The 72,089-nt window shown below is 43.2% G+C and overlaps 1 protein-coding gene across 1 annotated transcript; it reads left to right on the top strand.

Moving 5' to 3' along the window:
- Positions 1–17,258: 17,258 nt before the first annotated feature.
- LOC124613793 (gustatory and odorant receptor 24-like) lies at positions 17,259–60,027 on the top strand. Its single transcript, XM_047142515.1, has 3 exons — positions 17,259–17,433; positions 40,149–40,390; positions 59,737–60,027. The coding sequence occupies exons 1-3, from the start codon at positions 17,259–17,261 to the stop codon at positions 60,025–60,027; spliced, it is 708 nt and encodes a 235-aa protein (XP_046998471.1).
- Positions 60,028–72,089: the final 12,062 nt, after the last annotated feature.

Below are 72,089 nucleotides of genomic sequence, written 5' to 3'. Positions count from 1 at the left end.
AATCACCTTAACAGTTCATGGATCCAAGTTTGTGACAAGAATAAAATACAGAAGAACGGGAAAAAATTGGCAATCTGTTAGATGACTGTCAGTTTGGTTTTAGGAAAGGGAAAGGCAGGGTGCGTTTATAATCGAAGCAAGACTGAAGAAAAATCAAAACAAGTTCTTAGGATTTGTCCAACTGGTAAAAGCTTTCGACAACGTAAAATGGTGCAACATGTTCGAAACTACGATAAAAATAAGTGTAAGCAATAGGGAAAGACCTGTGAGTTACAATAAGTATAATAATCAAGGGGGAACAACAAGAGTGAAAGACCAAGTATGCTCGGGTGAAAAAGGATGTAAGACAGCGATGTAGTCTTTCATCCTCTCTGTTTTGACTATACATCGAAGAAGCAATGATGGAAATAAAAGGAAGCCTCAAGAGTGGGATTAAAATTCAAGGAGAAGGGTATGAATGGTAAGATTTGTTGATGATTTTGCCGTCCTCAGTGAAAATGAAGAAGAATTGCAGGAGCTGTTGAATGGAATGAACAGTCTAATAAGGACGGAATATAGATTGACAGTAAATCGAAGAAAGTTGAAAGCAGTGTTAAGTAGCATTTGCATCTACATCTTCGTGGATACTCTGCAAATCACACTTAAATACCTGGCAGAGGGTCCATCGAACCACCTTCACAAAAATTCTCTATTATTCCAATCTCGAACAAGGCGCGGAAAAAACGAACACCTGTATCTTTGCGTGCTAACTCTGATTTCCCTTATTTATTTCCTGTGTTTCAGTGATGTCCACCCCAAATCCTGTACCATGTCCGTGAGGCTGTCCCCTATTTCTCGATAGTACACAACGTGCTGCCCTTCTTTTAACTTTCTCGACGTACTCCGTTAATCCCATGTGGTAAGGATCTCATACCACGTAGCAGTACTCTAAAAGACGAGGCACAAGTATAGTATAGGCAATCTATTAGGTCTGATGCATCATCAAAGTGTTTTGTCAATAAAACGCAATCTCTGGTTCGCCTTCCCCCCATAACATTTTCTACGCGTTCTCTCCAATTCAAGTTGTTCGTAATTGTAATTCCTAAGTTTTTAGTTGAATTTGCTGTCTTTAGATTTGATCGATTTATCGTGTAAGCGTAGTTTAAAGGGTTCCTTTTAGCACTCATGTGGATGACCTCACACATTTCATTATTTAGAGTCAATTGCCAATTTTGCACCATACAGACATCTTTTCTAAGTCGCTTTGAATTTCTTTTCATTTTCTGGTGACTTTGCGAGACGATAAATGACATCATCATCTGCAAAAAATCGAAGACGGCTGCTCGCATTGTCTCCTAAATCGTTTATGTAGATAAGGAACAGCAGAGGGCCGATAGTACTAACGCTAGAAATCAGTTATGTTTTACTCGATGACTTTCCGCCAGTTACTTCGAACTGTGACCTCTCTGACAGGAAATCACGAAAAGAGTCGCATAACAGAGACGATATTCCGTAACACGCAATTTGATTTTAAGCCAATTGTGAGGTACGGTGTCAAAAGCCTTCTGCAAATCTAGAAATACGGAATCAATCAAATCACTTTTCGATAGCAGTGAACACTTCATGTGAGTAAACGGCTACTTGTGTTTGACAAGAACTGTTTTCTAAATCCGTGTCGAGTGCAGAAATGAGAACGGGGAGAAACTTGATATCAAAATTGGTGATAACAATGTAGATGAAGTTAAGGTATTTTGCTACCTAGGCAGCAAAATAACCCATGATGGACGGAGCAAGGAGGACATCAAAAGCAGATTAGCACTGCCAAAAAGGGCATTTGTGGTCAAGAGAAGTCTAGTAGTCTCAAACATAGTTCTTAATTTGAGGAAGAAATTTCTTAGAATGTACGTTTGGAAAACAGCATTGCATGGTAGATAATCATGGACTGTGGTAAAACAGGAACGGAAAAGAATCGAAGCATTTCAGGTGTGTTGAAAATTAGGTGGACTGATAAGGTCTCCGCAGAATCAGCGAAGGAAGGAATATATGGAAAACTCCAACAAGAAGGGATAAGATTATAGGACATCTGTTGAAACTTCAGGGAGTAACTTCCATGGTACCAGATGGAGCTGTAGAGGGTAAGAACTATAAAGGAAGACAGAGATTGTAATACGTCCAGCAAATAATTGAGGATGTACGTTGCAAGTGCTACTCTAAGATGAAAGTGTTGGCACAGAAGAATACGTGAATGACCGCGTCAAACGAGTCATAAGTACGATGACTTAAAAAAAATTCATGGTTGTCATCAGTAATAACGCCGCCTGGAGGGAAGGAATACAGATCACTCTCTCTCCCTCTCTCGAAATATCGAATTTCGTCGCCCAACATTACACACCAACAATGTCACAACTCTCGCCCTGTAACTCCGACATATGTACTCATGCATTGTACTGCCTACCAAACCTGCTACTAGGAATCATACCAACAGAAGAGGAAACACAGTTCTCCCCACACTAAAGAATGATATACCCAGCATAGTTATAAAACTATGTGAATAAAATATAATTTACCACTAAGCTTACTATATACTCATTATCCATGACATATTCTCAGGCTATAAACGTAAGCCTACTTACTTACTTGAATGACCTGAGTGCATAATGTACATTGCGTGCGGTCTGAGTAAAAGTTCCTAATTTCTTCCTTTCCCTCTTTACCCTTGCCTTCATTCCCGGTAATTACACTGACGCTTATGGTAAATATCTGAAGCCTCTTTAAAACATCTAACGCACGCCACATGGAATAGTTGTCTGTGTCAGCAATTGTGCCTCAGTTTTTACCTTCCACAATCGCATCCATAGGTCTTTAATGTCTTAGCAGCTTTCTACATCTATCTACATCTACATTGATACTCCGCAAGCCACCCAACGGTGTGTGGCGGAGGGCACTTTATGTGCCACTGTCATTACCTCCCTTTCCTGTTCCAGTCGCGTATGGTTCGCGGGAAGAACGACTGTCTGAAAGCCTCCGTGCGCGCTCTAATCTCTCTAATTTTACATTCGTGATCTCCTCGGGAAGTATAAGTAGGGGGAAGCAATATATTCGATACCTCATCCAGAAACGCACCCGCTCGAAACCTGGCGAGCAAGCTACACCGCGATGCAGAGCGCCTCTCTTGCAGAGTCTGCCACTTGAGTTTATTAAACATCGCCGTAACACTATCACGGTTACCAAATAACCCAGTGACGAAACGCGCCGCTCTTCTTTGGATCTTCTCTATCTCCTCCGTCAACCCGACCTGGTACGGATCCCACACTGATGAGCAATACTCAAGTATAGGTCGAACGAGTGTTTTGTAAGCCACCTCCTTTGTTGATGGACTACATTTTCTAAGCACTCTCCCAATGAATCTCAACCTGGTACCCGCCTTACCAACAATTAGTTTTATATGATCATTCCACTTCAAATCGTTCCGTACGCATACTCCCAGATATTTTACAGAAGTAACTGCTACCAGTGTTTGTTCCGCTATCATATAATCACACAATAAAGGATCCTTCTTTCTATGTATTCGCAATACATTACATTTGTCTATGTTAAGGGTCAGTTGCCACTCCCTGCACCAAGTGCCTATCCGCTGCAGATCTTCCTGTATTTCGCTACAATTTTCTAATGCTGCAACTTCTCTGTATACTACAGCATCATCCGCGAAAAGCCGCATGGAACCCCCGACACTATCCACTAAGTCATTTATATATATTGTGAAAAGCAATGGTCCCATAACACTCCCCTGTGGCACGCCAGAGGTTACTTTAACGTCTGTAGACGTCTCTCCATTGATAACAACATGCTGTGTTCTGTTTGCTAAAAACTCTTCAATCCAGCCACACAGCTGGTCTGATATTCCGTAGGCTCTTACTTTGTTTATCAGGCGACAGTGCGGAACTGTATCGAACGCCTTCCGGAAGTCAAGAAAAATAGCATCTACCTGGGAGCCTGTATCTAATATTTTCTGGGTCTCATGAACAAATAAGGCGAGTTGGGTCTCACACGATCGCTGTTTCCGGAATCCATGTTGATTCCTACATAGTAGATTCTGGGTTTCCAGAAATGACATGATACGCGAGCAAAAAACATGTTCTAAAATTCTACAAGAGATCGACGTAAGAGATATAGGTCTATAGTTTTGCGCATCTGCTCGACGACCCTTCTTGAAGACTGGGACTATCTGTGCTCTTTTCCAATCATTTGGAACCCTCCGTTCCTCTAGAGACTTGCGGTACACGGCTGTTAGAAGGGGGGCAAGTTCTTTCGCGTACTCTGTGTAGAATCGAATTGGTATCCCGTCAGGTCCAGTGGACTTTCCTCTATTGAGTGATTCCAGTTGCTTTTCTATTCCTTGGACACTTATTTCGATGTCAGCCATTTTTTCGTTTGTGCGAGGATTTAGAGAAGGAACTGCAGTGCGGTCTTCCTCTGTGAAACAGCTTTGGAAAAAGGTGTTTAGTATTTCAGCTTTACGCGCGTCATCCTCTGTTTCAATGCCATCATCATCCCGTAGTGTCTGGATATGCTGTTTCGAGCCACTTACTGATTTAACGTAAGACCAGAACTTCCTAGGATTTTCTGTCAAGTCGGTACATAGAATTTTACTTTCGAATTCAATGAACGCTTCACGCATAGCCCTCCTTACGCTAACTTTGACATCGTTTAGCTTCAGTTTGTCTGAGAGGTTTTGGCTGCGTTTAAACTTGGAGTGGAGCTCTCTTTGCTTTCGCAGTAGTTTCCTAACTTTGTTGTTGTACCACGGTGGGTTTTTCCCGTCCCTCACAGTTTTACTCGGCACGTACCTGTCTAAAACGCATTTTACGATTGCCTTGAACTTTTTCCATAAACACTCAACATTGTCAGTGTCGGAACAGAAATTTTCGTTTTGATCTGTTAGGTAGTCTGAAATCTGCCTTCTATTACTCTTGCTAAACAGATAAACCTTCCTCCCTTTTTTTATATTCCTATTAACTTCCATATTCAGGGATGCTGCAACGGCCTTATGATCACTGATTCCCTGTTCTGTACATACAGATTCGAAAAGTTCGGGTCTGTTTGTTATCAGTAGGTCCAAGATGTTATCTCCACGAGTCGGTTCTCTGTTTAATTGCTCGAGGTAATTTTCGGATAGTGCACTCAGTATAATGTCACTCGATGCTCTGTCCCTACCACCCGTCCTAAACATCTGAGTGTCCCAGTCTATATCTGGTAAATTGAAATCTCCACCTAAAACTATAACATGCTGAGAAAATTTATGTGAAATGTATTCCAAATTTTCTCTCAGTTGTTCTGCCACTAATGCTGCTGAGTCGGGAGGTCGGTAAAAGGAGCCAATTATTAACCTAGTTCGGTTGTTTAGTGTAGCCTCCACCCATAATAATTCACAGGAACTATCCACTTCTACTTCACTACAGGATAAACTACTACTAACAGCGATGAACACTCCACCACCAGTTGCATGCAATCTATCCTTTCTAAACACCGTGTGTACCTTTGTAAAAATTTCGGCAGAATTTATCTCTGGCTTAAGCCAGCTTTCTGTACCTATAACGATTTCAGCTTCGGTGCTTTCTATCAGCGCTTGAAGTTCCGGTACTTTACCAACGCAGCTTCGACAGTTGACAATTACAATACCGATTGCTGCTTGGTCCCCGCATGTCCTGACTTTGCCCCGCACCCGTTGAGGCTGTTGCCCTTTCTGTACTTGCCCAAGGCCATCTAACCTAAAAAACCACCCAGCCCACGCCACACAACCCCTGCTACCCGTGTAGCCGCTTGTTGCGTGTAGTGGACTCCTGACCTATCCAGCGGAACCCGAAACCCCACCACCCTATGGCGCAAGTCGAGGAATCTGCAGCCCACACGGTCGCAGAACCGTCTCAGCCTCTGATTCAGACCCTCCACTCGGCTCTGTACCAAAGGTCCGCAGTCAGTCCTGTCGACGATGCTGCAGATGGTGAGCTCTGCTTTCATCCCGCTAGCGAGACTGGCAGTCTTCACAAAATCAGATAGCCGCCGGAAGCCAGAGAGGATTTCCTCCGATCCATAGCGACACACATCATTGGTGCCGACATGAGCGACCACCTGCAGATGGGTGCACCCTGTACCCTTCATGGCATCCGGAAGGACCCTTTCCACATCTGGAATGACTCCCCCCGGTATGCACACGGAGTGCACATTGGTTTTCTTCCCCTCTCTTGCTGCCATTTCCCTAAGGGGCCCCATTACGCGCCTGACGTTGGAGCTCCCAACTACCAGTAAGCCCACCCTCTGCGACTGCCCGGATCTTGCAGACTGAGGGGCAACCTCTGGAACAGGACAAGCAGCCATGTCAGGCCGAAGATCAGTATCAGCCTGAGACAGAGCCTGAAACCGGTTCGTCAGACAAACTGGAGAGGCTTTCCGTTCAGCCCTCCGGAATGTCTTTCGCCCCCTGCCACACCTTGAAACGACCTCCCACTCTACCACAGGTGAGGGATCAGCCTCAATGCGGGCAGTATCCCGGGCAACCACAGTCGTAGTCCGATCAGGGGATGCGTGGAACGAGCTGGCCGTCCCCGACAAACCCCCATCCGGACCCCCACAGTGATGCCCATTGGCAACAGCCTCAAGCTGTGTGACCGAAGCCAACACTGCCTGAAGCTGGGAGCAAAGGGATGCCAACTCAGCCTGCATCCGAACACAGCAGTTGCAGTTCCTATCCATTCTAAAAACTGTTTTGCTAAGAACGTCTGAACTAATCTACAGAGAGCGCAAACAAATCGACAAAATTTAAACGGTTATTAAAATACAAGATTGCCTAGTAAATGTAGTAATGCTGCTACTTGCGCACTGCTGACACTGCTCGGCGGCGGAAGGAGACTAAGCGAAATTACACTATTCAGGTACTAAGACACGATGCTACACTCTCAAATACTATAATACGCCCGAAATTTATGAATTACACAATGCAAGTACCAAAAACACGCAAAGAAATTAAGAAGTAAACTATGTAACAAATGAGTGAGCTAGGAGTATACGACTCGCTGCTGCAGCTGCTTATCCAACGGCGGCAGGGAGCACACTGACTGCGACCAACCGACACTGGCCGTTCAAAACAAAACAGTAGACAAACGACTACGCGAATTTACACTATTCAGGTACTAAAACGCGATGCTACAACTCTCAAATACTATAATACGCCCGAAATTTATGAATTACACAATGCAAGTACCAAAAACACGCAAAGAAATTAAGAATTAAACTATGTAACAAATGAGTGAGCTAGGAGTATACGACTTGCTGCTGCAGCTGCTTATCCAACGGCGGCAGGGAGCACACTGACTGCGACCAACCGACACTGGCCGTTCAAAACAAAACAGTAGACAAACGACTACGCGAATTTACACTATTCAGGTACTAAAACGCGATGCTACAACTCTCAAATACTATAATACGCCCGAAATTTATGAATTACACAATGCAAGTACCAAAAACACGCAAAGAAATTAAGAATTAAACTATGTAACAAATGAGTGAGCTAGGAGTATACGACTTGCTGCTGCAGCTGCTTATCCAACGGCGGCAGGGAGCACACTGCTCCATCCCGATTATACATTTTCGCTATCGAATTTTAATGACTTTCAGAGGTGATGATCTCTTTCTTCCATGCACCACCTCATAAGGAAAGATCTCAACGCTATTGTGCCCCTTTTATCACATACAGCTACGTCTCAGTAGATAAACATCCTAGCCATTGTGATGACTGTTTGCACAATAGGTTAGTATTTTATCTTTAGTTCAGTGAACGTGCTCAGTACTCCCATTGGCTCTGGGTGCAAGGGACTTGTGCTATACGCGTGACAGGTGACACAGCTGTTTCATTAGCTCCAACATGGAGTTGATGCTCTGATCTGTAACTAATGTGTTGGGGACACCTAATTTTAATACCCATTTATTCACCATTACCTATTCTATTTTATTCACCTGCTGATATGGAACTGCAATTACTGTGATATAACGCGAAAAATGGTTTATGCTAGTCAACATGTAGTGCTTTCCCACCAGTGTTTAGCAGAATGGACCTGAGATGTCCATTCCAACCATTTCAAACGGCTTGGGCACTTCTGGTAACCTTTTAAGTGGTACTTCATTATGACTGAAATCAACATTCAATCTCTCAAAAACTGGTCGACATACTATCTTCACATTCTCGACCAATGTCTTTCAGCTACCAGATAATATGTTGACTGTCATCCCCCATGTCCAGATAATGTATGGTTGTGATAGTCTTTCAGTGCTTACTTTGACAGTCCAGTAGGTGCCACGATGTGTGGCACAAGCTTCATTCTGCTACATAGAAAACCATTGTGTGTGGTGAACTGCAGCTGCATTTTGAATAACTCGCAGTCTGCATCAGCAAATTCCTCCTCCTTCCATTCCATGACGCTTCAACCAAGAGCTCATATTGCACTAATCCTTCTGCTTAGTCCATCTGCATTACCATGCTTTCTTCCCGGTTTGTGAATCACCTAGAAGTCGAATTCGCTTAATTTTAATACACACCAAGTCAATCTGCTCAATGGATCTTTTAACCCCAGTAGCCATTTCTTGTTGAACGGTCAGGTAAGGCTTTGAACTGCCGGCCATATAAGCAACGAAGGGATAACGTTCTATGAGCCAGAGGATGGGATGCCAGAAGTTTGAACGTAACAGGAAAGCTAGAAAATCTGAAAAGGGGACCCAAATGCTCAATCTACATGTATGGGGATCAGTGAAGTCAAGGATTTCTGATGAGAGTAATTTCTACGGCAGCAGAAAATGATATAATGGGATTCGTTATGAATAGAAAAGTAGAGTCAAGAGTGAACTACAGCGAACAGTTCACTGGTAGTGTTGTTCTGAACAGATGCCACACTGGAAGCGATAGTTTAGGTAACAATGCCAATGTCGCAAGCTGCATGTGAAGCAATAGAGAAAGTGTACGGAGGCACTGAAGAGCTAATTCGGTATGTAAAGGAAGACGAAAATCTAGTAGTCATGAGAGCTTCAAAGGGAATTGTAGGGGAAAGAATAGAAGAAAGGGTTATTGCATATTATGGGCGTGGCAGTAGGCATGAGAGAGCAGAAAGATTGAGATCTGCAATGACTTTCAGATGGTAGTAGTGAATACGCTGTTCAAGAATCATAGGAGGAGGAAGTTTATTTGGAAAAGACCTGGAAATACACAGATATTGAACTGTAAGGTGTACCTAGGCGCAGGTACAGAATCTAGATCATAATTTAGTAATGATGTAGATCGAAGTTTAAGAAAATCGATTGAAAGAATCATTGTGGAAGGACATGGGGTACCAAAGTAATGAGGAATGACGACACACGTTTGAATGTGCTAAGGACGTGGATACTGTGATAAGGAATACATGAGTAGGCAGTTTAGTTGAGAAGGAGTGGGCATCTCTAAAAAGGAAAATCACAGATATGGGACAGACAAACATAGGTACAAGGAAGGTACATCCAAATAAATCTTGGGTAACAACTAGAATACTTCAATTGATCGACGAAAGAAGGACGTACAAAAATGTTCAGGGCAGGACAGGAACACAGCAATAAAAATCCCTTAGGAATGAAAAAATAGGAAGTACAAAAAAATGGTTCAAATGGCTCTGAGCACTATGGGACTTAACATCTGAGGTTATCAGTCCTCTAGAACTTAGAACTACTTAAACCCAACAAACCTAAGGACATCACACACATCCATACCCGAGGCAGGATTCGAATCTGCGACCGTTGCAACAGCTCGGTTCCGGACTGAAGCGTCTAGACCGCTCGGCCACAGCGGCCGGCTAGGAAGTGCAGCGCGGCAAAGGTGAGATGGTGCACGAAAGAAGTGAAGAACTCGAAAAAGAAATGATTGTCAGGAGGATTGATTCAGCATATAAAAAAAGGCAGAACAACCTTTGGTGGCGTTAAAAGCAAGGGTGGTAACATTAAGAGTATATGAATACGTATCCATAACTGTTCTAGCATTAAATAGCGATGTTCACGACAGACATTTTTGTTCTGCCTGACGACCTGGCTAATGACGGGTGGTGCTTCCCAGAGACTACTACTCGCTTCAGTAACGCCATCATTCAGTTGTTAATTAACAAACTCCTCCATTACTAGATCGTAGTGGTGGGGTTTTCTGTATGGTTTTCTGCACTCAAAAGACTTGTCCCCAGTCAGGATTCTGTGCTGTATAATGAGTATAGCAGGCAATGAGCCAAGAGTATTGAATAATTCTGCAAACTATTTAGCAGCTTCTCCATGGCTGTCATGTCCTCTAACTTTTTCATGTAATGCAGATGTAATAGCAGGTTGTTTATGGCCATGGTCCATACTTAATCAGTCTGAATCGTCCGCGTCCAGAACGCCCAAATTGCTAACCTACAACCTTTTAGTCAAATCCACTTCATCAGCGCCGAAATTATATACATAATAGCAACCACATGTTCTTCACCTTCTTGCATGCGTACCACATGCCTATAACAAAACAGTGTTGTGTGTCCAATTCGTCATTGTCTGCCAATGACTCTACTACATATAAGATATTAGTGTATTAATCGGTATGTTGCCACGACCTCAGTGAACACTGCTCCTCATAACCTATAATATGGAAACTTGAGTCTCTTCCTACACATGAGGTTCAAACTTGATACAGACACATGAGCCCCCTTGTCTAATAACAACTTATGTTCCGTGCTATTTATGAAGACAACTAAGCAACACTCCGCTTCTGTAGATGTCTACATAGCATTGAAATTTATTTGGAATGCTTTCTGTCAGATCTGGAGTGCTCATTGGTGTTTAATGACCATCTACTACGTCCTCGCCCATTTTGTTTTTTATTCATGCTGTTTGCTCGCGGTGCCCAACCATTCCACACCAATGGCAATGTGGCTGGCGACACTGCTTTATAAGGTGGCCCATGCGCTCGCATCTATAACACGTTGTATCTGTAGAAAATATACCTCATTTGTCTTGCATCTGCATCGATACACTTATCTTTTCTAACTGCATAGCTACCTTGATAGTGGTGGCCATATTTTTTAATTTTTCGTTTGCACTATCCAAGAAATTTCAGGTTGAAGCCTCCTTAACAAAGCGCCCAATGCTCTGTACTCTGTCTCCTGCAGAATAGCTCTGTTTGCCTCCGTTAACTGATAGGTTTGACAATTTAAATTTCTGATGTTATCTAGAAAGCTCTGTACTGATTCGTTTCGCTTCTAGGATACCCATTGAGCTGCACATGAAAGACACTGTTTCCGGTAATTCTGTAAAAGCACTTCCTGCATCTGTTGAAATATACACACATTTGTCGGATCCACATGGTACATTATGTATATTTTCACCTAACTTAACTAGCGTAATCTGGCCATCAGCAACAGTCTTCTCATTCACCTGCACATGCTACCAAGTCATCTATAAACGTCGTCATGATGGTGTCACCAGTAGTCCACCATCAAGGTGGCATGTGGTGAAGGCGACTGGTGACATCGTGCTGTAGTCAGCTCAGCACTAGAGTGCTGTCACAAGGCTTTGATGACTATCGGCGATAGGCAGTAGGGGCAGCCCTGGCTACTGGCCTGCTTCCATAATGGCCACAGAAGACCCACCGTGACAAGCAAGGTCAAACTGCAGCTTCCACCATTGCTGGTGTCTGCCCCTCTCGGCGTTCAACAACAATAATGATGGACAGCAAAAGTGTTCTGCACACCAGCAGTGATGGCTTGGCACCTAGATGGCCCAGCCTTGAACATGTGGCTCACCACAGAGGCGACCTTCAGCAAATGTCAGTCACCCAGTTGGTGACTCGACAGTGTGAAGGTTCAAATGGTTCAAATGGCTCTGAGCACTATGGGACTTAACTGCTGAGGTCATCAGTCCCCTAGATCTTAGACCTACTTAAACCTAACTAACCTAAGGGCATCACACACATCCATGCCCGAGGTAGGATTCTAACCTGCGACCGTAGCGGTCGCGAGGTTCCAGACTGAAGCGCCTAGAACCGCTCGGCCACACTGGCCGGCTGACAGTGTGAAAGTGCTAAACTGACTGCATACAGGCTAAACTCAGGAGCAGGCCTGCAGCTATTGACAGCAGAGTCGGACAGCTGCGATGACTGCTTCATTTTGGACTGCAAGTGTACTTCTTCTCATAACTAGGGACTGGTCTCCACTGCATGTTGTTTACAGCTACACACTACTGATACTGAGGGTCAAAATTAGATGGTATATATTTGAGCTGGGCTGGCACATGCATCGTTAACATTGTGGAACTATGAATTCCTTTGTTCTGTCTTTCCTGCCTGGTCAGCTCCTTCAGAAAGATTGTTGATGCTTCAGCTTTCTGAACGCTGGCTGGTATCATCAACGTCATCACCATACTGAATAAGTGTTTTTGCATACTGAATATGCGCTTTTGTTTCATGGCACCTGGTTATTGAACTGACGAGCAATTCTGCCCTCATGACTTCGTTCTACTGAATCGACACAGGAGTGGTTAGTTACACTGAGCTAAGCTTTGGCACAACAATAGTGTTGACAGTCAGGGCCGGTCGGAGAACCTTCTTCCACACAAGCCACTTATCTTATCACTTTTCTCTCGTAAACTTTCCCCCGTATCAGTTTTCGCTACTAACTGTGATACCCACTGTATACAAATATTGCAATTGCGCGCCACTGGCGACCCTCTCAACTTTGTGTCCCAAGCGGTCGCTTACGTCGCCTGGGCATTCTGTTGCAATTAATGTCTCATGTGGAAGCCATCTTCCTGTGAAGTGAAGAATGCGGTGAACTTCATTTGCCTGATTTGTGGATTGTACAGACTATGTTGTGTATGTTTCAGTTTTTTAGCTGTTCGTGCGTTTTGTTTCTGAGACGTTGCTGGGAGTTCATCACGTACCCCTTCAGAGTCGACCAACCGTTTGTGCATCAGTTCGTTCTCGTCTGCCTGAAATACGTTTCAGTACGAACGAAATCTGTACTAAAATTGATGTAAATTGTACTAGTTTCCCATCACCGTCTCAGAAACTACACATCAACAGTTTTGCTCTGCTGCTTTTACAGGGTGTTTCAAAAATGACCGGTATATTTGAAACGGCAATAAAAACTAAACGAGCAGCGATAGAAATACACCGTTTGTTGCAATATGCTTGGGACAACAGTACATTTTCAGGCGGACAAACTTTCGAAATTACAGTATTTACAATTTTCAACAACAGATGGCGCTGCAAGTGATGTGAAAGATATAGAAGACAACTCTGTCTGTGGGTGCGCCATTCTGTACGTCGTCTTTCTGCTGTAAGCGTGTGCTGTTCACAACGTGCAAGTGTGCTGTAGACAACATGGTTTATTCCTTAGAACAGAGGATTTTTCTGGTGTTGGAATTCCACCGCCTAGAACACAGTGTTGTTGCAACAAGACGAAGTTTTCAACGGAGGTTTAATGTAACCAAAGGACCGAAAAGCGATACAATAAAGGATCTGTTTGAAAAATTTCAACGGACTGGGAACGTGACGGATGAACGTGCTGGAAAGGTAGGGCGACCGCGTACGGCAACCACAGAGGGCAACGCGCAGCTAGTGCAGCAGGTGATTCAGCAGCGGCCTCGGGTTTCCGTTCGCCGTGTTGCAGCTGTGGTCCAAATGACGCCAACGTCCACGTATCGTCTCATGCGCCAGAGTTTACACCTCTATCCATACAAAATTCAAACACGGCAACCCCTCAGCGCCGCTACCCTTGCTGCACAAGAGACATTCGCTAACGATATAGTGCACAGGATTGATGACGGCGATATGCATGTGGGCAGCATTTGGTTTACTGACGAAGCTTATTTTTACCTGGACAGCTTCGTCAATAAACAGAACTGGCGCATATGGGGAACCGAAAAGCCCCATGGTGCAGTCCCATCGTCCCTGCATCCTCAAAAAGTACTGGTCTGGGCCGCCATTTCTTCCAAAGGAATCATTGGCCCATTTTTCAGATCCGAAACGATTACTGCATCACGCTATCTGGACATTCTTCGTGAATTTGTTGCGGTACAAACTGCCTTAGACGACACTGTGAACACCTCGTGGTTTATGCAAGATGGTGCCCGGCCACATCGCACGGCCGACGTCTTTAATTGCCTGAATGAATATTTCGATGATCGTGTGATTGCTTTGGGCTATCCGAAACATACAGGAGGCGGCATGGATTGGCCTCCCTATTCGCCAGACATGAACCCCTGTGACTTCTTTCTGTGGGGACACTTGAAAGACCAGGTGTACCGCCAGAATCCAGAAACAATTGAACAGCTGAAGCAGTACATCTCATCTGCATGTGAAGCCATTCCGTCAGACACGTTGTCAAAGGTTTCGGGTAATTTCATTCAGAGACTACGCCATATTATTGTTACGCATGGTGGATGTGTGGAAAATATCGTACTATAGAGTTTCCCAGACCGCAGCGCCATCTGTTGTTGAAAATTGTAACTACCGTAATTTCGAAAGTTTGTCTGCCTGAAAATGTACTGTTGTCCCAAGCATATTGCACCAAACGGTGTATTTCTATCGCTGCTCGTTTAGTTTTTATTGCCGTTTCAAATATACCGGTCATTTTTGAAACACCCTGTATCTCTAGCTGTGTGTTCTATGTTGACTTCAACTGTCCTAATGCCAGAACTTTTGGACGGGTTCTGTTATTTTAAATTGGATAAGGAACAGTCAAATGAAAAGGAGACAGACAGAAAAAAGTAAGTTTATTATTTCAAAAGTAATGACCACAACTGTTAGGGCATTTATTCCATTAGAACACAAGTCTTTAAATGCCTTCATGGAAGAACGTTTGCAGTTGCCTACGGAACCACGATTGTACCATGGCGTGCACCTCTTCGTCTGAACCATTTCGACGACCACGAATGTCTTTCTTCAGGGTACCTAAGAATCGCATTGGGAGAGATCTGAGCTGTATCGAGAATATGTAAGATCTTCCAAGCGAAAGTTCTGACGCGAACTAGAAACAGCTTCCGCATCGTGTGTGCCCTCCCTCATACCCCATATACTACCGATCTCTCCCCATGCGATTTCCATATTTTTGCAGCCCGAAAGAAAGACAGTCGTGGGCGTCGATTTGCTTCGGACTTCTGGGTACAATCATCGTTCCATGGGCAACCGCAATCATTTTTCCATGAAGACATTGACAGTCTTGCCTCACAGTGCGATAAATGTATTAATAAATATGGTGATTAATTTTGAACTAATAAACAGTTTACTTACTTTCTGTCCACCTGTCTAGATTTCACTTCACTGCCTCTATCACTATTCTCTCTTCTTTCTGTCTTACTGAAGCAGATATGCAAGTCCACTTCCAGACTCTCTCTGTTTTATGCTTTCATTCTATATTTAAGGTCATCTGCAATAGATGTAATCTTACAATGTAATCCAAAAACGAAAGTTATCCAGATATAATCTCTTAACGAGTAGTTCGCATTTTTGCAGTCTAAACAGCTGAAAATATCGTCTATACCTGTTGAGGCCAGTCTTGATGAACAACTTTGAGCCAGACAGGACTCGAAGGAGCATCTTCACCTTTGCCTTTGTCGGTAAACGCTCTTGAAATGTATATCTCGAAGTGCCATCCAGTGCTTTAATCTTCCAGTGCGTTTATACAAGTCTTCCAGATTTTACAGAAACTATCCAACACACGACGGTCCTTGCATATGTGGGCGAACATGCAAATAAAATACTTCCGTTTAAAAAACTCGCTACGTTCCCCAATGTAGTTTAGATCTATGACTATCTATCTGGTCCAGATTTTTTAAATCACTTTTTTCGTTTCTTTTGAAAAAAACGGATTTTATCAGATTCTACAAAATACTCATTGACAATAACGACAGCATCCTCATTTAACGGAATTTAGTTCCCACTAAGCCACATTTTCATATTAGAGAACGGGAAAAAGCCGATTGGTGCTAAGTCTTGAGAATAGACGCATGAAGGATCAGTTATAAAACCGGTAGATTCGCTTTTGCCACTGTGACTGCTGCAAGAAGGGGAGGTGTCGTGTGCTGTTTAAAAAGCCGTCCACTGTTTTGGCTGCTGTTTCATGAAATACCTAGAGTCTGTACACAGTGTCGAACCAGTGCATAATTTTCTACAGATTGTGACAACGCGTGGCCAACAGCTTGTGCTGAAACTTTCATGTGGGTTTGTGTTTGGTCAATGAGTAGAAATCTCGACAGCAGTTCCTTACAACTTATCATTTCGTTGTGCAAGTTATTGTGAGCTCGTTCCTTTGAGATGTTTACGGACGCCACTATATCTCACACTTCCACTTCGTGGTTCTGTGCATTGTTAGAGATTTTTTTCAATGATTCCATTGAAGTGACCTTATCGAGGCTTTCTATCTTCAGTGCTTGCACGGTCACGCTAAATGCACTAATCTAAAAGCAAAGTCCTCGAGATAGAGTCCTCAAGACATTTCGTTTTGATCTGACCAGCAGAGACATCAATAAAATGTTTATTACGGTTTGACAGACTTTTTTGTTCACATCCTGCAGCAGCTGCTACAATGATCGCTTGAGATGTTTGTCAAAAGCTAACTGCCTGACTCACCTGGTTCAAGCCGGCCGGAGTGGCCGTCCGGTTCTAGGCGCTACAGTCTGGAGCCGAGCGACCGCTACGGTCGCAGGTTCGAATCCTGCCTCGGGCATGGATGTGTGTGATGTCCTTAGGTTAGTTAGGTTTAATTAATTCTAAGTTCTAGGCGACCGATGACCTCAGAAATTAATTCGCATAGTGCTCAGAGCCATTTGAACCATTTGAACCTGGTTCAAACTTTTTTTATGACTGACTCAACAATTATGCACTTTAACAAAAGTGTCTGGTACTTCATATAATTTTACGAGACGTACCAAACATCCTGTGGACTATAACTCCAGAGAGGAGGACTTCGGAAAAGTTGGAAATGAACATGTAAGGCACAGATTAGAGGTCGCTTCTAGAATCAGAGTTACAGTGTGTATTAAAATGTCCTCTATTAGGAAATTTTCTGACAAATTAAATGTATTTTCCTATTCGACCTCTAATTCAGATTTCTTTCACTGAGAACTGTCTTACCAAAAGAGCTACCCGACACACGTCTTCCTCGTGAACGTCATCTATACACAAGCAAATGATGACACAAATATTTGTTGCAGTGAATCGACAGGAGAGCTGGTAGAGCGACAGTAGCACGATGAGGGCCCCTGCATGGATCTACCACTCGCGGGTGGGGAGTATCGTGCTCTACGACGATGCGGGACGACGGAGGAAGAAAGCTGGCACACTGGGGGTCTTCGCGAGCGAATTGAACCCTTCCTTCACACTGATGAGGGCCTTGGGTCTGCTGCCCATAGAAGGCCTGCAGACAGGTATTACAGCTTACTTGACCGCGCTTCCTGTTTTCGTTTGGCAGCTGCACAAAGTTTTGCTTTTCACATGCTTTTTTATTTATTTAACTGTTGCCTAATAAAAGTCTTCTGTAGACAGCTGTAAAGGGTTCAAGTGCAACAACCGATATGACGGGGTATGAGAGAAGTTCTTTGGTTCGCCAAAATGGCATTTGACTCTGCTGCTTGGGCGTTGTGGGTTCAATGGATCGACGAAGTCTACAGAAGTCTGTCGAAGTAATAAGGTGACTGCAGAAAGACACACGGTGTGCATATAGTCTTTATTGTTCCAGCCATTTTAGTATAAGATAATCCGTAATAGGGTGAACTCGGATATTCTAGAAATAAGTATTGCAAGCGATAATAAAAGGTGAGGAACAGGATCTTTATGGCACACAGGAGAAAGTATGGTGAATGCTCCAAAAGCGAAGGAAGAGTGTGACGAACACATTAAAACTCAGAATTTAATCAAAATTCAGTGGGAAAAATATTTTAGATTATAGTATCAGGACATCATAAACGTATAAATCGACCATAGACACCAAAGCACAGAAAATGACCACGAAACAGACTTGTCATTGAAGGAAATATTCAATGTAATGAAAGACTTAAAAATGCCACATAGCATATATAATCAATCAATAAAATATGGGGGGGGGGGCAAATATTCTATCAACTGATTCGTATTTTATTTAACAGTACTGTGAAGGAAGGCAGGATATCAAGAGAATGGTAAGAAATTGTTTCAATTCTAGTATACAGCATGATTCACCCGCCTATATCGCTGTCGTCTTATGCAACCCGCAATGCATAAAACGCTGGCCTCAAAAGACCAGGCGCCTGAGTTTCATATTCTATCGCTCGCTGTGCGTAAATTATTAGTTCTACAGAAAAAATGAACAAGACTTTTTTGTAGGAAATTTAATTTAGATAAACTTTGTACTGGAATTCGTTTTCGGTAGATGACGTAGTTTTCGAGTTATTCGAGGAATACTTACAAAAGTGACCGTCAAACGCACCCCTACTCCCATACTCAGCCCTCACCGGTCAGGATTTCTATAACTTGTTCATGGCACTCCCTCCTACCACTTTACACATATTTGCGACTGCAATAATTATTTCCCACATTCAACTTTTCTTGGTCTTCATTGACTGGCATTATTGCGCCAACGGCTTAGTCGAACACTTACAGATTGTAAATCTGACGTTGATCTAAATTTGACCTAACAACGTTGTGAATTTTAACAACATAAAATAAACAATTACATCATTCTGTTCCTCAGGCTTTCCGACTACGCCGGCTTTTGTGGCCGAGCGGTTCAAGGCGCTTCAGTCTGGAACCGCGCGACCGCTACAGTCGCAGGTTCGAATCCTGCCTCGGGCATGGATGTGTGTGGTGTCCTTAGATTAGTTAGGTTTAAGTAGTTCTAAGTTCTATTGGTACTGATGACCTTAGATGTTAAGTCCCATAGTGCTCAGAGCCATTTGAATGATTATTTCTGGCTACAAAACTACTGTGCTTCTAAGGGTTTGGATCGGACTGTTAATGTAATTAGTTTTAGCGTAACGTATACAAAAGTGCTTTTCCGTTCATTACCCTCACGGTCACATTTAAATTAGTAATGTCAACGAAATAGCCGACTATGCTGGTGGCGCCAGAGACGAAAACAGGTGGTTCAAATGGTTCAAATGGCTCTGAGCACTATGGGACTTAATTTCTAAGGTCATCAGTCCCCTAGAACTTAGAACTACTTAAACCTAACTAACCTAAGGACATCACACACATCCACGCCCGAGGCAGGATTCGAACCTGCGACCGTAGCAGTCGCGGGGTTCCGGACTGAAGCGCCTAGAACCGCATGGCCCCCGCGGCCGGCAAAACAGGTGGAATATCGGGAATAATTCGTGTAGTTGGAAACTTTTGCATGGTGGTAGAAGGAAGTGCCATAAATAACATACTATATAAAATGATTGGTGAAAGATGACTGCGGTGTGGAAGTGCGTTTGAAGGTCGCTATAGTACAGTTCTCTTGAATATCTCGAAAACCATGGGCTCGAGCGAAAACGTTTTCCAAGTACAAAACCTAACGACATTCAATTTGCTACAAAAGGGTCTTGCTCATTTTTTTGTAGGACTAATAGTTTGCGAGTAGCATGCGAAAGAACTGAAAATCTCGTTTATTACATTGTGGCTTACATAACACGATAGTGGTGGGGCAGCTGAGTAGATAAAAAAAAATTACATAATTACTGGCTAATTACTCTGCTTGGTACCACCTTAAAACTGTTAAAATCAGCAACTGGTGACAGAATATACAGAAATAACGGAACAACAGCAAGGAGCCAGGAAAGTCATGATCACAATAGATGATATTTTCCATCTAAAAAAAAAAGAAATGTTCAAATGTGTGTGAAATCTTATGGGACTTAACTGCTAAGGCCATCAGTCCCTAAGCTTACACACTACTTAACCTAAATTAGCCTAAGGACAAACGCACACACACCCATGCCCGAGGGAGGAGTCGAACATCCGCCGGGACCAGTCGCACAGTCTGTGACTGCATCGCCTCAGACCGCTCGGCTAATCCTGCGCGGCTCTTCGCTCTAAGAAAGACTGTGGTGAAATCCATAGAATTTAACAACCCAGCCTACGTGTGTTCCGTTGGCTTTTCAAAAACCTTAATAGCATTAGAAGAAAGAATATAATTCAAACCATAACCGACACAAGAGTGCCAATGGGTTTAGTTAAGATCATGGAAGATACAGATAAAAGTAATAAAACGAAAATTAAAAGACATAAAGGTTTGAAAGATGAAATTATAACAGACAAAAGAAACAGTCAGGGAGACTCATTAAGCCCACTCCTGTTCGGTTTAGTAATTAACCCTATCATTGATTCCGTAAGAAAGAAACCAGGATCTAAAACGGGAAATAAAGTGGTAAATATTATATGTTAGCTGATGATGCTGTACTGATAGAAAATAATGAGGACAAGTTACAAAGGTTACTTCACCAATTCAATAAAACAGCTAAGCAATATAACATGGACATCTCATCTAAAAAGTCAAAGAACGTGATAATATCAAAAACTCTCATCAGAAGTAAATTAGACGTACTCGCAGGAGGTATGCCAATTGAAAAGTGATGACCATTACATATCTGGCGACTGGTCTCACCACCTATAAAGACTTAACCATGAAAGTGAAAAACCAAGAGACAAAGACAGTAAGGGTACCCAGAGGCCTACAAAAGACTGTATGAAGAAACAAATTTATGACAACTCAGAGGACAATAAAATATGTATAACTATGGTGTGTACTGTTGTGACAAGTACAACAGAAGCTAGAGCAAAAATGAAAGATAAAAGTAAAGTTAATGGCAGTGAAAATGAAGGTACTAAGACAGATCGAGGAAGTAACCATGTTGGACAGGCGAACAAAAGTAGTGGTAAGGGAACAGTTTGGAAAGACAAGATATAAATAAAAGGCTGAATACATGGGAAACAAATTGGAAGGACCATGTGGATAGACTTAACCCTTTGTTTCCTGACATAACAAAAAATTTACTTTTTTACATTTCCTTTGCAGAATTTATGCTATTGTGGCCTCAAATGACGGTAGGATTTTTTGTAAAATTTTATCTTATTTTTCACAACTTTTTTCTCTCCTGGTACTCAGAATTACCGTCAGACTCCGTGGACAGAATCACAATATGCGCAGAAAAATGATCCAATTTTTATAACTAGTACTTTATTCCACATAAACATTAAATATTTTTACATTAGAAAATTAATTAACAGAAATATGATATGATATTTCTGATTTTTTTTTAAATTTCGCATAAATTTATTCTAGAGCAACTTCACAATGCATAGTAACTTAGCTATACATATCACATATTTCGTGTTAGTGATACCTCATGACATTGTAGGAAACAGTTCTTTTTCTCATTGGAGCACAAATACACTTTACATGTACTACATTGTGAATGTGGTCTCGACTGAATTTTATTTCTCGCACACATTTCGCATCGTCCTCTTTTACAACTGAACACTGCAAAATGGTTTTCTCGGTTGCCAAGATGTACATTCTTCGGAACAGAAGTTATCCTTCCTTATCTTTGGGGGAGTTATTTCATCTTTACCAGAGTTTCTCTTTTTGAGATTTGGCACTTGCTGTTCATTCATTAGCCCTAGTGCCACAGCACTCCTGAATTCCAGCAGTGGCAGTGCCCCATGTAGATCACTGAAAATGACGTAAGCATTGACAAAAGCAATTTCAATTGCTCCCCAGAAGAGACGGTGCCACCATTTCTTTGATCGCCTGTCAAGACCATAAGTTGAACGTAATCTGTCTGCATGATACACACCACCCATGTGTTTATTGTAATCACATACAATAACCGGTCGTGGTATAGTCATACTAGTTCCATCTTTCTGTTTTCTTGTCACTACGCTCTGTTCAGTGCCATGGAAGTTTGACGCAAAATACACTACTTTATTTTCCCTCCATTGAAATACTGTTAGGTCTAAAGATGACTCTCTGTGATTTGATTCCCCACGGTTTAGACATTTTTCTTTAGGTAAATTCCCTGGAAAACCTTTCCTGTTTGTTCTAATTGTTTCTGTGTGAGAAAAAGTGAACAGAACAACTAGTGAGAGATAACGCATTGTTGCTACAACAAAGTGTTCGCACAACCTGACGGTACTAATAAGTCCGCCTTATATTTTCCACTTTATCTCATTCACTTGTAACGTAATACTTCAAACTATTATAAAAAAACAAAGAAGGTAAGAACGTACAATGGAAAACTCAACGGAAGTTTCAATAAATTGCACACAAACTCAGGTAACACCATTGAAACAAGCACATACAATCTTCTGTTTTCACAGCAGCGCGCAAAAAACTATTTCAAGCTCTGACCGCCAGAGAGGTCTATGTATTGCACAATAACATCTATGAAACAGTAGAGCAGAGTTACTGTTACGTACCGACGGACTCTCAGATCACGAAACTGCACCACGAGAAAATAATGAGAGTCAAAACTTACTGGTACTTTTAAGTGCCGTCAGGTAACAAAGGGTTAAAATTTGAATACATGGGAAATAACTGCCCCGACAGCAGCCCAAGAGATGGGATAATCGTCGGTCCAGTACATCAAAAAAATGAGGCCGACAGGTAGGAGAATCGCTAGTCAGCAGAAGAAGAGGACGAAGAAGCGTAGACAGCAACACGTACACGCCCTCGTCCATTGGTGCAGACTGGGGTCGATCCACGAAGTCCATGTTCTGCAGGCGTGGTCTGGTGTGGATCTCACAGACCACAGAGGCGGGAGTTGTCGTGGCAACAACAGCAGATGCTACCCACAGCGTCAGCCTCAGCAGAAAGTTATCTTGAATTGTAAAAGTAGCCCAGAGGCGCTGTGTCAGATGCCGATGCAGTTTGCCAATGTTGTTAAGCTGTTACTGAAGTAGACAACCAAGTACAGGCCTACCGGCTGGTGGCGGCACGTGCCGACGGGTGCCCAATGGTGTCGGGGCTGGGTTCGGCTGCAGGCGAGTTTTGCAACCCGTCAGTCCAGGATGTAGAAGCTTATCCCACTAGGGGTAAGACAGATACTGCCTACCGCAAAATTAAAGAGACCTTTGGAGAAAAGTGAGCCACTTGTATAAATATCAAGATCTCAGATGGAAACCCAGTTCTAAGCAAAGAATGGAAAGCAGAAAGGTGGAAGGAGTATATAGAGGGTCTATACAAGGGCGATATACTTGAGGACAATATTATGGAAATGGAAGAGGATGTAGATGAAGATGAAATGGGAGATATGATACTGCGTGAAGAGTTTGACAGAGCACTGAAAGACCTGAGTCGAAACAAGGCCCCGGGAGTAGACAACATTCCATTGGAACTACTGACGGCCTTGGGAGAGCCAGTCCTGATAAAACTCTACCATCTGGTGAGCAAGATGTACGAGACAGGCGAAATACCCTCAGACTTCAAGAAGAATATAATAATTCCAATCCCAAAGAAATCAGGTGTTGACAGATGTGAAAATTACCGAACTATCAGTTTAATAAGTCACAGGTGCAAAATACTAACGCGAATTCTTTACAGACGAATGGAAAAGCTGGTAGAAGCCGACCTCGGGGAAGATCAGTTTGGATTTCGTAGAAATGTTGGAACACGTGAGGTAATACTGACCTTACGATTTATCTTAGAAGCTAGATTAAGGAAGGAAAACCTACGTTTCTAGCATTTGTAGACTTAGAGAAAGCTTTTGACAATGTTGACTGGAATACTATCTTTCAAATTCTAAAGGTGGCAGGGGTAAAATACAGGGAGCGAAAGGCTATTTACAATTTGTACAGAAACCAGATGGCAGTTATAAGAGTCGAGGGACATGAAAGGGAATCTGTGGAATACTGTGTGTCGGCCACCTTCCACGTGATATGTGCTGCCAATTTTCAGACACGTACAGACGCGAACTCAAAAACGATATGCAGTACACTGGAGTTTGCGACTTATTTATTGACTCTCCCTCAACGATTTCCCGAGAAACCGGAAGCGGAGAACCGTGTAGAAACTGAGCGATGATATATAAAGAGCCGAGTAACCTTAGGAACATTTTTGTTCTACACACTTCCCGTCCTGTTACTTAAAAATAATCAGTATTTATAGCAAAATTGATATTGTCAAGATTAATTCAGGTTCTTTTCGAAAACTGTTGGTCTGTAACTTGAAACAGAGGGTTGTATTAAAAATAAGAAACAATATTTAGAAAACGCAATTTCCTAAAGAAGTAATTAAAACAACAGAAACATAACAAACACCGCTTCAATACTTCGTCGAGCTTATATAAAACATGTTTCTGTTATTCATAAACAACTTCATACTTATCAGGAATAACAGAAAACTCTTGCATTTGATCACGATAAAGGAAGTTCTGCTGAGTACAAAAATAACAATAATAATTGGTTCAAATGGCTCTAAGCACTATGGGACTTCACATCTGAGGTCATCAGTCCCCTAGACTTAGAACTACCTAAACCTAATTAACCTAAGGACATCACACACATCGATGCCCGAGGTAGGATTCGAAACTGCGACCGTAGCAGCCGCGTGGTTCCGGACTCAAGCGCCTAGAACCGCTCGGTCACAGCGGCCGCCAATAATAATTATAGAGATTTTTTATGTCTGTGCATGTAAACTGTACTTGCATCAAAAACAGTTGCTTTGCTTACATAAAAGTGCGTAAGTTACGCGATCAGCTAAGTTTTATCACTAAGAAAATGCAATTTATTTTTTTGTAAGGATATAAAGTACATAAGAGACTAACACTGAATGATGTGCGGTTCTAATTATGTGCAAAACAAACAAACAAGAAGAAGTTGTCGGTTGCCAGCTTTTCTCTCACACATTCATTTGTGTTGCTTCCGCTACAAATGTTACCAATACTGCCGGTAATCCTACCATTTATCACATCATTTATGTACTGTACCAAAACTACCGAACCATAGACCGCAACTCGTCACATGGGTTCTCTTCGCACTCTTGCGAACTACACAATGCTGCACCCGTTTCCGTTTATTCAACGTGTACCAGCATTTTGCAGATGGTATTTTTGTGATCCGAAAGTGTATTAGGAGCTGGAATCCATAGGAGACTTTCAACACAATACGGGGGCAATGTTATTCCACAGCCAAGTGTTTACCAGTAGACTGAATAGTTCAACAGTCACCGAAAAGTGGCCGAACAAGAATCAAGGGCCCGCATCTCGTGGTCGTGCGGTAGCGTTATCGCTTCCCACGCCCGGGTTCCCGGGTTCGATTCCCGGCGGGGTCAGGGATTTTCTCTGCCTCGTGATGGCTGGGTGTTGTGTGCTGTCCTTAGGTTAGTTAGGTTTAAGTAGTTCTAAGTTTTAGGGGACTGATGACCGTAGCAGTTAAGTCCCATAGTGCTCAGAGCCATTTGAACCATTTTTTGAAGAATCAAGGTGACACCTACTACTGATACCTCGTGACAGAAATTTGAGAAGTCAGTGACTGAGTATGAAACGGCAAACCAAGTACTACGTACATGAGTTAAATTTGGGACACTGAATGGAAAAGAGGTCAACAATAAAGAGTCTACGGTATAGTGAAATGGTCTGTAATTTACTGAAACCCGCAATTCGAAGCAGACGCAAAGCTCTATTGTCAAACGGCGTTCGTTTTTTACATGGCAACATGCCTCCATATACGGCCACGCACGCCGTTCATACTCTTCATAATACGCATTTCGAGGCACTGAAGCATCCTGCATACATTCCTGACCTCGCCCAGCCAGATTTCCAGATTTCAGTCTGTTTGGTCCGATTAAATATGACTTAAGAGGTCACCATTTCACCTCCAATGATGAGGTGAAGGAAGTGTGCCTACGTGACTTGCTGCTCATCCAAAAAACATGTTTATATGTATAGATCTAGTAATCGGTAGAGAAAATTTGTGCCGGATCAGAACTCGAAACCGGATTTCCCGCTTACCGCGTCTGTTCTTGCATGCTCTCCAAACTTCCACATGTCACAATATCTACATTCTGATATCATAGCCTACTGAATTCGTTACCTAATGCTAGTCACATTTCTTGGATTCCCGTGAAAGTAAGAATGATACAACGAGGAATTTAAACTAGTGTTGTTATCGTAGTGTGTCTGTCTAGGTCTGTAATGATTACATGCATGTCTGAAAGAACAGACACAGTTCAAGATGTAAGGATGTACACAGTGTGACATATGAAAGCTTGTGTCGGTCTGGGGAGCATTCATGGATAGCCAAAGTAAGAAATCAGTTTTAAGTCCTGGTCTGGAACAATTTTTGGTATGTCACTATAATTTCCAATTATTTCATACAGCTGTGGATCATCTACAGTGTCTGTCCTTCCAGACATGCATGTAACATATTGGAAACGTTATGCAACGATCGACTAAGTGCGTTGAAAATATGGGTGAATACTGTTGTGTCTAGACAAGACAGTCTAGACACAATGCGAGGAAGCCGACAGGCACGCGCTAAGCCAAAGAGGGTGCGTGAGGTCTGAAACAGAATACGTAATGATTGCTATAAAGAAAAGCACGTAGCTTCTGTAATACTTAACTTTAATCCATCCTTGTGGTACATCTGGAGATTGTGGCGATACAAGTGAGACTCTTTAGATACATGCAATGTTACTAATGGCGCCTTGCTAGGTCGTAGCCATTGACTTAGCTGAAGGCTATTCTAACTATCTGCTCGGCAAAGGAGCGAGGCTTCGTCAGTGTAGTCGCTAGCAAAGTCGTCCGTACAACTGGGGCGAGTGCTAGTCCGTATCTCGAGACCTGCCTTGTGGTGGCGCTAGGTCTGCGATCACACAGTGGCGACACGCGGGTCCGACATGTACTAATGGACCGCGGCCGATTTAAAGCTACCACCTAGCAAGTGTGGTGTCTGGCGGTGACACCACATTCCTCCCCCGCAAATCGGCGAACGGTCGTGTTATAAGGCTTCCGCCCGCCGTGGGGAGGACCCCATGTCGACGTATGCGATGAGGTGGGGAGCCTAACAACAGGCGAGGCTGTGCCACCCGCACCCAGCCATTCGGTCCGAGGGGATCTAGGAAACGCCTGAAAACCTAGTCCAGGTTGCACGTCAACATGCGGGGTATGCGCTCGTAAAGAGACAGGAGGGGCCGAAGGGTCGACCTCCATTGCGTCGGGGTATCCGACGCGCGATGACGTCATGTGGTCCGGAGCAGGCAAGAGTTCCATGGCGGAGGACAGCTGGTCACGGGTAGCGATCGGCGGCGCGTGACCCAGGGAGGCGCTTGGCGGCTGCAGCGAAGCGTCCACTGCGGGCGGCGCCGGCTGGAGGACAGGCGGCGGCGGCGGAGGCGGCAGCGGCGCGTCGCCATGGGGCAAAACGGAAGGCATCGTCGGTAACACCTGGGGATGAGGCGAGCCAGTAGATGGGTCCCCAGGGCGCTGACCGGACGGCACCATCGCTGAAAGCAGACGGGGAGCGGCAGAACCCGTGCGACGACAGAGGCGCAGCTGATTGAGATGCCGACGCACCTCACCAGAGGCCCCCAAAACCAAATACATCGCGCGGCCGAGGCAGCGAAGAATGCGCCCTGCGAGCCAACGCCGTGAAGCTCCATAGTTGCGATAGAATACAACGTCGCCTGGAGCAAAAGCAGAAGTCTGCCGCTGCACAGGAACCTGATGCGGCGGGTGCAGCAAAGACATCAAGGTTCGATGAGGACGACCGTGGAGCAACTCAGCCGGCGAGCGACCATCTCGGGGCTGAGAGCGATACGAAGACAAAAAGAGCAACAACGCGTCCTCCCGAGAATGCGACTCTTTCAACTTCAACATCTGTGACTTGAAAGTCCGGACCAATCGTTCAGCGGCACCGTTTGACTGAGGCGAAAACGGCGCGGATGTCAGATGTTGAATACCATTGGCGTGGCAGAATGACTGAAATTCTGCGGACATGAATTGTGGGCCATTGTCGGAAACAATAGCCTGCGGAAGACCTTCAATGCAAAAGATAGCAGACAACGCTTGGATGGTGGCAGATGACGTCGTGGAAGACATCCGGACAACAAAACGAAAATTACTGAATGCATCTACCACAACCAACCATCGAGCATTCCAGAATGGACCAGCAAAATCGATGTGCAAGCGTTGCCAAGGGGAAGTGGCTTTTGGCCATGCAAAGACTTTCCGCGGCGGTGCGGATTGTTGTTTGGCACACGCCATGCAAGAAGAACACATATTCGTAATCGCAGCATCGATTCCGAACCAAGTACAGTGCTGACGAGCAAGTTGTTTCGTTTGCACTATACCCCAATGTCCTTGGTGAAGAAGCCGTAAAACAGAGGACTGTAACGAACGTGGGACCACAACTCTGGACTGATCATTATCAGAACGCAACAACAAAACACCACGTCGAACAAAAAGTCTCTCCTTGGGAGCAAAAAATTGGCGAACCAACGGATCCTCGATCCGAGACTTTGACAAAGGCCATTGCGTAGCAACAAAACGCAAAACGGTAGCAAGGACAGGGTCAGCAGCTGTGGCTGTAGCTACACGACGAAAATCAAAATGGCTCTGAGCACTATGGGACTCAACTGCTGAGGTCATTAGTCCCCTAGAACTTAGAACTAGTTAAACCTAACTAACCTAAGGACATCACAAACATCCATGCCCGAGGCAGGATTCGAACCTGCGACCGTAGCGGTCTTGCGGTTCCAGACTGCAGCGGCTTTAACCGCACGGCCACTTCGGCCGGCACGACGAAAATCAATCGGAAACGAGTCGACCACTTCATCGGTCTCCGAATCAATGAACATGCAAGCAAGTTCGGAAGAATCGAATGCTCTATCCTCAGCCACAGGCAAACGGGACAATGCATCGGCGTTTCCGTGCTTAGCAGTGGACCGATACAAGATATCGTAGCGGTACTGCGAGAGGAAAATAGACAAGCGAATGAATTTCTGCGCTGTACGCGGAGGTACAGACTTGTGCGGATGAAAAAGCGATGTCAAAGGTTTGTGGTCTGTGATGATGGTAAAGTGACGACCATACAAGAAATCATGGAACGTAGTAACACCAAACACGAGAGCCAAAGCTTCTTTCTGTATCTGTGAATAATTTCTTTGCGCAGACGAGAGCAATTTGGACGCAAAGGCAATAGGGCGATCACGCGATCCATCTTTGTGCGCAAGCACAGCACCGATCCCGAAATCCGATGCATCGACCATCAACAAAAGGGGTTTCTGGGGATCGAATGGCGTAAGGCAAGTATTGGAAAGCAACGCCGATTTCAACTGGCGAAAAGCGCGGTCGCAGTCCGTCGTCCAGACGAACGGAACACCTGTACGGCGTAAGCGATGAAGCGGAGCTGAAAGGGAAGAGGCATTGCGCACATTCACTCACACCTTGTGATTCTAAATCGTTTAATGTTCTTGCGACCTCATCACGAAATGCGTGAGGAACATTGCGCGCTCTGAAAAATGTCGGTTGCGCGTTTACTTTCAGTTCCAAACGTGCTTCATAGTTCTTAGCGCAACCAAGGCCCGGTGCAAAAATGTCTGCAAATTCTTCACATAGCCGAGAAACACTGGCGAAAGGCACAGTCTGATTCACTGATAGGGCCTGATTTACAATAGACAAGTTAAACAATTGAAATAAATCTAAACCAAACAAGTTCACTGCAGAAGAAGAACGAAGAACGTAAAATGACACAAGTTTTGTTTGTCCCTTATATGTTGCAAGAAGAGTGCACTGTCCTAACACAGGGATATGCTGTCCTGAATAACTATTTAACTGAACATTTGCGGCATGCAACGGAGGTTTGCCCAGTTGTTTGTACGTGTCGTGATTGATCAATGAAACTGCAGCTCCGGTATCGAGCTGGAATGCTATCACGTGGCCATGAATGTCCAAATCTACAACAAGTTTATTGTCCTACCGACGACAAGAGCGACTGTCTCGTGCAATTTGAACTGACACTGGTACAGAAGCACTTGCGACATGACGCGATTTCCGGCGACGTCTACGCACACTTTGAGTGGGACGAACACTGTCACTGTTTGAGAAAATGGCACTGGACGAAGTGGAATTAACTACATGAATGTCCATGGGCGAAGGTGCACGAGCCTGAGTAGTCTTGGTTCGATTCCGGCGCGAAGCAAAAGGCCTGGAATGGTTGTGATTGTCTGATCTGAGCTTTTTCTGGCAAACACTTTGAACATGTCCTTTCTTATTACAGAAAAAGCAAATAGCTTGGTGTGACGGGCAATTGTCACGCGAATGTCTAGTAGCACACCGCGGGCATGATTTCACTGCATTTGTATGCTGGCGCGGCACACCTGGTTTAGAGCGTGGCAGCAGCTGCGTGGACGTGCGGGAGGGCAGTTTATCGGTCCGCGCAGCGCGCCCGGCGGACTGGTTAATGTTACACACGGCTGGCGAAGTTGCAAATGATTCCTGAGCAAAGTCAAGCGTGTCTTGTCTATCCAATATGTCTATCACTTGTTGAAGGGAGGGATTGACGAGTTTCAAAATCTGTTCCCTTATGCGAACATCAGAAACGTTCTGTGCTATTGCATCACGTTCCATTGTATCTGAATAAGGGAGTCCACATTCACACGCAAAAGCACAATCCCTTGTAAGGCCTTGCAATGTTGCATCCTATTCCCTATTAGTTTGACCGGCCGTACGTTTTGTACGAAAGAAAGTATACCTTTTGGCAACTATATTAACTGCTTCCTTGAAATAGGCATCTAAAGCAGACAAAATTTCTTCGTAGGACAGAGTTGCTACGTCGCGTCGGGGAAATAATTTCACTATCACACGGTACGTTTGCACCCCTACACATGACAATAAATGAGGCTGCCGCTTGTTACCTTGAATTCTGTAGGCGGCGAGATGAAATCCAAACTGGCGTGACCACTCCGTCCATGTTTCCTTAGCTGGGTCATAGGGCCTAAAAGGTGGTGCAACTGCGAGTTGTGGCTGCGGTAGCGGTAGAGCAGCGGCTGTCGCATCGTGTTGCAGTGCACGTTGACCCTGGACGAGCTGTCCAAGGGCATCCAATAACGCCTGCGTCTGCTGATTCTGCAAGCGATAAAATTCGGACAGTACATCTGGCAAAGCCATGACACAAGTAAATGTAAGCAATTAGAAAGAACAAGACCCTTTCCGTTGACTCGTCGCCAAAAATTGTTGTGTCTAGACAAGACAGTCTAGACACAATGCGAGGAAGCCGACAGGCACGCGCTAAGCCAAAGAGGGTGCGTGAGGTCTGAAACAGGATACGTAATGATTGCTATAAAGAAAAGTACGTAGCTTCTGTAATACTTAACTTTAATCCATCCTTGTGGTACATCTGGAGATTGTGGCGATACAAGTGAGACTCTTTAGATACATGCAATGTTACTAATGGCGTCTTGCTAGGTCGTAGCCATTGACTTAGCTGAAGGCTATTCTAACTATCTGCTCGGCAAAGGAGCGAGGCTTCGTCAGTGTAGTCGCTAGCAAAGTCGTCCGTACAACTGGGGCGAGTGCTAGTCCGTATCTCGAGACCTGCCTTGTGGTGGCGCTCGGTCTGCGATCACACAGTGGCGACACGCGGGTCCAACATGTACTAATGGACCGCGGCCGATTTAAAGCTACCACCTAGCAAGTGTGGTGTCTGGCGGTGAAACCACAAATACACTGAAAAATATCATTGTGAACTGTTGTTGTAATAAATTAGAAACACATACGAAACACGACGTTATGGAATCATAACCTACGGCAAATATGGTATATCTTGCGATAATCCGACAATTCCACGATGGGCATTCAACCGGTAAGGCAATGTGTATCCGAATGCTAACATAAAATAGGGTTTCTGACGCATTGGAACTCCGTGTAAATTAGTTGTGCATAAGTACAAATGGAACAAAAGTAAAACATAATCAACTAAAGTCGTGAAAAAGAGTCCCCCTATGCATTCACACAGCATTACCAGCGATGTGGAAGCCGTTGAAAGCCATTGGTACTGTCAACAATGTGTGCAGCCTGTCGCCGAAATGCCGATGAGGATGTCTCCCCTGTTTGCAAAGCGCTTCCCACTCAACAGTTTCTTCTGTTGTAGGACGAGGTCGAAGTCGCACGGATTGAGTCCTAATGAGAGGGTTGGGTGGGGAGGATTTCCCACCGGCACCACTGTGCAAAGTTCTTCATGACGTCTGCAGTGTGGGCTGTTGCGTTATCATGAAGTATGACTGCTTTATCCAACAGTGCCGGACGTTTTCACCAAAGTGTACGTCGCAGATGGTGTAATGCCGGAAATGCATATCCTCCTATTTCCATCTATTGTACTATAAATTTTTTCCTTACTTTGTTACCTGAATATATGACATTTCTGTGCCTTTATATATTGTAATTGTTTTACTATTTGTATATATATTTTTGCATCTATGTCAATGTATAATTGGTTTGTTTTGTAAATATTATTTGTATTTTTACGCTGGGTCTTGCCTAGGAAAAACTATGCTGTCGAACGAATACATCGATAGGTCGTGTGGAGAACCAAAGTGTTTAGGATCTTTGGTAGTGTTAACTCCGCCGCGTGGAGTGCGGGCAGAGCAGAGAGAGTCTGGCTGGAGGAGGGCAGTGGAGCAGGTGTGTTGTGTGACGCTCCCGCGAGTTGCCGCGCATTCGGGGTTTAGCAGCATGTAATTACGCTCAACTTGCTATGTTAGTTTCTGACATGGTGTCGCGGACGGGAAGCGTTAGCTGGCACACATCAAGAGCCCGTTTCGGCTGGAGACCGTGTCGAGAAGAAGGCGCGCCAACATCCAGCTTCTGCAACAGCGACGGCCGACAATGAGTGACTGTCGTCACCTACATCTACATCTACATTTATACTCCGCAAGCCACCCAGCGGTGTGTGGCGGAGGGCACTTTACGTGCCACTGTCATTACCTCCCTTTTCTGTTCCAGTCGCGTGTGGTTCGCGGGAAGAACGACTGTCTGAAAGCCTCCGTACGCGCTCGAATCTCTCTAATTTTACATTCGTGATCTCCTCGGGAGGTATAAGTAGGGGGAAGCAATATATTCGATACCTCATCCAGAAACGCAACCTCTCGAAAACTGGCGAGCAAGCTACACCGCAATGCTGAGCGCCTCTCATGCAGAGTCTGCCACTTGAGTTTGCTAAACATCTCTGTAACGCTATCGCGGTTGCCAAATAACCCTGTGACAAAACGCGCCGCTCTTCTTTGGATCTTCTCTATCTCCTCTGTCAACCCGATCTGGTACGGATCCCACACTGATGAGCAATACTCAAGTATAGGTCGAACGAGTGTTTTGTAAGCCACCTCCTTTGTTGATGGACTACATTTTCTAAGGACTCTCCCAATGAATCTCAACCTGGCACCCGCCTTACCAACAATTAATTTTATATGATCATTCCACTTCAAATCGTACCGCACGCATACTCCCAGATATGTTACAGAAGTAACTGCTACCAGTGTTTGTTCTGCTATCGTATAATCATACAATAAAGGATCCTTCTTTCTATGTATTCGCAATACATTACATTTGCCTATGTTAAGGGTCAGTTGCCACTCCCTGCACCAAGTGCCTATCTGCTGCAGATCTTCCTGCATTTCGCTACAATTTTCTAATGCTGCAACTTCTCTGTATACTACAGCATCATCCGCGAAAAGCCGCATGGAACTTCCGACACTATCTACTATGTCATTTATATATATTGTGAAAAGCAATGGTCCCATAACACTCTCCTGTGGTACGCCAGAGGTTACTTTAACGTCTGTAGACGTCTCCTCCTCGATCGACGACTTCAAACCTTCAATCAACCAACAAGGAAGACTGGTAGCACGTAAAGTTTTAGAACTATACGGCAGACCTCAGCTTTTCAAACTGTTCCATTTTCGTAACTATAATTACAGCAACTTAGCATGAACATTTGTTGCTCATTGTCCCAATTGCATTACCAAGCAGGGTCCCTTCCTTTTCCGGAATGAACCCAAGTGTCGTTGAAATTCAAACGCCAGCGTTAAAGTAATATTATTCCATTTCACTGCTTTAATTTCAAAGTTCAATTAAAGTATTCATAGCTGGCTACAATATTTAGATTACACAAGCACAAATTATGAGTGCGAGTTTTGTTACCATATTTTAACCTACCTGTGACTACAGCTCAGCTTGGTACGCACTAAATTTTACTATTGTTAATTGTTCAGAATCATTAAATTCAAGTTCAAAGATAAATCTCTTATTTCTAAATTGCGTAGATTCAAGTAGCTTTTGAAATGATTGTTGAGGTAGCCCAAGACTAACCATATTTTATTGAATTTTGTAGTGCTTCAGAAACAAAGCTCACTATTAATTTCAGTCACTAAATTAACTTTCTTCCGGTTTTATTAATTCTTTTGCTAAATTAAGTCAGAGTGTAGCGAAATTTATTACTTCTGACAAACTTCCAGTTTTCACACTACACGTGTCAACCTTCAGTTGCCACGCTTCTAGTGCTAATTATATGTGCAATAACCTTTCTTTCTCAGTTACTATAATAATTGTCCATAGGACTGGCGGCCGTAATTTTCCCCAAATCTCAAATATCTAATTACCGCTAGTTAATTGTTAACGTAACGGCCGCACATTACTTTCTTTATTAACTTTACCCCTTTTCAAAATTAATTTCCACCAGTTTCATTTGCATTTTTTTTCATTTAGATGTAACCCTTTCCTCCCTCTTTACCGACAGATTAACTTTGGTGACGATTGCTTTCCCAAATTTCCATTGGGTACATGCGGTTTAATTTTTCACTGTCATTAAGGTCGATAAGTGAGGGGGAGGTTACAATGGTACACCAGAAAGTTGTGGTAATACTGGGTATTGACGGCTTGGACGTCGCTAACATGGTAGCACTCCAGCACACCGTGGCTGTCTTACACCAGAAAAGCATGAGCTCGGTGGTTGATGGATTCTGTGGCTCCTAGTGTCTACATCTACATCCATACTCCGCAAGCCACCTGACAGTGTGTGGCGGAGGATACCTTGAGTACCTCTATCAGTTCTCCTTTCTATTCCAGTCTCGTATTGCTCGTGGAAAGAACGATTGTCGATATGCCTCTGTGTGGGCTCTAATCTATCTGATTTTATGCTCATGGTCTCTTCGCGAGGTATACGTAGGAGGGAGCAATATACTGCTTGACTCTTCGGTGAAGGTATGTTCTCGAAACTTTAACAAAAGCCCGTACCGAGCTACTGAGTGTCTCTCCTGCAGAGTCTTCCACTGGAGTTTTATCTATCATCTCCGTAACGCTTTCGCGATTACTAAATGATCCTGTAACGAAGCGCGCTGCTCTCCGTTGGATCATCTCTATCTCTTCTATCATCTGGCACGGATCCCACACTGGTGAGCAGTATTCAAGCAGTGGCCGAAAAAGTGTACTGCAACCCACTTCCTTTGTTTTCGGATTGCATTTCCTTAGGAGTCTTCCAATGAATCTCAGTCTGGCATCTGCTTTACCGACGATCAACTTTATATGATCATTTCGTTTTAAATCACTCCTAATGCGTATTCCCAGATAATTTATGGAATTAACTGCTTCCAGTTGCTGACCTGCTATATTGTAGCTAAATGATAAGGGATCTTTCTTTCTGTGTATTCGCAGCACATTACACTTGTCTACACTGAGATTCAATTCCCATTCCCTGCACCATGCGTCAATTCGTTGCAGCTCCTCCTGCATATCAGTACAATTTTCCATTGTTACAACCTCTCAATACACCACAGCATCATCCGCTAAAAGCCTCAGTGAACTTCCGATGTTATCCACAAGGTTATTTATGTATACTGTGTATAGCAACGGTCCTACGACGCTCCCCTGCGGCACACCTGAAATCACTCTTACTTTCGAAGACTTCTCTCCATTGAGAATGACATGTTGCATTCTGTTATCTAGGAACTCTTCAATAATCCTATCACACAATTGGTCTGATAGTCCACATGCTCTTACTTTGTTCATTAAACGACTGTGGGGAACTGTATCAAACGCCTTGCGGAAGTCAAGAAACATGGCATCTACCTGGGAACCCGTGCCTATGGACCTCTGAGTCTTGTGGACGAACAGTGCGAGCTGGGTTTCACACGATCGTCTTTTCCAAAACCCATGCTGATTCCTACAGAGTAGATTTCTAGTCTTCAGAAAAGTTATTATACTCGAACATAATACGTGTTCCAAAATTCGACAACTGATCGACGTTAGAGATTTAGGTCTATAGTTCTGCATTGTATAGTATTTGAGGGCAGCGTGGAGGGTAAAAATCGTAGAGGGAGACCAAGAGATGAATACACTAAGCAGATTCAGAAGGATGTAGGCTGCAGTAGGTACTGGGCGATGAAGAAGCTTGCACAGGATAGAGTAGCATGGAGAGCTGCATCAAACCAGTCTCAGGACTGAAGACCACAACAACAACAATAACAGTTCTGCACATCTGTTCGACGTCCCTTCTTGGAAACGGAGATGACCTGTGCCCTTTTCCAATCCTTTGGAACGCTACGCTCTTCTAGAGACCTACGGTACACCGCTACAAGAAGGGGGGCACGTTCCGTCGTGTACTCTGCGTAAAATCGAACTGGTATCCCATCAGGTCCAGCGGTCTTTCCTCTTTTGAGCGATTTTAATTGTTTCTATCCCTCTGGCGTATATTTCGATATCTACCATATTGCCATCTGTGCGACAATCTAGAGAAAGAACTATAGTGCAGTATTCCTCTGTGAAACAGCTTTGGAATAAGACATTTTGTATTTCGGCCTTTAGTCTGTCATCCTCTGTTTCAGTACCATTTTGGTCAAGAGTGTCTGGACATATTGTTTTGATCCGCCTACCGCTTTGACATTAGACCAAAATTTCTTAGGATTTTCTGCCAAGTCAGTACATAGAACGCCTGTCGCGTAGCCTCCTCACACTACATTTCGCTTCGTGTAATATTTGTTTGTCTGCAAGGCTTTGGCTATGTTTATGTTCGCTGTGAAGTTCCCTTTGCTTCCGCAGCAGTTTTCTAACTCGGTTGTTGTACCACGGTGGCTCTTTTCCATCTCTTACGATGTTGCTTGACACATACTCATCTAATGCATATTGTACGATGGTTCTGAACTTTGACCACTGATCCTCAACACTATCTGCACTTGAGACAAAACTTTTGTGTTGAGCCGTCAAGTACTCTTAAATCTGCTTTTTGTCACTTTTGCTAAACAGAAAAATCTTCCTATCTTTTTTAATATTTCTATTTACGCCTGAAATCATCGATGCAGTAACCGCTTTATGATCGCTGATTCCCTGTTCTGCGTTAACTGTTTCAAATAGTTCGGGTCTGTTTGTCACCAGAAGGTCTAATATGTTATCGCCACGAGTTGGTTCTCTGTTTAACTGCTCAAGGTAGTTTTCAGATAAAGCACTTAAAAAAACTTCACTGGATTCTTTGTCCCTGCCACCTGTTATAAGCGTTTGAGTCTCCCAGTCTATATCCGGCAAATTAAAATCTCCATCCAGAACTATAACATGGTCGGGAAATCTACTCGAAATATTTGCCAAATTCTCCTTCGGGTGCTCTGCCACAATAGCTGCTGTGCCAGGGGGCCTATAGAGACATCCAATTACCATGTTTGAGCCTGCTTTAACCGTGACCTTCACCCAAATTATTTCACATTTCGGATCTCCGTCAATTTCCTTCGATACTATTGCAGTGTTTATCGCTATAAACACGCCTCCCCCTTCACTGTCCAGCCTGTCTCTGCGGTATACATTCCAACCTGAGTTTAGAATTTCATTACCTTTTACATCTGGTTTCAGCCAACTTTCTGTCCCTGGTACTATGTGGGTATTGTGACCGTTTGTTAATGTCTTCGTCGTGAATCTAGGTAACGCCATTTTGCTGATTGGGTCTTTAATTTTGGCTCATAAGCTCGTGCTTAGGTCATAATAAGTATGAGCAAATCATTCCCCTCCATCTGAAATCGCTCCAAGTTGATACGGTTGGTCTCGCATGACGTCCACTTCTGTACCTCTGTTAATTGGTGTGGCACCCATTTTGAACACCTCTTGGGCATATTCAAGTCCTACCGTAAGATACTGGACAAACCCGTCCGTGTAATTAATTCATGCACAGCCCAACCTCTGTCCTGTGTTAAACACTGTCGCAACAACAGCTACGAACAGGTCAGCACGCACAGACGTCGGTCGCAGCGAGTCTGTCGCTGTTGGGCGCCCACGTTGGAAAGCCTTCACCCAATTTCCAACGCCTTGTCATCCACAGCTGCCCGTAGTTCCGCATGACGACGTGTGGCCTTTCTGCCAGCAAGAAAGGCAATTTTTCGCTTTCACATTTTGCCTACTTCCAACTTGTAGCACGACCAAGCTCACGCTGAATGTTTCAGGCGCTGGTACCGATCCATCCTTGCATGCCGTCGCAATCTGTCTGTTGATTTAGGTATTGTTGACCCAAGGCTTTATAATGTACACTGAAGCGCCAAAAAAACTGGTATAGGCATGCGTATTCAAATACAGAGATATGGAAACATGCAGAGTACGGCGTTGCGACCGGCAACGCCTATATAAGACAACATGTCTCTGGCGCAGTTGTTTATCGGTTACTGCTGCTACAATGGCATGTCATCAAGATTTAAGTGAGTTTGAACGTGGTGTTATAGTCGGCGCACGAGCGATGGGACACAGCATCTACGTAGCAGTGATGAATCGGGGATTTTCCAGTATGACCTTTCACGAGCGCACTGTGAATGTCAGGAATCCGGTAAAGGCCCGCATCTCGTGGTCGTGCGGTAGCGTTCTCGCTTCCCACGCCCGGGTTCCCGGGTTCGATTCCCGGCGGGGTCAGGGATTTTCTCTGCCTCGTGATGGCTGGGTGTTGTGCGATGTCCTTAGGTTAGTTAGGTTTAAGTAGTTCTAAGTTCTAGGGGACTGATGACCATAGATGTTAAGTCCCGTAGTGCTCAGAGCCAGAGCCAATCCGGTAAAGCATCAAATCTCCAACATCACTGCGGACGGAAACAGATCCTGCAAGAACGGGACCAGCGACGACTGAGGAGAAACTTTCAACGTGACAGAAGAGCAACCCTTCCACAAACTGCTGGTGATTTCAATGCTGGGCCATCAACAAGTGTCAGCGTGCGAATCATTCAACGAAACATCATCGTTATGGGCTTTCGGAGCCGAAGGCCCACTTGTGTACCCTTGATGACCGCACGACACAAAGCTTTACGCATCGCCTGGTCCTGTCAACGCCGACATTGGATTGTTGATAACTGGAAAGAAGTTGCGTGGTCGGAGGAGTCTCGTTTGAAACTGCGTGGACGTGTGACAACCTCATGAATCCAAGGACCCTGCATGTCAGCATGGGACTGTTCAAGCCGATGGAGGCTCTGTAATGGTGTGGGCGTGTACAGTTGGAGTGATATAGGACCCCTAATACGTCTAGATAGGACTCTGACAGGTGACACGTACGTATGCATCCTGTCTGATCACCTGCATCCATTCGTGTTCATTGTGCATTCACCCGGACTTGGGCAGTTTCAGCAGGACAGTGCGACACCCCACACATCCAGGGTCACTTTTCTCAGTTTAAACACTTCCACTGGCCCCGAAATTCCCCAGACATGAAAATTATTGACCATGTCAGGGATGCCTTGCAACGTGCTGTTCAGAGGAGATCTCCACCCCCTCGTACTCTTACGGATTTATGGACAGCCCTGCAGGATTCGTGATGTCACTTCCCTCCAGCACTAATTCAGACACTAGTCAAGCACAAGCCACGTCATGTTACGACACTTCTGAGTGCTCGCGGGATCCTACACGATATTGGGCAGGTATACCAGTTTCTTTGGCTCTTCAGCGTATTTACTGCGATTACGGTGATGCCACGTGTTCGTACGATATACCGTAGCTGTCATGACTCACGGAATGACCCTCGTATTTAGCAGATATTTTCTGTCTTACCGTCGTATTCCACGATGACAGTATGCACTTTATGACCATCCCTCATACGCCTCCATTTCAAACATTTTTTAACCGTTGTTGCTGAGAACTGACATGAATGAAACAGCGGAAGGTAATCTCACACACAGTTTCTGTTTTCACAGCGGGTCCTGCGTTCAGGCTAACTTCTGGCGCCTTCCTGTACTCCCTGGCGTGCTACGTGGTGGTGTCTGGCCTGGCGGCATTCGTCGCCTGGTACCTGATGACACACCGAGACTACAATGATGGCAGCGTCTACATGACGGCCGCACTCGTCTCCCTCGTTCCGAGCTTTTTTCTGCACCCTTGCTACTGGTTCGGAGCGAAGAAGGTAGTCGCGCTTCTGAAGAAGTGGGTGGAGTTTCAGGTACTTTTTACTTACTGATGTGCCTCGTACGAGCATATTCACCACATGTTCTGTCTGTCTGCATACTGGTTTGATGCAGCCTGTCGCGAATTACTCTCCTGTGCCAACTTCTTCATCTCAGAGTAGCCCTTGCACCTAACTTCCTCAAAGATTTGATGGCTATATTCCAATACCTCTCCTTTCCTATAGTTTTAACCCTCTGTATTACCGTACCATAGACCTTCTTGTTGTCAATATTTTCCACAAGTTCCTTTGCTCTCCTATTCTGCCGGGGCTCTCTTCGTTTCTTATCTCATCTTTCCACCTAATTTTCAACATTCTTCTATAGCACCGCATCTAAAACACTTTGTTTCTCTTCTTTTGCGAATTTCCCTCAGTTCACAAGTCACTGAAATGAAGCTGAACAAAGGTAGAAGCTCGCTTTGCCTTGCTCCCCCTTACCCTTCTATCTCTCTCACTTGTGTCTTCTTCGCTCCACCAATAACAGGCCAGTATTTCACCGACCGATCATACTATTTTCGACTTCATTCTAAGACATGCCCCTTGGCCAACCAGAAATCTTTTAAGAAAATACATATACCTAGATCTACCAATCACAGCCTAGTATTTTAGCAGCCATTAAAATGAAACAGTGAGTCATTACGTACCTTCCATATTCAAAAGTCTCTGATTAATCTTGGACCATGTTTAGAAATATATGACAATATATTATCTCCATCTCTGTATTTCCTTGCTGTACCTAACATTTCATAGGTGCACACAGCACAAAAAATACGTATTCTTCGTCTGAATTGCGTAAAAATGATGCCATGCTCAAAAAAATTGCAAATACCATACTGTTTTCAAAAAATTACATAACCTTCAATCGCTCTCTCTCTCTCCCTCTCTCTCTCTCTCTGATACACACACTCACACCCCCCCCCCCCCACACCCCCCCCCCCCACACACACACACACTGTTTATGGCGTGAACGTGCAACTTACGCATTATTTGTTGATGTACATAGTTCTAGCTCTGTATCCCAATTTGTGTAAGGCACAACGAACCTTCAGATTAAATATTTAAACAGATTTAATTATTGTGTAAAGTACATGATGCTTGTTAAATGTCACAATGTTATCTTCGCGTTAAAATATCTTGAAAAATACGCCAACAACAGAAAAATGTCAAGTGTCACAATATTATTTTCACACTGACACTTACCTGCCCAAATTGATGTCTAAAACATGACTCTGAGTTCTCAAATTACCGTATTAAAAAAAATGTTTCAAACGGCTCTAAGCACTACGGGATTTAACATCTGAGGTTATCAGTCCCATAGACTTAAAACTAATTAAACCTATCTAACCTAAGGACATCACACACATCCATGCCCGAGGCAGGATTCGAACCTGCGACCGTAGCAGCAGCGCGATTCCTGACTGAAGCGCCTAGAGCCGCTCGGCCACAGCGGCCGGCAATTACAGAATTTTTGGGACTATAAGACACTACACACAATAAGACACACCTTAATTTTTAAACATTTTTAAATAACATTTTTATCATGTTTATTATTAGACTGCAAAGCCGGACTAAAAAAAATGTTTTGTTTATAAAACCGAACTGGCCTTTAAAATCCCTGAAAATCGTCATCTTCTACTTTTGGGAATTTTGCATTCAATCATCTATTTGCACATTCAGTCTTCCTCATTTTTTTCAGCTCTTCTTTACTAACCCGCCAATTGTGAATGGTGTTTTCTGTTGGTGGAGGGACGAAATGCCGATCAGCTTTTTTCTTTCCATGTTCTTCTGTATATGCTGTTACTTTCAATTTGTAGAATGCGTCATATGGATACCTCTTATTTTCTTCCATTACGAAACTAACTACTTAAAAAAGATGTTATACTGTTACCAATAACACAACGCACTTTCAATTCAAGTTTACTGGCGCCACAGACTGCAATGACGTGTCACAGCTAGATAATGTCCTGGATTGTGACGGAGGGGCGGGAGGCAGAGAGTGTTAACAAGCTTGCGAATCCCGGCAACTCATGTTCATCGGATCGGTGCACTGGTGTTGCCAGTTGAATCCCATTGTACGGAAGCAGCCTACTCACGCCGTATAAAATTCACATCAGTCTTTCCATTGTGTGCCAGCCTAGTCCGCTGTAACTAGCTCTGACATCATAAATGTTGCGCAATACTTTAAAAATCAAGTAAATAACCTGAAACGTTTCTAGCATGTCAGGAGTAATACTAAATCAATATATGTTGAATATCAGTTCAATAACTTTAACCATTTTCGAAATTTGGACGGTTTTCTGTAAGAATCATTGGCGGAACAGAAAAGAGCTAGAAACTTAAAAATTTGTGTTTGGATTCCTTTTGCATAATAATTTAGTAGAAACAGTATTCTGGATCTCACAAACTAAAATTTTAGTTGCAATTCATGATTTTCTAGTTTTTGTCTTAAAAATTAAGGAAGCAAGATAGATTAAGTAGGCGAATAAATAAGGCTAGGATGTTTAAATTTAAGTAGAAGGGAGATCCGCTATAATCATAAAGATGTGAGAAGTTTCAACTGAATAACTATAAAACTATAGCGATAGCGTATCTCCAACGGGCAAGTTCAGAGCTCGTCTACTGCGTGTAGTGTAATTAAATTAATTCTCTCGCCCAAAATATTTTACTTAGCCACGTCAGACTTTTATTATGATTACTTACCTGTGTGCTAATTGCACATTTAAATTGAGAGCTTCATCGGCCATCAGCAAAGGAAGCAATGATTTATTCGATAACTTAAAGTGGTGCATTACTAGCCCAGCGGCTAGTTGGAAGAGCGGATTTGATCAGGCTTTCCCTTAGCCGTCCGCACCGCGGCTTTATATATAAGAACGCTGCGCAAGAAAGAAAGGCCCCAGTTCTCTCCAGACGCTGATTAGCGCACCACCTGTGTCAGGAGTAGCGTCGCGTCGGTATCATTGCTATAAACAGCCTCGGATGCCGTAATAAGTTACTCGGGATACGCGTAACCATGAAATCGTTTTCGAGTGAAGTGTTAATTCTGGGATGACTTTAATGATCTATCTTCAGTTTGCGTATGTCGTATTTTCACGTGCAGCCGCGGGACAGACATTCTACCACTATTTAGCGTGGCGTTTGATGAACATTATCATCAAATTATGGCGAGCATTCACTTAAACATTTACTTTGAACAGTTATAGTTGCATCAGCGCATTAGACTCTGAACTGCTCTGATAGTTGGATTGTGTGGATTCTTTTGGTCTGTGACTTTCAGAACATAGTGAACATTTTAGAGAAAATGGTTTTTGATTATGAATCCCAGACAATCTCCTAATTCCTCAGAGCTATAAGCTGTAGCTATAAATGTATTTCTCAGATGGGCACTAGGAATTCTTATTACAGGCTTCACGTTTTGCGAATCACTTTCTGGTTGCCAATATTGTAGTTAGAGAGCCAGTGTTGAGAACGGCAAACAACAGCATTAAATAAAAGGAAAAAAAACATTTTTACAACAATTAATTCCATCCGCCGCCCCACATATGGTGCATCGGCCGGGAATGCATCTTTTCTACATTACATTCTACATTTTATACCAATTATTCCACCCACCCACCCCCCCCCCCCCCCCACACGATGTTGCCGGATAGAGATAGGTTTCCCGCGGCATCGAGTATATGGGCATTTTTAAGACTGGCGGGAATTTTAAATCAAACACTGGACATTCTTCTATTAATTTCGGATATAGGAAGCACCTGAATTTTTTAGGCAATTTTTCGAAGATAACAGTGTGTCTTATAGCCCGTAAAATAAGGTAAGTGTCCCCATGCTATTCCCGTGTTTAAGTTGTTGCATGTGGCTAAAAAATAACGTTCTAAGCAGACAGTTGACATTTCATTCTTATGCCTAAATAAGGGTTTGTGTAAAAACGCACCTGACTTGCACAAAATATATGTCGGCTAGAACACTGTAATTTGCAGGCAAGAAGTGATAGCTGACACAAACAAATAAGCAGCGAAAATTAACGTCGGTTAGTGAAAGATTGGGATGACCGTATGACATGTACTTGACAGGTAAAGCTTGACTAGGAACTCCCCAGTTAATTGCCACGACGCTAATTCCCTAACAAAATTGTCCTATAACTATAGAAAACATATGTGATGTGCAGCTGACATTTCATTCTAGGCTTAAATCAACAAATATGACCAAGTATCATTTTAGGAGTGAAGAGGATAACAAAACTTGCACAAACACAAACACACACACACACACACACACACACACAGTGTTTATGTGAAGATTTAAATGTTACATTCACGCTCAGAGTGTATGTAAAGGGGTAACTTACACTATTCTCATGTCTCAAGTTGATGTCAAAAAATTTTAATGTGTTTACTAACGCATGACATCACCATGCAACATTTTAAGCAGCGAGAGCAGGAAGATGAAGAATGTAATGCATCACGTTCTATACTAGAAAAATATAATCGATGGTATTGACAAGCTAATACATCTTTTTATTACATTTGATGTAGGCCTACTCGAGGTTATGTACACAACCGACTTTTGAGGAAGGCTGCGACATTTACCGGGCTCGGAAACGTTTACAGACTGTATTTTCGTAATCTAACACTAAATAATACCAAAATCTAATCATAATGCGAAATGTAAACTACATCATAGCCAAAGACTAACGAAACGAACTGACCATGCACCATTTACTAAATCCTAATTGTGGTGTATCACTTTGACTGCATGTTTTTGTAATACGCAAGTAGACTTTCAGAATGCATGGCATACGAATGCAAAAATTGCCAAAGACAATGATCGAACAAGGTTTTACACACACACACACACACACACACACACACACACACACAGGTTGCATATCGTGGTATGTAATCATAACTGCAGATCTCTGATCACAATCGAAAATTCAATCATCATATCAAACTAAAAGTGTTTCTCAAAGTACGTAAGATTTCCAGCAGAAAATATACATGGCACTACCTTCGTAATTTTTCTTCTGTAACATAAAAGAATACATAACTCAAATATTGGCACTACTGATGAAACTTACGGGTTTTGGTACACTGATGATGACCAAACTTCGATTATTGCACCACATTTTACAAGGTACCATGGACTCTCAAATAAAGTATTTCCACATCTAAATTGTCTGTATTACTTATGAAAACACGTATAGGTCATTCATTTGTACTAATGAAATAAGCAACTGGTTTATGAATATCATTCAGTCTTCGTACCACATATTAAAAAAAAATACATAAGAATTTGTTCTATAACATTACAAAACATACTTGGGCGTTACTGCTGATCTAACTTACAGCTTGAAGTGCACTTATCAATGAGAACATTTTGATTTTTGTACCAAAGTAAACGCCATGATTTCCTACATCTAAAATTGTCAAAAAAATCGTCTTAATTCAGGAAAAACCGATATTACAGTCAAACATGATTTGTGACCCTATGGTAGGGTATTAACTTAACATTACAGTACAAAACGTCGTCTTATCCTATTGCACAGTGGAGACTACATGAAATTTGACCTCCCTATAAATCACTATGTTACAGCAAAATTGTAACAAATTGCTTCATTTTACAGCATAATTGTTCCAAATTACCCATTCTGTTATAGTAAACTGCAACAAATTATATTAATAGTGCGTCAATAGATTTGATGGAAAGGATGTATCGCCAATGCGAGGCAGTTGTGAAGTTTGGCATTCAGATATCAGAAAGTTTTAAAACTAGAAAAGGATTAAGACAAGTATATTCACTGTTACAAACCTTATTGAAATCGTACTTAGATGTTGTTCTTGGTTACTGGAACAGACAGTGCTGACGTTTTGGTGTAGCAGTACAGCATCACTGTTCGCCGACGATCAAGTACTTATGGCTCTTGATAAGGATGATGCAATGTATCAAATGAGAAGGTTAATGGATGCTTACAAACAATGTGCTTAACAGTCAATATGGATAAAACAGAATATCTTGTTGTTGGAAGTGGATAAGGTGATAATTTGGATTTTGAGTTTGGCTGGGAAGTGTTCTAGTATTTGGGTTCACTAATCGATAAGATTGGGCAGCGTGAAGTGGACATACCCCGTAGGTTAAGTCAAGCGAGGATAGCGATTAGATAATTAAATTGTATGCCTTCGAGTCGCACGTATTCAGACAGTTAAAGAAAGTGGTGCTACGTTCTGTGGTTAGAAACATTCTGCCACATGGCTCAGAGTGTTGGACATTGAATGAGATACAAAAGGGAAAAATTGAGCCTGTCAAAATGGATGTATTACAGCAGAGAATGAGGGCGAGCTGATTGGATCGCGACCTGCCTGGATCGACTGAGGAGTAAATATCTAATAATGGAGAGGGGCGCGGTGGAATCAGTCGCAGACAGGATTGGTGCTAGAGCATTGAGACGGTGTGGATATGTCTGACGGATGGAGGAACAGCGATGGCCACAGTGTTCGTTCAACTGCTCTCCGCCAGGGAGAAGGAGTTGAGTGAATTGAGGGAGGATGAGGGCAATGTGGAGGGTAATTATAATCAAAGCAATGGAAAGAAGAGTTCTATCAGAAGAAAAGTGGCAGGACAGAAGTATGTGGCACCTGAGGACAGGCAACAGTTGGTAAGTTAAAACGTCTGCCAAAGAAAAGAAGAAGGTGTTATCACATGCTACACTTGTTCCACCACTGGCAAATCTTTCATTTTACAATCATGCTAACTCTTTAAAAACAAATTTTCCTAGGTGAGTACTTTGTCTTTTCTCTTGCTTCGAAGATTGAGACGAGTCCAACTGCTTATTACTAAAAGGTTTCTGCTCCCACAAGCACCGTCTTACTTCTAATCTTTCCCTTCGTATCCTTGCACCAAGACCCCAGAGCCAGTCTCAAATTAAAGACAACATACGTTAATAATTTGTCCCACTATCATTCCTTACCTTAACCTACTAGGTTGGCTGTGTAACTTAAGTAATGTGAAAAGAGCGTGGTCAGTGAGGTAGTAGATCACTACCACTTCTCAAGCTGTTGCTCCTTGTGGGAACAAGGTACGTATAGACCAGACGTTCGCTTTTCAAATACTTGGCAGAATCATACATGTTCGTTAATTACCCCTTTCACACATGCCAAGTCTACCGGTGTGTCTCTGTAACAATAGCTTGGAAGCTATGTGTACGATTTGATAACAATTATCGTGATTGGTCACCTGTGAGTAATTTATGCATGCCGCATCAGTAGTTCACTTTGTATAATTATGAGCGACACAGCAGTGCTCTCTAAATTGTTCATTGCTCATGAGAAACGTGTGCTATCGCTTTACAAATTCCTTTTACATAATAATACGTAAAATTATATGTTTATGGAATTGTGATAGGGATTCTTGCATGATATTGCATTTTGCATGGTGTTTGGCTAGCTATTTTTTTCTTTGTGATAGCGGTCTATTTATCTTTGACTGTTAAGTTTGATGTGTTCAGTGATGGCTGAGCAGTTGACGAGGTCCCCTCTGCACTAGTGGCAGGAGCACATATATGCGCTAACACTTCGTAAATTGTTTAAATAATAGTATCCTCAGTTCTAACATTGTGAAATATATGTGTGCAGTTAGACGGAGTGCTCAGTGTCTTATGCATGAGCGTGCTCAGTGAAATGTTTAAATAAAAACTTGCTCTATTTATACTATTATTTAAAGTTAGAACCCTACACCACCCTACTGACTAGTGTTATTGTTTATAATGGGGCACACAGCTCCAAATTATTTACAGATAGGGGTGAGGGTAATTGTAGGTAGAATAAATGAAAAATCTCCATGGTCCTGGACACAGTTCCATAACATCCAAGCTTTTGTGTGTGGGGGGGGGGGGGGGGGGGGGGAGGAGGTTTGGTGGGTGGGGGTGATTTCTTGGCAGTGAGAGAAGAGACGGTGTGTAATTAGGGCGTAACATGGAAACCTCATGGCACTGACATAGGAACACCCACAACTACTCTTTTAGCAGCCTTCATTCACTGCTGCAAGACTGCATAAGCACTCGCATTTCTAGTGTGAACTCTCACTTTTTGTTTCTTTTCAAGAAGTTACACGTAATTACACGAATAATGCAAGACTGATAAAAAAAAGGAGAAAAGAAAGAAAGAGAGAAAAGACGCTCTAGCCCTCTATGAAACTCTCGCAGAGAAGTGTCTGAGGTCTCATGACCGACCTATTTACTTCGAAATATGTTGTATGTGACATTCGTAGCTGCCGAAAATTTTGAAAATTATACCTTAAATACGTAGATAAACATTGAGATTTGGGGTCAACATTCTCTTTTTGCCTTTTTCTCTATCTAAGATCGACGTTCGCTATTAGTACGACCTGAAATGGGTCCCAGACATATGAGCAGTATTCAAGTATGAGACGTACGAGTTTTGTGTGCAATATCTTTTGCACACAAACAGTAGTTTCCCATACGCTACCGCTGAATCGCATCCTACCATCTATTTTACGTACAACTGTTCGTACTTCGGCAGCAAACTGCTCTCTGCTGCCTCAGAGTCAAATGATTCTGATGAAACTTGTCACAGCGGGACACGATAGTACCAGTTCACAGACTGCTACGAACTGATACGCTTCGACAAAGTGTCGCTTGGTAATGCGAACAGTTTCAATTAATTTGTATCGAAGTAGAGTTAGTACCTGTTCAACAGTTTTGTTCTGCTGGAACTCGTTAACTGTATTGTTTTTAACTATCTCTCTCGTTCCCTTGGTCAGTTTGTAGTACATTTTTAATCGCTAATAGGGAATAGTTGTTTTTAGTTACATTCTTCTACTCGAGGTGTGCGAGTTAAGAGTGGCTATAGTTGCCCGATCTTGAGTGGACCTATTTGTGTAACAATTACTAATGTTTGCTTTAATGACCCTACTAGGATGGTAGATGTACACGTAAGACGTAGAGTTGAAATCCTTAAATCTGTAAACAGACTTTAACAAATGGTCTGATTATTGTCTTCAGTTACTATTCTTATTGCACTTCTCTGTAGCATGAATATCGTAGCCATCTTTTGTGTACTTAATTCCCGAAAGCGATACATAATTATAGACTCATCGTAGATACGAAAGCTATGTAACTAAGAGGCACTAGAAGTTACTCACCAATGACAGGAGTCTAACGTCATAACATCATGACATTCCCTTTGCTAGTATCTTGGTGCGCTCATTCCATTTCAACTGCCTGCCAATATTCATCCCTAAAAATTGTGTGTTTGTTAAGTAATCTTTTAGACTGTCACCTATATGTAATTCGACGATAATATACTGACTAACGAAAAAAGTGAAGCATCCCCAACAGTATGGGTAACTGAAAAGAAATTTCACAGGTTGAGAGTGTACGTGATATTATTTCAGTGATTGCAAAATCGACTCAAATTGGCTAAGAACTTGGCGGTATGAGTCCACATGTCAGTATTATATTCCATCCCCTCTGATCTAGATGCATTTACTGATTCCCTCGGTAAGGATGTAACGAAGCCACTGTATCCTCCTCCGAGCCAAACTGGCCTGGAACTCTCGCAATTGGTTCCTAGAATCCTGTGTATTGGAAATGGGACGGAGTAGACATTAGAGCCGGTTCTATCGGGGACAGATCTGGGGATCACTGAACACGATGCGACGCCATTCAATAGCAGTCCATATTTACCTATCACAAAAACACTCGAAGCGCAGCTGCTTGCGTTATGGTGTTGATGTCAGGCTATGCATAGGACGGCAATTCCCTAGTAGGGGTGCTGAAAGTCTCAGAGCAATGGTGCGGTGGTGTTCTCAAATGGCAGGCGCAGATGTAAAGGGCTCAAGTTATGCTTGCTGCACAATACGACGGTCCTCCCTCATGGTGATCAGCCTTGTTCGAGCGGAACCTCGAGAACGAGTATCCCTGCCGCCACGTTCCCATGTAGTCCAATGTCGGCCCACCAAATGACCTTCAGATCTGGATATTGCACTATTCGACCACCCGCTCAACTTAAGACCCATAATGCGACTCAAAGTTGGCAGTTTTTCACAAACACAACTTTTATTTATGTAAGTTCACAAGGTTGATGACTGAACCTCAAACGAAAGATAACAATAACGATACCAGTAAAAGTTTCCTAAGAGAGGCAGACGAAAGTTCCTTTCTAATTTTCCACAAAGGTTCGTGGTAACACACACACACACACACACACACACACACACACACACACGCACACACACACACACACACACACACACACACACACACACTAGTAAAACTCCAATTCAGAGACGAAGACGTAATCTTCAGTGCTCGAAGTCCACAAGGTTGGCATCTGGAGTGAACAGAACTTTGGGGCTGGTTCTAACTCCTAAATAGCTGTCTCCAACCAATCAGGTTTTGGTGTAGTGGTACTTCCTGCAGAGCGTGGCTCGAGCTCCAGATGCAGGAAGCAGTGCTCGGAATGTCTGTTTTCATTATCTTTTATGTAAATAGCTGGTGCTTACCATGGCGCTTTTGGAACACCTTGGACATAGACAACCCAGTCCTCTGCGGTGTATTATGGTTTGCCGGCCCTCAGGGGTTACCTTGGCTCCATCATAACAGAGAGCCCTTCCAATCTCTGTCATACGCTGATGGCTGTCGCACTCGAGTTCGCGGCATCTCGTCATGGTAACACCGCTAGGAGCACGTTCTGTGCATCCCAGACAGCTGTAACTCATTTACATTTCAGCTGACGGTATGTACATGTACGAAGTTGCATTAACCATGTCTTCAGGTTGCTTCACTTTTTTTGTCAGACAGTACATTTTGCCTCTTCAAACTTGCAATGAAAGCAGGGAGTTGGACCCAAAGTAATTACACGTAGAGTCAATTGACTGAGTATACTATACAAGGTCATACTTATTGATCAAATTACACAGTAGTGACCCCAGTAATAAATAGTTTAACTAGTACAATATAATAATAGCAAGTTAATGTAAGAATGACTAACAAGATAAAGCTACGAAAAATTGAATCGCTGTAGCAAAATCTTAAAAAACAGTTTCCATCCTTTAGGTTCCATAATATAGTTTTTGATAAGCAAAGACGACACAAGTTGTTATTAAGACAAGAAATTTAAAAATCAACAAATACAAAATTATTACTGTTATAAAACCACAATACAATCATCTTGATTTTCCATGTTTATCGAACAAACCGTGATCATTGAGGCCATTAGCTGTCGATACAGGTTAGAACCCAGTATGTGAAAATCTTTTACAGTATCATTTACAGAAATCTGTAATGAATACAAAATACTGCTTTCCTTCTATTGCAACACACCTCAACGACTTCCGTTACTCTCTCCAGTGATTCAGCAACACAAACACGTATGAGGCGTGTTTTCCTTCTACAGGAGCAACATTATATGGAGTTCATCGACGCAGACGGTACTCTCATAAACATAGGACTTAGACACCACTTTCAGTAATTTACAACAGGCATATGTTACACACAGGAAAGAACAACGTTTCATCAGCTTAACAAACAATATGCAAGCACCTGAAATGAGGTCAGCAGCGTCAGACTATTAAAGAAACACTGGTCTAGTACTCTAGTGCCTTATGAGATGCCTTTAGTGCTCCTTTAAAAATACCATTTGCACATTTTAAAGGACTGACCATTGTTAAATTCCAAGCCTTGTATCCGAACTACAAATAGTGCTCTATAATTCACAAGAGATAGACCGTGACTACAGCAGTGAACACTTTAAAGAGGCCTCCTCAGTAAACTCTCAACAGACGCACAGTACAATCATACCTTAATTCAATCGTCGGCTTCGTCGTTCGTGCATAGCCACAAAAGCAGTTATCACGTTTTCCGATCAAGCACTAAAAATTCAATTGTCGTGTGACCCGTCGGGTAGACCGCTCGCCGGGTGCAAGTCTTCCGATTTGACGACACATCGGCGACCTGCGCGTCGATAGGGATGAAATGATGATGATTAGGGCAACACAACACCCAGTCCCTGAGCGGAGAAAACCTCCGACGATCAAGCACTGATACGACTGCAATAAAACAGCTCGATAAGGCACCCGGTACACACTCGTTGCCGGCCAATTCTCTCCGCCCATCAGTCACGCCTCGCCCATCACGTTTCCGGCTTGCCCCACCCCAGTCAACAACGACTCCAGTCGCGGCCGACCGCCGCGCAGTGTACCTGTAATCTGCCCCTCCCTTTCTAGTTGCTGCTGCTGTCCACGATGGTGAAGTCTTTCCAGTAGATTCGAGAGGAGTAAGTTTTACAATAAACTTTTTACTTATCTTTCCTCACACAGTGACTCCAGTTCTTCATGCCTAGGGGTCTGATTCCTGAAGCTGAAACTCTCGCATTTTAGGTTCTCCTGGTTGAACTGGTCGTCGTAATTGCCGTCTGCTTCATATCTGCTGTGCAGCAGGCTACGTAAATTTAAGTATTAACTGTGTTTTTCTTACTTGTCACTTCTTTTTCCGTGTGTTTTTGCTTTTAGGAAGATTTAATTTTCGAGTACTACTAATAGTGTTCCATAGATTTCGTGTTTGTTTTGAATTGAGTCCAGAGACAGGTTGTGCTTATTTTCATTGTTTCCAACAAGAATTGTCTAGTAACCACAGTTTAGTCAACTATCAGCCGTCTTTAGTGAATTAGCAGTCTAGTTAAAAGTTCATTAACTCTCTACAGTAAATTGTTGATTTCTTAGGATGGACAGGATGTGTGACAGCTGTGTACGGACGCAGGAGGAACTGGCTATTGTTCGCGAACAGCTGAACGTGTTGACGGCCGCGGTCAGCCGTCTTCAGGCTACTGCCTCGGAGTGAAGCGGCAGTGGTGAGTCTGGTGCGACGCATGGTACACCCCAGGTGTTACATGCTTCACCCACGGGCCCTGTTGTCGAGACATCTTCGCGGATACCTGGCGCGGTTGGGCCACCCTCTCCCGAAGGGGGATGGCGGATTCAGCTGCGTTCGCGTCGCATGAGGCGCAGGGTCAATGTGGAAGTTGGCCATGTGGCATTTCCCGCTCTGCCTGTGAGTGGACATGTGGCCGCTCCTTCAGCAAGGTCCGAGCAGGCACACGGGGGGAGGGGTTTATTAGTGATTCGGAGCTCCAATACTAGGCGGGTGATGGAGCCCCTTATGGAAATAGCGGAAAGGTCAGGGAAGAAGGACAGTGTTCACTCTGTCTGCTTGCCGGTGGGTCTCATCCGAGATGTGGAGGAGGTCCTGTCGGCGGCGATAGAGAGCACTGGGTGCGCCCGATTGCAAATTGTTGTTCATGTCAGCACCAATGACTCCTGCCGTCTGGGTTCAGAGGTCATCCTCAGTTCATACAGGAGGTTGGCGGAGTTGGTGAAGGCGGAAAGCCTCGCTCGCGGGGTAGAATCTGAGATAACTATTTGTAGTATCGTTCCCAGAACCGATCGCGGTCTTCTGGTTTGGAGGCGAGTGGAAGGCTTAAACCAGAGGCTCAGACGATTCTGCGGAGATCTGGGGTGCAAATTTCTCGACCTCCTCTATCGGATGGAGAAATGTAGGGTCCCCCTAAATAGGTCAGCTGTGCACCACACGCAGTAATGGGCTACAGGGGGAGGGGAATACGTGTGGAGTGCATATGTGGGTTTTTTAGTTTAGAGAATTCCCTCCCTAGGCCCGACAAGACGCCTCCTGAGACGCGACCAGGTAGCAGTAGGCAAAACGCAACAGGGAATAACAATATTAATGAGGTAATAGTAAACTGCAGGAGCGTCTATAGAAAGGTCTTAGAACTGTTCTCATTAATAAACAGTCACAATGCCCACATGGTACTAGGGACAGAAAGTTGGCTGAAACCAGATGTAAACAGTAATGAAATTCTAAACTGAGATTGGAATGTATACCGCAGAGACAGGCTGGACAGTGAAGGGGGAGGCGTGTTTATAGCGATAAAAAGTGCAATAGTATCGAAGGAAATTGTCAGAGATCCGAAATGTGAAATAATTTGGGTGAAGGTCACGGTTAAAGCAGGCTCAAACATGGTAATTGGATGTCTCTATAGGCCCCCTGGCTCAGCAGCTATTGTAGCAGAGAACCCGAAGGAAAATATGGAAAATACACTCCTGGAAATTGAAATAAGAACACCGTGAATTCATTGTCCCAGGAAGGGGAAACTTTATTGACACATTCCTGGGGTCAGATACATCACATGATCACACTGACAGAACCACAGGCACATAGACACAGGCAACAGAGCATGCACAATGTCGGCACTAGTACAGTGTATATCCACCTTTCGCAGCAATGCAGGCTGCTATTCTCCCATGGAGACGATCGTAGAGATGCTGGATGTAGTCCTGTGGAACGGCTTGCCATGCCATTTCCACCTGGTGCCTCAGTTGGACCGGCGTTCGTGCTGGACGTGCAGACCGCGTGAGACGACGCTTCATCCAGTTCCAAACATGATCAATGGGGGACAGATCCGGAGATCTTGCTGGCCAGGGTAGTTGACTTACACCTTCTAGAGCACGTTGGGTGGCACGGGATACATGTGGACGTACATTGTCCTGTTGGAACAGCAAGTTCCCTTGCCGGTCTAGGAATGGTAGAACGATGGGTTCGATGACGGTTTGGATGTACCGTGCACTATTCAGTGTCCCCTCGACGATCACCAGTGGTGTACGGCCAGTGTAGGAGATCGCTCCCCACACCATGATGCCGGGTGTTGGCCCTGTGTGCCTCGGTCGTATGCAGTCCTGATTGTGGCGCTCACCTGCACGGCGCCAAACACGCATACGACCATCATTGGCACCAAGGCAGAAGCGACTCTCATCGCTGAAGACGACACGTCTCCATTCGTCCCTCCATTCACGCCTGTCGCGACACCACTGGAGGCGGGCTGCACGATGTTGGGGCGTGAGCGGAAGACGGCCTAACGGTGTGCGGGACCGTAGCCCAGCTTCATGGAGACGGTAGCGAATGGTCCTCGCCGATACCCCAGGAGCAACAGTGTCCCTAATTTGCTGGGAAGTGGCGGTGCGGTCCCCTACGGCACTGCGTAGGATCCTACGGTCTTGGCGTGCATCCGTGCGTCGCTGCGGTCCGGTCCCAGGTCGACGGGCACGTGCACCTTCCGCCGACCACTGGCGACAACATCGATGTACTGTGGAGACCTCACGCCCCACGTGTTGAGCAATGCGGCGGTACGTCCACCCGGCCTCCCGCATGCCCACTGTACGCCCTCGCTCAAAGTCCGTCAACTGCACATACGGTTCACGTCCACGCTGTCGCGGCATGCTACCAGTGTTAAAGACTGCGATGGAGCTCCGTATGCCACGGCAAACTGGCTGACACTGACGGCGGCGGTGCACAAATGCTGCGCAGCTAGCGCCATTCGACGGCCAACACCGCGGTTCCTGGTGTGTCCGCTGTGCCGTGCGTGTGATCATTGCTTGTACAGCCCTCTCGCAGTGTCCGGAGCAAGTATGGTGGGTCTGACACACCGGTGTCAATGTGTTCTTTTTTCCATTTCCAGGAGTGTATTTCGAGTAGATTTCCCGACGATGTTATGGTTCTGGCTGGAGATTTTAATTTGCCGGTTACAGACTGGGTGACTCAAACGTTTATAACGGGTGGCAGGGACAAAGAACCCAGTGAATTTTTTTTTTAAGTGCGACTCGTGGCGATAACATATTAGACCTTCTGGTGACAAACAGACCCGAATTATTTGAAACAGTTAACGCAGAACAGGGAATCAGCGATCATAAAGCGGTTACTGCATCGGTGATTTCAGCCGTAAATAGAAATATTAAAAAAGGTAGGAAGATTTTTCTGTTTCGCAAAAGTGACAAAAAGCAGATTTAAGAGTACTTGACGGCTCAACACAAAAGTTTTGTCTCAAGTACAGACAGCGTTGAGGATCAGTGGACGAAGTTCAAAACCATCGTACAATATGCATTAGATGAGTATGTGCCAAGCAAGATCGTAAGAGATGGAAAAGAGCCACCGTGGTACAACAACCGAGTTAGAAAACTGCTGCGGAAGCAAGGAAACTTCACAGTAAACATAAACATAGCCAAAGCCTTGCAAACAAACAAAAATTACACGAAGCGAAATATAATGTGAGGAGGGCTATGCGAGAGGCGTTCAATAAATTCGAAAGTAAAGTTCTATGTACTGACTTGGCAGAAAATCATAAGGAATTTAGGTCTTATGTCAAAGCAGTAGGTGGATCAAAACAAAATGTCCAGACACTCTGTGACCAAAATTGAAATGAAACAGAGGATGACAGACTAAAGGCCGAAATCTAAATGTTTTTTTCCAAAGCTGTTTCACAGAAAAGACGGCACTGTAGCACAGATGACAAAATGGTAGATATCGAAATAGATGACAGAGGGATAGAAAAAAAATTAAAATCACTCAAAAGAGGAAAGGCCGCTGGACCTGATGGGATAACAGTTCGATTTTACTCAGAGTACGCGAAGGAACTTGCCCCCTTCTTGCAGCGGTGTACCGTAGGTCTCTAGAAGAGCGTAGCGTTCCAAACGATTGGAAAAGGGCACAGGTAATCCCCGTTTTCAAGAAGGGACGTCGAACAGATGTGCAGAACTATAGACCTATATCTCTAACGTCGAACAGTTGTAGAATTTTGGAACACGTATTATGTTCGAGTATAATGACTTTTCTGGAGACTAGAAATCTACTCTGTAGGAATCAGCTTGGGTTTCGTAAAAGACGATCATGTCAAACTCAGCTCGTGCTATTCGTCCCCGAGGCTCAGAGGATCATAAACATGGGTTCCCAGGTAGATGCCGTGTTTCCTGACTTCCGCAAGGCGTTTGATACAGTTACCCACAGTCGTTTAATGAACAAAGTAAGAGCATATGGACTATCAGACAATTTGTGTAAGAGTGATCAGGTGTGCCGCAGGGGAGTGTCGTAGGACCGTTGCTATTCACAGTATACATAAAAGACCTTGTGGATAACATCGGAAGTTCACTGAGGCTTTTTTCGGATGATGCTGTAGTATATCGTGAGGTTGTAACAATGGAAAATTGTACTGAAATGCTGGAGGATGTGCAACGAATTGACGCATGCTGCAGGGAATGGCAATTGAATTTCAATGTAGACGAGTGTAATGTGCTGCGAATACATAGAAAGAAAAATCCTTCATAATTTATCTACAATATAGCCGGTCAGCCACTGGAAGCAGTTAATTCCATAAATTATCTACGAGTACGCATTAGGAGTGATTTAAAATGGAATGGTCATATAAAGTTGATCGTTGGTAAAGCAGATACTAGACTGAGATTCATTGGAAGAATCCTAAGGAAATGCAATCCGAAAACAAAGGAAGTAAGTTACTGTACGCTTGATCGCCCACTGCTTGAATACTGCTCACCAGTGTGGAATCCGTACCAGATAGGGTTGATAGAAGAGATAGCGAAGATCGAACGGTGAGCAGCGCGCTTCGTTACAGGATCATTTAGTAATCACGAAATCGTTACGGAGATGACAGATAAACTGCAGTGGTAGACTCTGCAAGAGAGACGCTCAGTAGCTCGGTACGGGCTTTTGTTAAAGTTTCGAGAACATACCTTCACCGAAGAGTCAAGCAGTATATTGCTCCCTCGTACGTATATCTCGCGAAGAGACCATGAGGATAAAATCACAGAGATTAGAGCCCACACAGAAGCATACCGACAATCCTCCTTTCCACGAACAATACGAGACTGGAATAGAAGGGAGAACCGATAGAGGTACTCAAGGTACCCTCCGCCACACACCGTCAGGTGGCTTGCAGAGTATGGATGTAGATGTAGATGTATATGTAGATCTAAATAATTTTGAAGACGGTCTATGAAGAATTTTTGTATTCACTTTAATTTATTGTCTTACATTTTACGGTATCACACTGTCTTTTGAATTTTCACATCAACAAAGTCGAAGTTACGTCGTTCGTCCAAAATACAAAAATGCGTCCGATCACATCAGAGGCATGCTTACTATTACTTCACTCTGCAGTAATGACAGTTTTGATTGACAGATGAATTTCTATTAATTTAGATTATTATTTTACAAATGAACCCAGAAATAAACGTAATAAACAGTATGTATGTATGTATTAAATTGGGGACGTAGAAAGAGAGGCTTCATCCCGCCGTAGCCCTCAGTGGTTCACAACCCCACAACAGGCCATTGTTGTCCACCAACCCCACAGCCGCACCACATTGAATCCAGGGTTAGTGTGCGGTTCGGCCCCTAGTGGACCCCCCTCATTGCAGACGAGTGTAGCCCCAAATGTTTGCGTGGTAAAATAATTATGGTGTACCCGTACGTGGAAAAGGTGTTTGCACACCAATGGCCGACACAAAAAAAATGGTTCAAATGGCTCTGAGCACTATGGGACTCAACTGCTGAGGTCATTAGTCCCCTAGAACGTAGAACTAGTTAAACCTAACTAACCTAAAGACATCACACACATCCATGCCCGAGGCAGGATTCGAACCTTCGACCGTAGCGGTCTCGCGGTTCCAGACTGCAGCGCCAGAACCGCGCGGCCACTTCGGCCGGCTGGCTGACACAGTGCAGCTGAAACGGAATGAGGGGAACCAGCCCGCATTGGCCGAGGCAAATGAAAAGCCGCCTTAAAAACCATCCACAGGCTAACCGGCACACCGGACTTCGATACTACTCCGCTGGGCGGATTCGTGCCGGGGACCGGCACGCCTTCCCGCGGGGGAAGCAGAACGTTAGACCACGCGGCTATCCGAGCGGGCTAATAAATAGTACTAGATAGCGTAAATAATAATAGAAACATTAAGTGTGCTCAATATTTTGTAAATTCAAATGTTTCTAAAAAAACAATTTTAACTAAGCATTTAATTCGTTTTCATAAATTTTAACTTGAAATATAACATAATGTGCATAAAACTATATGATATTTTTCAGAAATTCAGCTGATATAACATCGACGTGTCCAAAATTCGAAAAATATTTCTGGACTCGACTATGACTGTTAAGGAAAAATAATGTAAGAGGAGGATGTCCCTTTGCAAACCTCCGGCGCTTTCTAGCCCGAAGATAGGTCATTGCACATTGATACGATAAGTTCCAACGTGGTACAAACAAATTCCTGCTGTAAGTTTCCTTTAGATTCACCATTAGTTCATTACTTTCTGACGAATCTATGAGGGTTTCATTCGATTTCTCTAGGAAGAGATCAGGTGTTTTGTCAGTAATTACAATGTTGCTGTCATCCGCAAAGGAAGACACCTGTGCGGACGCGGAAGATTGTGCTCTGACCCGATTCCAGTCGCAAGTTCACTTATTTCAGGAGGCGTATCTGAGGACTACTGGGACACAACTCAACCTCAGACTGCGGCGCCCGTCGATGTTCTTCACAGTGTTGGTGCCGCTATTCGCTTTCCTGGTAGTCATAGCGGAGACGTTCATATTCGACATCGCGCATCCGAGTGTGGCTGTCGCGTACACAGTCGCCATCAGTATGCTGGTCAACCACGGCGTGGTGTGGCTGCTGCAGTGCACCGCCATCTGCCGGTCGTCGCTGCTGATGAGGAATTACCTCAGGTCGGTAAGTGGCCTTTCCAAGCTGCTATCGGTGTAAATGACATAACCACAATGGACCATAAAACTTAACCGGTTGCTCAAATATGGTATGATAGTTATCTGTACCGCTAACTGACGAACCCAGTGCTTCGGTCACATTCCGACTTGCAGGTCTGCCTATCTAACAACTGTCAGGGGCAAAATAAATGTGATTTTCAACATTTCGTATAATTATTACTGACCGAGTTTAAAAATATGAAATGCTGTCGTAACCTGTTCATTAAGGATACAGGGTACTTTTCCGGCTCAATATTATGTAAAAATCAACACCTATTTCTTTCAGGCACTGTTTGTAATATATATGTTTTCAGATTTTTTGTTGACATCAGGTAATGCAGCACACTTTCTAAACAAATTAGAAGTATTTAGAATATGTCTGAACCTGCTTAGGGTTATTAAAAAAATTACAAAGAAACTGATATAATTTTTTTTTCCAAATTGCTTCCTCAATTTGAGGCACGATTTAATCAAATGTTATACATTTGAAGGAGACCAAATTTTTACCAGGTATGCATGATATGATGGCTGAGGTACTACACTAATTAATTCCTCCTATTATGTATATTACAAGGATAAAAAAGATCATATCTTTTATTTTAATTTTTATAATTTTTCCTAATAAAAATATTATTTTTTCTATAAATTAGCTGATTTGCAATAAAGCTTAGGTCTGCTACATAAGAATGGACTATTGCAAGTTACAGAAAAAATTAGAGCAATACTTTGTAAACTTTAGGAAATATTTTTACCTGAATTCCGAAAAACACAACTTGTGGGAAATCCAATTAAACTGTACCGTGCTTCAGAACATTCCTGAATCATAGTCTTCATCCTGCAGCATTTCTTCATCTTCAAGCTTCCTCTTTGCATATCTTTTAGCACTTCTTGCTTCTTTGGTAACCTGAAGAGTGAATTCAGCTTCATGCACCTGTTGTCTGTCACATGCAAGCAATTGATCTTCCGTATTAGAGCCACATTTTATGCCTAAATTTCTGAGGACTACCAACTTTCCTATCACTCCATCACAGAAACACAGCCCACCAAATTGTAATGTTTTAGTCCTACAAAAACATTCTTGGTTAATCTTTCCCTTATGCAATGGTTGAAACTTTCATTTGTATTCTGTGTGCCCCCATGAAGACATGTACTGAGCAAAACAGGGTCACTCAGGTCTCTAAAAATTGGTTTCATTTTATTCGTAACAGGCTCAGGAAAAGAATGCTTATGATGGTATATTTGACCACTTTCTTTTGCTTTTTGGTAACCAGACCAAGAATCTCCTCCTTTAGGGCAAAGTCTGTTAAAAGGGTGGTCATCTGTGGACAACTTACGAACTTAAGTGGCCCATACAGCTTTTTTCATTGCTCTAACATCATTCAGAGGTGCAGTTCGTCTAATGGCCAGTCCATAATAACTCTGAAGAAGATCTGTTTCAGTTTCTGTCAATCTGACTCCGCCAGACAGAGATTTTCCATCAGACAGCAACTTTCATTTCTCTTCGTAGCTTCCTCAATCTAGCACCCATCCTCTTTTGCACATGTCCACAATACTCCAGTTTTGTTACCAAGGTATCGCCATAAACATTGAACTCATTAATTTTATTGAAAGTTTTAGAGTTCCCATCACCTAGGTACCTCGTATATCTAACGTTATAAACGGGCACCGACCTCTGAAATATTTGTAGAGATCCATCACGCTCCATACCTTCACTGTAACCATCGTAATTCTTAGATCACTGTTATTCAATATGTCCTTCAGCGTTACCACGGCAGGTGTGGCAGTACTTACATAAGCATTCAACATCAACAACTTTTCCATTCTCCAGAGAAGTAGCACTTAACAACATCATTCAAGGAACGATGTCCTCGACGTTGCCATGTCCCATCAAGTGCAACAGCAATGTCCCTGGTTCCACTAATATTTACAGTTTCTTCTACTGCAAGTTTCATTGATACTTTAGACACAACCGTCAAGGCTGCTGAACCTACTGGGAAGAGGAGGAGGGTCCATCAAACCACAATACGTTTGAGCAACCTTTTTCCTTTTCGTATTGCACACATTGCATACACTAACTACAAATTCGCATCATACGAATTATGCACAATGTTTGAAGTCATTTTCGAGGTAGATTTATTGCAGGATCTACACAGAACATCTATGACGCTAAACCTTTCCTGCTACTTTGTTGTTCAGTATTTCCAGACAGCCTACATAATCACATTGTTTACATTTCGCCACTTCCTTTATCAAAGAAGATAAGATGTCCACTACAAACAGCGTCATTGTTACACAAAAATTTGAATCACCAGGAGGCGTGTCATGTGGGAGTTTCTTCCCTGAAGAAGTTACCACGGAATTTCCTTTCATTGAATTTCTTTGTGCGTGGCATAGTTCTTATTTATTGCACACTAAAGGATAAGTACTTCCACAAATATATGTAGCACTTGAGCAACAAACATTCAGCAACACGTGAACAAACTGCTTCAGCGAAACAAGAGTAAATACTAATAAAGATAATTATTTACAGACACTAGAAACCTGCACTGTTACCAACATGTATAATGTATCATACGTATAATCGCTGGAAACAGAAAGTTCATATGGTGGCATACATGACCGTAAATTTAGAATTTGGTATATATAGATCATTTTTCATTTGAAACACTGTAATTCATATATCAATGTAATCAGGAGAGACTATAGAATTTAATAAAGTCATAAAAAAATAATTTCGATTTTCACACCATTTATAAGTACCCTGTATCCTTAAGAGATATAATCTTAACAAAACGTTTAACACAGTTACACAAGTATTATGAGTAGAAACTGCGTATGCAACTTGAGATAGCGTTATTAACTACCAGCAAATCAGCTGGACTATATACTCGTACGTTATTTGAGACTGAGAGCACTTAACAACTTTCAACAAACTTCAGACGCAATTTCAAACCCTTATCAAGCTTTTTCTCGTTTACACCTGCCAGAAAATGATAAAATTAAGAAAGTTAATCGCTTACTACATTTTCGCTATTCATGAAATAAAAATTTTGCATCAGGGATGATCTTTTAATTTGTCACTTCTTAATTACAAACCATATTGTGAACACGTTTTGCAGACGGTATCCATATATACCGCTGAATGTACTTGCAAAATTATATCATTGTACATGAGATAGTTCAGGAGATATGACGTCATAAACACTCAGTTGCGTGGAAATTTAGCTTTTTCATAAAATCGAGCGTAAATTACCCGCACTATATTTTACAGCTCCGTCTTGATCACACGAATTTTTTACACTTCATTATTACCAGTTTCTGCTACTGCCATCTTCAGATCTTCTAGTGTAGTATCAACGTCAAGCTAAACATGCAGGTATATCTTTAGCTACTGCCATCTTCAAATCATGTACCCACATGTTTATCTTGATGTTGATACTACATCAGAATATTTTATGATCTGAAGATGACAGTAGCCGAAACCGGTAATAGTGAAGTGTAAAAAATTTGTGTGATCAAGACAGACCTGTAAAATAAAGTGCCAAAAATACGATTACGGACTCATTTTGAGTCTTTAAGTCTGCAATTGATGGTGGTGTGTGTGTGTGTGTGTGTGTGTGTGTGTGTGTGTGTGTGTGTGTGCGGTCTTCAGTCCAGAGACTGGTTTGCTGCAGCTCTCCATGCTACTCTATTCTGTGCAAGCTTCTTCATCTCCCAGTACCTACTGCAACCTACATCCTTCTAAATCTGTTTAGTGTATTCATCTCTTGGTCTCCCTCTACGATTTTTACCCTCCACGCAGACCTCCAATACAAAATTGATGACCCATTGATGCCGGAGAACATGTCCTACCAACCGGTCCCTTCTTCATGTCAAGTTGGGCCACGAACTCCTCTTCCCCCCAATTCTATTCAATACCTTCTCATTAGTTATGTGATCTACCCATCTAATCTTCAGCATTGTTCTGTAGCACCACATTTCGAAAGCTTCTATTCTCTTCTTTTCCAAACTATTTATCGTCCATGTTTCACTTCCATACATGCTACACTCCATACAAATACTTTCAGAAACGACTTCCTGACACTTTAATCTATACTCGAAGTTAACAAATTTCTCTTCTTCAAAAACGCTTTCCTTGCCATTGCCAGTCTACATTTTATATCCTCTCTACTTCGACCGTCATCAGTTATTTTGCTCCCCAAATAGCAAAACTCATTTACTACTTTAAGTGTCTCATTTCCTAATCTAATTCCCTCAGCATCACCCAACTTAACTCGACTACGTTCCATTATCCTCATTTTGCTTTTGTTGATGTTCATCTTAAATCCTTCTTTCAAGACACTGTTCATTCCGTTCAGCTGCTCTTCCAGGTCCTTTGCTGTCTCTGACAGAACTACAATGTCATCGGCGAATCTCAAAGTTTTTATTTCTTCTCCATGTATTTTAATACCTACTCCGAATTTTTCTTTTGTTTCCTTTATTGCTTGCTCAATATACAGATTGAATAACATCGGAGAGAGGCTACAACCCTGTCTCACTCCCTTCCCAACCAATGCTTCCCTTTCATACCCCTCGACTCGTATGTCTGCCATCTGCTTTCTGTAAAAATTCTAAATAGCCTTTCGCTCCCTGTATATTACCCCTGCCACCTTCAGAATTTGAAAGAGAGTATTCCAGTCAACATTGTCAAAATTCAATTGATACCCGCACTATATTCATCCAGTGTTTGATCATGAGAGCACTTAGCGACTTCCAACGAGCTTTAAATATAACTACTAATCTCCCTCGCTTACATGCTGACTCAACTATTTAAATCATTTGAACAGAAATTAAACGTTTCCAGATGTTTTATACACGAAAACTCCATTCCTTAAATAATCACGGGTTTACTGGTTGTTTCCCTGAACTTTAAAGCCAGTTTTTTTATTTATTGTTGTTTCATCCACATCACCCCAAATAGGCCGTAGAGGTGGTGGGTGGTCTGACAATGGTACACTCTGCCGGCTCTTCAACTCTTCAGTCAATAAATTAAAGGTAAGATACTTAATAATGATTTTAAAATTTGCAGCAATGATGATTTAATTACTGGGACGTGGAGAGTATTCGTGGAATGTATTGGGAGACTTACTGCTGCATACCACGATTGGAAGCTAGAGTGGGGTACAATAGGATTATTGCAATAGAGTTTGCTGAAACACTATATAATATTACACAACTTGATTAAAAACCTGGAAAAAGCGGCTGAAATGAGATAAGTAAAAAATCAGCGTAGATAATGCATCACTAAGTGGAATGAGAGGATGGAAAAATACGAGAAATCGATCCGCAAATTCGACTCCAATAATCCTTTTGTACCCCTTCTTACTTCCAATCCCGGCATGCACCTTCCACCAATTCTACACCTATATACTATCCACGTCCCATTAAATTACTTCTTTTTTGGCCTCCAGTACCCTCACTTATCTGCGTAGGTATCTGTTCTACCTTATTGTCTTCCACTCTTTCTGTTTCGTTCATTGGACAAGACTCTGTTATACCAGTTCCTGGTATTTACGCTGATCTTGAATCTGCATCCACCATTTCTATTTGCGCTCCCAGTTTTTTTGCTTTACATTCTGTTCCCTAACTTTCTCGGCTGTTCCTCCGCGACTCTTACTACATGAGCCTCGTTACCTTGATTCACACTTTCCCACACAGTGCAATAGTTTGTTCACAAAACACACGCAAAATACACTTCTACTTGTACTCAGAAGTACCTATAGCAGCAATGCCACATGCAGCCCACTACGTCAGTAATACTTCTTGCAACAACTTCACGTTTTTTATGCTCGAGAAAGCCGCTCACTGCACTGCCGCCGTTGAGGTGTCTTGGTGGCGACGTCTCGTACCGATGTAATCCGCCTTCTTTTCTACTTGATTATGGACTTCAGTTGAAGATGCTTTTAATTATGCCCAAAAAGAAGCTGTGGCTCGAAATCTATCAATAAATCCAAAGATACTTTTTTATCTTATGTAAAGTGCAACAGTCGAAGACAGTTAGTACCTTTATTCCACGATAGCCATATTAATGCCACCGATGGCAGTACCACTACAGCGGATTCACTAAATACGGTTTTCCGAAAGTCCTTCGCAAAAGACGACAAAGTAAACGTTACAGAATTAAAGTAAACGTTACAGAATTAGAGTCAACAAGTGCTGCCCAATGAGTAACTTAGAAGTAGACAGCCGCTTTGTAGTGAAACAATTCAGATCACTTAATAAAGGCAAGTCTTCCAGTCCAGACTGTATACCAATTATTTTCTGTTCAGAGTACGCTGATATAATTGCTCCATACATAGCAATCACATACAACAGTTCACTCGGCGAAAGATCCGAACCTACAGACTGAAAAGCTGTCCAGGTCACAACGATACTCAAACACGGGAATATGAGTAGAGTGAAGTGGGACAAAATTGTACACTTAAGGTTTAATTAGCGATATACTGAAGGAAACTTCACAAGATACAATTATATTTTAACTGGCATTTCATGTGAACTTTGCCGATTATATAACAGAGTCCGGAAGTCATATGTACAATTTAAACTGTAATTTACACTCTGTAAAAAAAAAAAACGGTTATGCAAATGCGCAGTCTTACCCGACCGTGGGGTAAGAGAGTGTATCTAGTGGGGTGATTCTCGGCGTTGTTATTAAGTGAGAAAAACATATGTGCCGTTCAGTTCTTCTTCTTTATTTAATTTATAGCGTACGAAAACATAATATGCCTTGTTTCTCAGTACATAACAGTTACTGTTGATACAATATTTGATACAATGAACAATTCTGGGGCCTGTGAACAAAAACGCGCATAAATATTCCAATCGGAGGAGAAGCTGTATAACAAAGGTCATAGGTAAAATGTCCAGAACCTTCATAACAAGAACAAGATTCATCCCACCACTCGTTGCACTTCAGACATTGAATCCATTCTTCTGCTGGTGGATTATTATACTTTTCTGTACAGCCTGGACAGTGAAAAGTTTGTGGGGTTTCCGTCGACATATTTAAGTTTTGCTTTGCTTTCTTTTTGTTTGCTTGATGTGAATCAAACAGTTTGCTCTTTGGTTTCTTTATTTCTTTTTCTGTTGATTGGGACTCCAGCTGCTTCTTGAATGGGGTCCCAGGTACTATTTCTGACTTCTTCCCTTTCTTCTGTCTTTTTTGGAACCTTGTCTTCTTGGCCAAGGAATTGCTTCGTTTGAGGAAAAGTTGTGGATCATTTGTAAATGTCTATTAACTTTGGCTTTGAAAAGATCCAGTTTCAAAAGTGGATGCATCATTAAATTTTTCACTTTGGTCTGTAACAGTAAAAGGTAGGAAGTCTTCTTCGGTGACTATGTGACGATCAACTGGATAAATGCCGCATACCTTGAATGCCTTTGTTGCCTTTGTTATTGTGGCCCTCCTTTGATAAGTGTTTCGAAACAATTCAGCAATAAATTCTTGCCTAATTACATATCCAGGGTGGTTAACGAGCCATTGGTCGCATTCATAAGAATAAGAGTCCTTCAGCGGTTTGAAAAAGCAGCGATCCATTGGCTGCAGTTTGTGGCTGCTGTGTGAAGGAATGATAAGCATGTGAATGTTATGGCCCCTGCAATAAAGAACGGGATTCAGACTCAAATGTGATGAGTGATTGTCCAAAATGAGCAAGATTGGATTTTCCTCTGTGGCTGTGTATGTTACTCAAAATCTTGTAGTCATGTGAGATACAGATCGGAGTTGACGTAGCCAGTGTCCGAACACATCATTAGTGACTCAGGAGGGGCACCATTATTCAAACACTTCATAGTTTTCCGAGTAAATATTATTCCTGGAGGGATGTAACTCCCCCCAGACCCCATACAACGTACTACCGTTGTCAGCTGTCCACTTGCTCCACATGCAATTTTGCATATGTGCTCCTCACCGCACGTTGCTACCAGTTTCGGAAGATTGTTAGGAACAGTTTTAATCCCGACTCATCCATGTCAAATATGCGATGAAGTTCAAATTTATGTGTCTCCTTTAGCAAAGAATAATTATCAAAGAAGATGCTCGTATGCTGTTTGCTGAACCCCACACACGTCCAAGACTAGTTTCCTGCATGAAATCATAAGCCCAGTCCTTTCCGGCCGCCGGCCGGGGTGGCCGAGCGGTTCTAGGCGCTACAGTCTGGAACCGCTACGGTCGCAGGTTAGAATCCTGCCTCGGGCATGGATGTGTGTGATGTCCTTAGTTTAGTTAGGTTTAAGTAGTTTCTAAGTCTAGGGGACTGATGACCTCAGAAATTAAGTCCCATAGTGCTCAGAGCCATTTGACCTTTTCGGCCATCTTAGTGTTTTTGTCAAACTTTTGTTTTTATATTATTCCTCTCAGAGTAGTCATGAACTAATCTTGCGAGATCTTTAAGTGTCATACCATAATATCACCTGTCCAAGAAAAGCAGGGATAGGAGTATTACTATTAAGCTTATCTTTACGTAGGCAATAGTCTCACAATAAAAAATATAGAGATAAAAATACGTTTGAAAGGGCCTCGTACCTCTTTAAGGCGATTTATGAGGTCAGCTTCATCTCTCTACTTGTCGTTTAGACTTCTCATTTTTTAAGCCCTCTTTCGCAGCTTGCAGTAATTCTGGAGTGCGTAGCTTCCGCTCGGTTTTCCTTTTGTAGACGATAACTCTACGAAGACTACTATCGGTGTATAATATCCACCTATAACGTTTATAACCATTTCTAGCTCCATACCATCGAAAAAGTTGATAATTATGATGGATGGGGTAAGATTATGGACTGCGCAGTTTCACTCCACCTGCGATGCGTAAACTTGCCCCATACTACGAGACTAAAACTTTCGTCCGCACAGGGACACTTTTTGTCGGACCGTCGGTGTGTTAGTATATCACAATACTGACAATACATCGTACAAAACAGTGGAATAAAGCTAAAATTCGTAATCTCATTACTACCTAGGTTATAGCTAATTCCCCCAACACACCAAAAACTCGTAAAACTTCTTACTGCGCTGCTCAACCGTTAATACCAGGAAAGCAACCAAACTACGGCAACGAAGGGTGAGAAACAGAGGCTATTTTGTGCCCTGCAGAGTAGCCAACTACCAGGAAAGCAACCAAACTACGGCAACGAAGGGTGAGAAACAGAGGCTATTTTGTGCCCTGCAGAGTAGCCAACTACCAGGAAAGCAACCAAACTACGACAACGAAGGGTGAGAAACAGAGGCTATTTTGTGCCCTGCAGAGTAGCCAACTACCAGGAAAGCAACCAAACTACAGCAACGAAGGGTGAGAAACAGAGGCTATTTTGTGCCCTGCAGAGTAGCCAACTACCAGGAAAGCAACCAAACTACGGCAACGAAGGGTGAGAAACAGAGGCTATTTTGTGCCCTGCAGAGTAGCCAACTACCAGGAAAGCAACCAAACTACGGCAACGAAGGGTGAGAAACAGAGGCTTTTTCGTGCCCTGCAGAGTAGCCAACTACTGGTTATTAAAACTGAGATACAAGCGTTGCACAGTCGTACCCATCGCGCAGACTTACCCCACTCTACTCTAATTAGCTGAATTACAGACCGGTAGCAGTGACTTCAATTTGCAATAAGCTCCTGGAATATAGACAGTTTTTACTATTATAAATTATCGCGAAGAAGTGACACATAGCACGGATTTAGAAAATATCGTTAATGTGAAATATAACTACCTCTTTATTCTCATGAGGTAATGAGTGCTATCGACAGGGATATCAGATTGATTCCATATTTCTAGATTTACAGAAGGCTTTTGACGGCGTTGCTCACAAGCGGTTCTAATCGAATTGTGTGCCTATGGAGTACCGCGCTAGTTGAGCGACTGGATCCGTGATTTACTGTGCGAAAGGTAACAGATAGTAGCAACTAACGGGAAGTCGTCAACTAAAACAGAAGCGATGTCTGCCATCACGCAAGGAACTGTTACAGTCCCTCTGCTGTTCAAATAGACAATTTGAACAGGAATCTTATAAGGATTTTTGTATTTTCAACATTGCAGCACGGTCAGCAATCGTGATAATCTAATATATAAGAAACCATCAGCCTCGATTGCGGTAATGAAACCAACCTTTACCTAGGTTTCAGCCCAAATAATTTAGCCTTCTTCAGAAGATATGGCTGGTTCAAATGGTTCTGAGCACTATGGGATTCAACTGTTGAGGTCATTAGTCCCCTAGAACTTAGAACTAGTTAAACCTAACTAACCTAAGGACATCACAAACATCCATGCCCGAGGCAGGATTCGAACCTGCGACCGTAGCGGTCTTGCGGTTCCAGACTGCAGCGCCTTTAACCGCACGGCCACTTCGGCAGGCTTCAGAAGATATACCTGAATCTATAATTTGTCTAAGAGGGCACGGTCTATAAATAAAACTAAAACAGCCTGAATAGGCGTAGTCACATTTTAAAAATGTGGTACGTAAGTACTAAGTCAACACCAAGAATTAAGCTCTGGCGTGCGCCTCGTCTCCATGGAGTTTCACGTGACCTCCCGAGGCCCATCGCACGGCGTCCATGGAGACGAGGCGCACGCCAGAGCTTAATTCTTGGTGTTGACTTAGTACTTACGTACCGCATTTTTAAAATGTGACTACGCCTATTCAGGCTCTTTTAGTTTTATTTATAGACCGTGCCCTCTTAGACAAATTATAAAAAATGGTTCAAATGGCTCTAAACACTATGGGACTCAACTGCTGTGGTCATAAGTCCCCTAGAACTTAGAACTACTTAAACCTAACTAACTTAAGGACATCACACACATCCATGCCCGAGGCAGGATTCGAACCGGCGACCGTAGCGGTCGTCGGTTCCAGAATGTAGCGCCTTTAACCGCTCGGCCACTCAGGCCGGCTACAAATTATAGATTCAGGTATATCTTCTGAAGAAGGCTCAATTATTTGGGCTGAAACCTAGGTAAATGTTGGTTTCATTACCGCAATCGAGGCTGATGCTTTCTTATATATTATCTTACAAGGATCCCCTTGAGCGCGAGGTCAGAAAAGGCCAATGATGTTTACGGCACAAGACACCAGACATACCGTCTACCTCGCAACTATAACATTGACTGCCAATGGCAACAGCGGACGGGACCGGAGGTATCCAATGGTGATCACAGCATGTGGCTACGGAGCGTAGTTGAACATCTTAGTCGACGAGAAACTCACAACACTGCTGCAGTGCTATTGACGCTGATACAAAGCGAAACAACGGGAACGATAAACAAAGCTAACATTGCATCGTATGTGCTACATATGGCGAAGTTGACATTTCGTCAGAAAGAAACCCAAGGAATTTTTCAGAGTGAGATATAAGTGGCAGATGAAATACACTACTGGCCATTAAAGTTGCTACACCAAGAAGAAATGCAGATACGGCTATTCATTGGACAAATATATTATACTAGAACTGACATGTGATTACATTTTCACGCAATTTGGGTGTACAGATCCTGAGAAATCAGTACCCAGAACAACCACCTCTGGCCCTAATAACGGCCATGATACGCCTGGGCATTGAGTCAAACAGACCTTGGATGGCGTGTACAGGTACAGCTGCCCATGCAGCTTCAACACGATACCACAGTACATCAAGAGTAGTGACTGGCGTATTGTGACGAGCCAGTTGCTCGGCCACCATCGACCAGACGTTTTCAGTTGGTGAGAGATCTGGAGAATGTGCTGGCCAGGGCAGCAGTCGAACATTTTCTGTATCCAGGAAGGCCCGTACAGGACCTGCAACATGCGGTCGTGCATTATCCTGCTGAAATGTAGGGTTTCGCAGCGATCGAATGAAGGGTAGAACCAAAGGTCGTAACACATTTGAAATGTAACGTCCACTGTTCAAAGTGCCGTCAATGCGAACAACAGGTGACCGAGACGTGTAACCGATGGCACCCCATACCATCATGCCGGGTGATACGCCAGTATGGCGATGACGAATACACTCTTCCAGTGTGCGTTGACCGCGATGTAGCCAAACACGGATCCGACCATCATGAAGC

The sequence above is a fragment of the Schistocerca americana genome, chromosome 4 (assembly GCF_021461395.2).
Source record: "Schistocerca americana isolate TAMUIC-IGC-003095 chromosome 4, iqSchAmer2.1, whole genome shotgun sequence".
NCBI lineage: Eukaryota > Metazoa > Arthropoda > Insecta > Orthoptera > Acrididae > Schistocerca > Schistocerca americana.
This window is presented reverse-complemented; position numbering and strand designations above follow the sequence as displayed.

Excerpts from the sequence above, each read along its gene's own strand:
- LOC124613793 (XM_047142515.1), top strand. The coding sequence starts at position 17,259 with ATGAGGGCCCCTGCATGGATCTACCACTCGCGGGTGGGGAGTATCGTG. Across the intron at positions 17,434-40,148 it reads CATAGAAGGCCTGCAGACAG|CGGGTCCTGCGTTCAGGCTA; the intron begins GTATTACAGCTT and ends CTGTTTTCACAG. Across the intron at positions 40,391-59,736 it reads AGAAGTGGGTGGAGTTTCAG|GAGGCGTATCTGAGGACTAC; the intron begins GTACTTTTTACT and ends CACTTATTTCAG.